The 72089-nt window shown below is 39.5% G+C and overlaps 1 protein-coding gene across 1 annotated transcript; it reads right to left on the bottom strand.

The window, feature by feature from the left end:
* Positions 1-6135: 6135 nt before the first annotated feature.
* On the bottom strand, positions 6136-43374 carry EDN3 (endothelin 3). Its single transcript, XM_039347459.1, has 5 exons — positions 42312-43374; positions 40378-40651; positions 11296-11466; positions 8853-8961; positions 6136-6665 (listed from the first exon to the last, which is right to left on the bottom strand). Exons 1-4 carry the CDS (start codon positions 42361-42363, stop codon positions 8886-8888), a joined length of 573 nt encoding a protein of 190 aa, XP_039203393.1. The 5' UTR covers positions 42364-43374; the 3' UTR covers positions 6136-6665; positions 8853-8885.
* Positions 43375-72089: the final 28715 nt, after the last annotated feature.

A 72089-nucleotide genomic window follows, 5' to 3' on the forward strand; every position in this document is an offset into this window, starting at 1 on the left:
ATCAAGGACAACCTGTACTCCATTTAAATACAAAGAAGAAACATCATGGGTGAAATTTAACAGAATTAAAAGCACACACAGAAGCCCTAAAATCTCAGTGATGGGGTAGATTCAAAAATCAGGTCTTCCCTTCCCTCTTCAAAATAATAATAATAAAAATACTAAAACTCCTCAGAATGAAAGCCTGTTTTGCGAAGTAGAGGCATTGCAAAAAAAAAAAAAATTCAAGCTGGTTTTAGGGCAGCATGGTTCCCAGGCTAGATAAGCCTGGTTTGTTTCAGTTTGTTTGTTTGTTTTTTGTATGTTTTCTAAGATGAACAGACTCTTAATATCCTTTGATCTACTGGATCAATTTCCTATTGGAACTCAAGTTTGCCAATATCTCTGAAACAGAGAAGCCACTTTGGAACAGCTCTTTCCTTCTCTATCTGAACTAAATGTTTATTTGAAGGTAAAGTAAAAGGTAAAAAGTGATGAGAAAGGAATTTCAACCAGAGGTAATAATCAAATTTAGGGAAGAGTACAACAATTGTGATTTTGGCAAGTGTTCCTGTGTTATTTTCCTAATCCCTATTTGGCAACTATTTGAGACTTTTAAAAAAATAGCAGCAAAGGGTCAGTCATCCGAGAGGAAATAGCTACACTGAGCTTAACAGCTAAGCCAGCTCTGCTCAGAACCTTCAAAAATCGCCACTACTACAATCAAGATAGGCCATTTTGGAAAAATAATAGGGGCTTAATCCCACACAGTGCCCACTGCTGATACCTGTTCTAAGTGGGTTTTTTTTTTTAATTTTTTTTACAGTGTTTCTTTCCTTGGTGACCCAAACCATGCAAGAGTCTGAAGCTTTAGCTGCTATTTTAAACGTTTCAAAGGGAATTTCCCAGTTCTAAATCAAGGCTATGACTCAAAAAGCTTTAGATATGAACCCCTACCTCCCACCTGTATGCACAGTACATACATCAAGCAAGTAAAAAGAATTAGGAAAGGAAGTGCTTTCTTCAAAATACAGCTCAGCCAAATACCAAGCTAATATAAGCAGAGAATTTAGATGTTCTGTGTTTAACTTGCGTGATATATTGTAAACCATTTAATCCTGGAAGCTTTTGCTATATTATAAACCTTTCCATACAGAGATTAGAAGTATGTCACTTATTTTCTTTCAAAATCTGACAGCAGACATCTATCTTGTTCCTTGTGTTTAAGTGCTCCTACTGTTGCCCTAGCTAGCAGCTTCCAACCAATGCATTCAAAAGCCTTAAATCCTTGTGAGTGGGGAATAATTCCTTTTGTTATTGATGATGTGTACATCAGCTTTCTTCTCTTAGTTTATTAGGCAGTACATTTTCAGAGTTAACATTTGGCGCAAAGTCATTTCAAACAATTATAAATATTTTAAACGTACTCAAGTCAATCCCATCTTAAACTATCCCTCATGTAAGAGATTTGCAGTTTGGGGACATGCCTGGATCTCCAACCTGAAAACCTTTCTTAAAAAAACATAGAAATTAGATTAGCTTGTTCAAGACAGTATAATCCATTTTCAAATGAATATTTTCTGTGTCCCTGTTTGAATGTTCACTTGTGAGCACTACTGATTTAATTTAGTCCTTTAAACATTATTTCTGCTGTTGCTCATACAATCTGGAGCAAAGAGGAAGGGAGGCTTAGGATGGAAGTGTAGGTAATGTTGTGAACTGTAACCCAAATGTTTCTCCCAGAATTCTTTGGAGCATTTTGTTTTCTATACTATCTCAGTTAGCTCCAATGCTTTTTAAACGTTTTTTCAGGAAAAGGGGCAGTCTTTTTTCCAACAGTTGATTTGGTCCCACTTTATTAATATTTCTGTTTGCTGACAGGCAAGTAGTAAAGCCCCCTTTGTCATTTCCTAGGGCAGGGTTGTCAAACTGCCGGCCCGCAGGCCAGATGCATCATAGTGAAACTGCACCCACCCCATTGCTGGCAAAGGCAAAAAAGTCATGATATGTTGCGACACGTCACATGACGTTGTGAGTTTGACACCCATGCTAGGGTAAGAATGCAGGGAAATGCTGCTGTTCTGTGGCTTTCAGAATTCATTCCAATTTATTTATTTACTTTATTTAATTTATGTACCACCCATCTCCCTCTGAAAAGTGATTCTGTTACAAACTAATACGTTGTGTCTATGTGTTTCTGCTCATGTTGCATCTCTGTTTATGTGCACATGTATACTGGAAGGATGGAGTGGGCTGTAAACATCCAGTTTGGCTCACACAACGAGAAGATAGGAAAGGGAGTTAGAATGTCAACAGCTCCCCCCAAAGCAACCAAAGGAGAAACAATGATCCAATCAAGGATGGAAGGACAAGCAGCTATATATATAAATAGACAGCAAACTCTACTCCAGGGGTCTTCAAACTTGGCCCTTTTATGACTTGTGGACTTCAACTCCCAGAATTCCTCAGCCAGCATGCCTGGCTGAGGAATTCTGAGAGTTGAAGTCCACAAGTCATAAAAGGGCCAAGTTTGAAGACCCCTGCTCTACTCCCTACTGTACTGATTATGTCACTTGGTCTGCAGGAAGAGAAACTCTGAGAACATCAAGAAACCTACAAATGCAACTCTTCTTGAGCATCTGGCATTATTTAAAGGGAAACCATGCTACAACACACACAAAAATGACTTCTATCTGAAAATGCTTGCTGTCCTTTGGTTATATTAAAAGAGCTAGTTTTGTATATTCTGTATTTATGGCATTTGAGATAAATCATCCAAGCAAAGCATAAAATGATGTATCTTATCTAACTGATGGAAACCAAAAGTTCTAAACTTACTTATTGCATGAAGGCCACCAGCTCTATTATCTGGACAAATAACCCTTAAATTTAACACATTGAAAGGGATTTTTTTATTATTAAACTTAAAATAAAGAGACTCACACCTGCATTAAGAATTCTTTTCACTTAAAAAAGAATTTCCTTGTTTTATGGCTACCTAGACAAGAAAAAATATAAAATGATATTACTGGGGAGAGTCATTTTGGTTTCCTTTATTTAATAAATAGTTTGATGAGAATAACAGAACTGAGGCCAATTCATTTTTAAAAGTCTTTCTGAGAACTGTGATTTATACTAAGGCAGAGCAAATGCTCTTTATATTAACAAAGAGCAAATGCTATTTCTAGAGCAATGTTATATAGCAAAAATGTATTGAATCTTCAAGCATGCCTGTCATGAAGCATTATATTACAGCAGCAGACATTAAAAAATATATTTGCTTTTTTTCAAGAATCTATGGAGGATTGCATTTAAACTTTAAATATGTATGACATTAACCCAAGAGACATATTGCTTTTTTCCTTTATCAGTGAAACAAGTCACCCTGACAGGCAGTATTTCAGCACTTCTTTAATTTGCTCCATACCTCTGTGATTCCATGCTGCTATTGTCAGCAGCTGGATCATTTTTCCTCCCAACCGAGCTGCCATACACCATAAATCACTGCTCTTCTGATTTTATACTTAGGGTTGTTCATTTTCCCATGACAACAATTCCTGTTTCCCCGTGATTGAAAACAGTATTTTGCCAGCTTTCAAACCCTGATCTTTCACGCTGTGCAGAAGAATGGAACTGAGATGCTTTTCGTTCAATCACATCTTGATGATTTTTAGAACATAGAACATAGAATAAAAGTTGGAAAGATCCTTGGAGGTCTTGAGCAGGGGATTGGTCTAGTAGTCTAACCCCCTGCTCAGGCAGGAGACCCTATACCATTTCAGAAAAATGGCTGTCCAGTTTCTTCTTGAAAACCTCCAGTGATGGAGCACCCACAACTTCCAGAGGTAAGTCATTCCACTGATTAATTGTTCTCACTGTCAAGAATGTTTTCCTTATTTCTAGATTGGATCTCTCTTTAATTATCTTCTGCCCATTACTTCTTGTCCTGCCCTCAGGTACTTTGAAGAATAGGTTGACCCCCTCTCTGTGACATCCTCTCAAGTATTGGAACACTGCTATCATATCACCCCTAGTCCTTCTCTTCAGTAGACTAGACATACCTAGTTCCCTCAATCGGTCATCCTAGACTTTAGCTTCCAGATCCCTTATCTTCTTTTTTGCTGTTCTCTGCACTCTTTCTAAGGTGTCAATGTCTTTTTTTGTATCATGGTGACCAGAACTAAACACAGTATGCCAAGTCTGGTCTCACCAGTGCATTATAAAGCAATGCTATCACTTCAAGAGATGTTGAAACTATTGCTCCATTGACGCAACATAGGACTGCACTAACTTTTTTGGCAGCTACAACACACTGCTGGATCATATTTAAGTGGTGGACACCAAAATCCCTCTCATAGTTTCTACTGTAGAGTCAGACCATTTTCCTATTTTATATCTGTACATTTGGTTTTCTTGCCTATAGGTAGATCCTTCTTTTCTCAGCAGTGAATTGCATTTTTTTGGGATAGGGCCCAGTATTCGAGTCAGCCAAGATTCTTCTGAATCTTGAGTCTATCTCCTATAGTGTTAGCTATTTCCCCCCAGCTTGGTGTCGTTTTCAAATCTGATGTGTTCCCCTTCTATCCCCTCATCTAAATCATTTGTACAGATGTTGAAGAGTACTGGGCCTAAAACAGAATCTTGGGATACCCCACTGCATACTTCTATCCATGTACAGTAGATGTAGTTCCATTGAGGAGTACATTTTGATTGTGGTTTGTCAGCCAGTTACAAATTCATCCAGTGGTGGAACTGTCTATCCTACACTGTTTTATCTTACTGAAGTCTAAGTAAACTATGTCGCCAGCATTTTCATTATCTACTAATTTAGTCACTTTGTCAAAGAAGGCAATAAAGTTGCGTGGCATGATCTGTTTTTGATAAACCCATGCTAGCTTCTAGTAATTGTTTTGTTTTTAGGTGCTCACAAACACACTACTTGATTATCTTCTCCAAGATTTTCACAGGTATTTATGTCAAGCTGATTGATCAGCTGATTGAAAGGGGAAGGGAGGGGGAGGAGAGGGAATAGATGGAGAGAAGGAAGGATTGTATCTATAAGGGCTTTGCATTTACATATATGTTCTCCTAAAGTTTTACACTGGGTTTTCAATAAAGAATGACTGTATTTCATTATAATCACCCATATACAAAGCACCACACAAGTGAGCACAGAAGGCAGGGGACTTAAGTCATTGGTTGGTACTATGTTTTACACTTAACAGCAGTTGTAATACGTGTTCAGGATCACCTTATTTAAAGAAACACACAATACTCAAGAAGATATTTTTCAATATAATAAATAGTATATAACTTCAACGGGAAACCATAAAAGTATGTCAAAAAATAGAAAACTAGTTGAAATATGACACACAAAAAATATCTTACTTTTGTAATTAGAATAATTTATTTATGTAATATACTCATATACACATTTATATATATATATATATATTTATATATATTTTAATACAAGATCTCTTCTTCTCTTTGCAAAACAAAACAAAAAGTCCAGTATCATTTTGCAAATATTACACAGCCAATTTGGGAGTTAGTTTGGTTTTCTTGGCTTATTTGTTCTGCAGTAGATCCAAGAGTTAATGAATTCAGCTCAGAGCTGTAATAGTTGTCTTCTAATAAACTATAGCACTATATATGTGGGAAAATCCCACTTTTAATCAAGTGCTTTTCGAAAGGGTTCCAACCAGTGCACTCCTTTTTCCTCTTTGAATAACAAATGCCAAATCAATAGCCTCCTGACATCTTCTTTAAATCAACATGCAATCAATTCCAGTCACAGGGTCTATTCTGCGCCCTTTCTTCAGCTATGTTGAAATATCATAACTTCAAGGAGTAATGTCAGAACTCCCAAAAATTGTTTACTCAGCCCTTCTAGAAATTAAAATGAAGGATTGTATCCCTGATTGTCATTAGCAAAATGTATTTTTAATCTTTCAGAGTTTAGACTGAACGAAGGGTTTTGGAGTGCTATTAGGCTTGAACAGATAACTGTAGTATATGAATCCTTATCTCAAAATTTATCCTGTAGATTTGTTTTAAAATTCAATTTTATTGCAGGGATCAGTTCTTGAATCCAATAATCTAAGAAATATGCAATTCTGTTAGCTTGCTATATATTATAATATTAATAGCCATTCTTATTTCATCTGCATAGATATTGTCATTTTTAAAAAATGTCACTGAAATTACAAAAGGACAGGTTGAAGATTAGGAAATGGGGTGGGTTTTTTTTAGCATATAAGAGATGACATCATATATAGGTATTCTTTTAAACTGTACCAATTTCTTTCATGGCATCAGCCTGCAGGAAATAAGGCACTTGTATACACATATACAACAAGCAAGTGAAAGTGGTATTTTTCCTCATTATACATCAGCATTTCTGATATGGGGGCAAGAGCTGTCTTCTGAATCTTAACGCGGCAAATCGTCACCATCATTCTTCATCATCATCATCTTTCCCCATGGAACTGTGACCATGTTAGAGATGATGGTCAGTACAATGTTCTTCAAGCACGTGAAGTCCTCACTTTGAAAAAAACCACCATTCAGGAAAAGGAAACATGGACTGTTGGAAAATCCATCTGAATATTTGGGCACAATGTTGATTCTGTGTGAGGAGGTTTTTTTCTTCCATATCTTAGGAAGTGTTCTCAACGTTTCACCTTGGAAAGAAAGCATATTATCAACAGTTAAAGAAAAAGCCTCATTTGGACATATATTTGTTGAGCATATTCCACATTACAAAAGTATGACAATTATCAAGGCCAAAGATGGCTTGAAAAATAATAAACAGACCCTGAGACACAGTGTGATTACTTTGCAGACTCTAGGTCACTGTTTCTTAAGAGGTATGGACTTCAACTCCCAGAATTCTTCTTCTGAAATCTTCTGAATGGCTTCTGAAGTTGAAGTCAACAAATCTTTGAGTTGCCAAAGTTCAGAAGCACTGCTCTAAATTCTTAACCTGGCAGTAATTACCCCCAAGAAGGTGATTTGGATATCTCTTAGGGGTAATGATGCAATATGTAATTCACTGTTTGTGAGATGAGGATCCAGTTTGGGACTGCCATTGTCCAGATGCTTGGGTAAGACAAAGAGTCTGGAATGTGTGTCTGTGTTTGTTTGTGTTTGTGTGTTCATGATATTATTTGAGACTGGGAAAAGGGGTAATTGGGTTAACCCACAATTCTAAAACATGAGAGTAGCACTTGAGAAAATCCATTTCAAATTTTCATTGTTTCTCAACCATCCCTGCCTTACAAAAGCATCATGTCCGGAGTGAAGAGAATTTCTACCTCTTAGAGAAGAAGTGTAGAACCTAAACCCTTAAAAGCCCCCAGAGGTCTAAAGACTACCTCTGGAACCCTTTGAAATGCTGCTACTGAAGTATGATTTTTATTACTGCAGAATAATTTAAAATACCGAATGTAAATAATTTAGTAAGTGATGAAATGCATAGGGCAGCATCAGCTTAACTGGATTTAATTCATTTTGTTTCCTCTCACTTACAATTATGTTTTTAGTCCTGGCTCCAGCCACTTTTTCTTTTAGCACCCACTTCCTGAAGTGTAGATCCAACCATTAGACAATAACTGAGTACACTCTCAGAATGAACACAAGTTATATAACCCTGCCTTAGAGACCAATATGAACTTCCCCTTTGGAATCTCAGAAGTCTTATAGGTAGTAGCAGAAGAAATTTCTGATATGAGTCCATCTCCATTTTTCCTTTGGTCATGTCCTACAACTGAAAAAATGTTGTGTAGTACTGTAGGAAACTGGCTTGAGATTATTATTAAGCATAAAACTTTAGAATATTATGGATGTTCCTACAAGAATCAAAGATATGAGATACGTTTTTAAAAAAATCAGTACAGGGATACACATTCAAGTCCAACGGAAGATATTCTACTGCCTTCTTTAAAACATTCACATATTGATTCTCAATCAGGAGGGGCCTAGTCTTTAATTTCCAAAGTAAAGCAGAATATAACAAGAGAATGGGATTGTGGAGCCTTCCACAGAGAGTAATCTTTTTGTCTTCTTGTTCCCTCCTAGGTTCTCTTTCCTTATAAATATGCTGCTTTTCCTGAAGGCCTCTGCCAGCAAAATGGAGGCCCAGGGGGGGATGACGCACGCATCTTCCTGGAGCTCCATTCTGGGCTGCAGAGGCCTTTCCTGAAGGCCTCTGCTGGTGAAATGGAGGCTGAGGTGATACGCGCAAGTGGTGGTAAATGATCGCAGAAGTGAGACAGTGGCCAGGCTCCTTGACGGGGCTGTTGGTGCCGCTGCCACAAGGCATGACAGATGTCAGGACATGGGAGGCCTGGCTGTGGGGGCCCTGTGGCAAGGTAAGTAGGTGCACAGCGCGTGGGGCAGCTTTCCCCCCCCTCACCTCACCTCATGTGTACCAACCAGATAGAATGGGCAGGCGACCAACTGTGCAGGCTTTTAAGAAGGGCTTATTTTAGGGGCAGGACATATATTAGGCCTACCCAGAAACTCAAGCTAGGGCTTATTTTCGGGGTAAGTCTTATTTTTGGGGAAACATGGTATCTCAAAAGATCTTAGTGCTCAGAATAAAAAAAAAATCCTACAATAGAGCTTACTCCCAGATGCCTATGCACAAGATAGCTCTTTTAGTATCCAATGTTGGCTGGATATAAGGCTGAACAAATACTATTGCAGAGCTGAACAAATCTCTCAGAATGGTACTTAAAGGGAGCAAAGCATCTTTCTGAATGTAACTCTTAAAGCAACAAAAAGATACATCATTAAATGATGATTCATAGTTTCATCTCCTGATTCCTTACATTACCACACATGCTCATAATTAACATAGATCATACTTCTCTAGTTCAAACCAGAGGAATTCTTCCAAGTTACTGGGTAAGAGCACACTTTTCTTCTTGAAGGAGAGCTGTTCCTGCTGGGTGATTCATTTGCTTCAGATGATTGCTGGGGATGAGAAGGTTTGTTTAGATAGATATAGATATAGATAGATATAGATATAGATAGATAGATATAGAGATAGAGATACAGACAGACAGACAGATAACCAGATAGATGGATGGATAGATGGATGGATAGATAGATAGATAGATAGATAGATAGATAGATAGATAGATAGATAGATAGATAGATAGATAGATAGATAGATAGATAGATAGATATACTGTAGCTTATGTGGAAAATGTCTTGAAAAGTGAGGTAAACATAAGAAGGGAAGCAGAAAAATAAGTGATTCAAATCTCGCCAATTCCAAAGAGAAGATTGAAACCCAGTTGCTGTCTTATGTGTTCCTTTTTTCAAGGGTGCTGGATTAAGCAAGTATTACCAAACCTAAGGATAGAGAACATTTTCTCTCTTCTTGCCCTCCAGCTCTCTCTTACCACCAGCCCATTTTCTCATTTTCCTACTCTCTCCTTCTCTTTTTTTCTTTTCCTCCCTGATCATTTGCTGCTGAACAAAGGGACATGGTCTGAGCCAGAAACATGAACCAACAGTATTTCATATTGAACAATGATTACCACCCATCCTTATTTCATCAAAGCACCCAACAGGATAATCTCATTGTTCTTTTCACTGTACTACATCATACAGAGATATTATTATATTCTTTTAATTTTTCTCTATTCAATAAATTCAGCTATGATAATCATCAAGGCTTGCCTGGTCTTAGCTGAAATATGGATAGTCAGCCTTTTTAATATACTCTGCTCAGGACATCTTGTAACAGAAAGAAAAATCTCAAGTTTCCAATTATTTTGTCTACAAACCTAAATAATTTTAAGAATCTATATGTTGCTCTTAAAAATAAGTTTTCAAAAAAATGAAAGATCCAAATTGGAGGATAAAGAAGAATCTACATGGGTTCAGTTGATCAGAACTATCCAACAGTGCCAAAACTTTCACTAATGATGAAATCTTTAAGAACATCAAAGTTTCTACATTGGATCAGATCAAGACTAGCTACTTCCTCTCTCCACTTTCAACAGTGCCACCCAGATGCTTTGAAAAGCTCACACTATATCTTCCACTCTGCTGTTTACTCAGCATCTTCTCAACAACAAAAAAAAGCTTCCAAATCACTCTCAAAGGCAATAAGCATTAGGGATGGGTGAAACTTCAACCCAAAACTTTGATTTGCTTCAAGCAGCCTTTCAGATAATTGATCTATCTTTCCAATCAATTTGAAAAGTCAATGAATTTTTACACAGAAACATACATGTTTCTATTATTTTGCATTTTCAAACTAAATCAATGTGATTATTTAAACTGAGTCTTCCAACTTCAGCTTCCAAACCAATCTGATATATCCCTAATGCTACTGCCTTGATGCTATGCCATGCAGCTATAGCATGTATGGGAATTTTCATGATCACCTATGTTCCCCCAGCACAACTAGTGCTTTCCCATCCCAAATAGATGGGAAGGTACTGTATTCAGACAAACACTGCAACTGAATAATTCTGAACAAGTTCTGCATCAGAAAGACATTTCTGATATAACTAGCTCTGTAGGAATAAAAGACGTGTTTTAAAGGGAAAGGGTATACCTTTCCACGTTTTCCATTGTTTAACAGATGCATTTACATATATTTGTGTGACACTTTTGCTACAGTGGAGTCAGTGTGAGTTGGGTGGCTACATAATGAGATGTTGAGACTCTAGAAAGAGTACAAGAGAAGAGCAACGAAGATGATTAGGGGACTGGAGTGACATGATAGCAGTTTTCCAATATGCCACAAAAAAAGGGAATCAAGTATTCTCCAAAGCACCTGAAGGTCAGACAAGAAGCAATGGATGGAAATTAAAGCAACTTAGAACTAAGGAGAAATTTCCTGACAGTTAGAACAATTAATCAGTGGAACAACCTGCCTCCAGAAGTTGTGAATGCTCCAACATTGGAAGTTTTTAAGAAGACACTGGACAGCCATTTGTCTGAAATGGTATAGGGTTTCCTGCCTGAGCAGTGGGTTGGACTAGATGACCACTAAGGTCCCTTATTATTATTATCACTGTTGTTGTTGTTATCATTATCTATTTAATAAATAAAAATGAATTTTAATAACTGCTTTTAAATTATTTAGTTGTATTCGTCAATATAAAAAAATGATGAAATAAGAAGCCTCAGTCTCTAATACAGTATTTGAAAACATCAATTTGTCTCTTAATTACTTTCCTTGAATAAATCAGGTTTCTAATATTAAGGGGCAAGAGTTGGAAACCTCTTTTTATTCTCCTAAGGCTAAGCCATGTGTTATTTCTTCAAAATATCAAGGTATCTTACCGTTGGACATTCCATGTGCAAAACTGCATGCACAATTTGTCACCTCGATCTGTGCAAGAGCAGCGTGATGGAGATCTTTCTGATGAATGCAAGCTCTTGTGGAGCTGCTCTGTGGACCTTTTGACCCGGAAATTTCCCCTGTAATTAGCCAACCCATATGGAACAATTTTCCTGTAACAAGAAATGCAGAAATATCATCACATTTCAAAATTATTCTTATCATTTTTCCTATAAGTAAGTAAATGAGGCAGAGAAGCTCTGGTAGGAATAGTAGTAGAAAAATTTGGGGAAAAAAATCTTTTCCAAACCAAATTAAAATCCAGTAAGAAAATGAGTGAGAAGCTTAATAATGCTCATGTATATTTTGACATTTAAAGAGAAGGGAGCGGAACCTTTAAAAGGAGGCCCTAAGACTTCTACCTGAACCCAAGTTCAGCATGTTTCATGGCAGAATTTCTAGGTCAAGTATGCTGGAAAACAGAGAGATATAAATTATTTACTAATTGCCAACCTGTCATCTTAGGCAATAGACATTCCAGACCTCAAACACATGTGTAGTCTTATCAGCTTTCAAGTGGGGTGTCCAGGCACAGAAAAAAAAAAGATCACATATGAAGTCTGGAAAATGCTTTCTCCAATTACAATCACTCAGCTGCAACAAGTCACTTCTAATTTATGTGATCAAACCCAACCAACTAAAAATGCAGTGGAGTTTAATTTTGAAAAAGATGATAAACCTCTTTCTTTTCTTTGTTTTCCAAAAAGCAAAGATGTCTATGAATCAATGTTATTTTGAGGCATGGGGTGAAAGGGAATGTAAAATTCTGAACCAATCTGTCAGCTCATACAGAATTAAAAATTTAATGTAACATTTTAAATCAACTATCCAAAATGTATAGAAAAAAATAATACAAGTTCCCAATACAACAGTATTTTCTTGTTAATTTAACTTACCTCTAGAAATGTTTTGGCAATGGTGTGATTTTCCCAAGATTATATCCATTATAAGGGGTAAAGGATTTGATAACACAGGAATAATCTTTACAAAACATTGTAATAAGCGTAAGCATTTACCAGTTAAACACAAAAAACAAAACTGGTATGTAAATTTGTTTAGGAAGCTGGAAAGAATCCAAGGACACCAAGTTCAGATCCATAATGGATCTCACTGGATCTGGGCCAATCAGAAATTCTCACCCCAATGTAAACTTCATAGATGTGGGTTCTATGGCAACAAGAGGCTCCTATGTAAACCATCTCCAGTTCTCACAGGAAAAGTATGATATAAACTTAATATTATTAGTAATAGAACACAAGAATTTATGGATATTGCCATGATGTTAACCTGATCAGTAATATAGCTTGTTAATCTGTTAATCTGTTAAACTGGCTTATTTGGCAGAAAATTCTCAGACATTAAGAATGGAGCCATAATTATATGGAAAGTTTGTCCACTGTGCTACAAAGTAATCAAAGCCTTCAAATCCTAGGCATTTTTTCTCCGTGTTTCAAACTTAATGGATATATTTTTGACCAGGGGAATAAGGTGAATGTTGCAGAGCCACTGTGGTCGCTCGTAAGGGCAAACGACTGCCATGGTGCTGCAATATTCGTAACTTCAGGACTTGCTTGTAAGCACTGGGGGAGCTCATCACGTAACTTCGAACGAGCGTTAAGTGAAGGCTCATAACTCAGAGATTATCTGTATATAAACTGATTAAATTGAAATCAATCAATCAATAAATAAATACATTAAAACTTTTCAACATGATTTTATTTTATTATTTTTTTTAATTTAAGAAATTAAATCACCTAAAGTTCTCCATATGAAATTTCAGATGCATCAAATAACAAGAACAAAACCTCAAACTTTAATTCTAAAGGAAGGATTAAGTACCTAACAGTAGAATACAACCTAGTTTATTCTATATCTCTCAGAGAACAGAATTCACTACCTGACATGTAGAATACAGCAAAAAGGAAGAAGAAATAAAGAAATGGTAGCAGTATGTTTGCTGTAATGTTTTTCAAGAAACATTAGTCCCACCCCTCATCCCATTAAACTATTTTCAGCAAGCAAAAACATGAACAATTTCTACTGAAAAAGAGTAGTTCCTCTATGGCAGTGGTTCTCAACCTTTCTAATGCCGCGACCCCATAATACAGTTCCCCATGTTGTGGTGACCCCCAACCACTTATACATCACCGGGTGCCAGGGGCGTGGCCAAAGAAAAGGGGGAAAAAATGGCGGACAGCCTTGTTTGGCGACCCCCGTGAAATGGTCATTTGACCCCAAATGGGGTCCCAACCCACAGGTTGAGAACCACTGCTCTATGGGAATAGGGGCGCTACAGTGGCTCAACGGTTAAGATGCTGGGCTTGTCGGCTGGAAAGCCAGCATCCATGGTTTGAAATCTGAGCTCCATGCAACGGGGTGATCTCCCATCCTTGCCCCAGCCTAGCAGTTCAAAAGCATACAAATGCAAGTAGATAAATAAGTACCACTTTGGTGGGAAGATAACAGTACTCCATGACAACATGGTGGCCACCTGACCACAGAAATGTCTTCAGACAGCACTGGCTCAATGGCCTTGAAACAGACATGAGCACCGCCCCATATAGTCAGCAATGACTAGTGCAGTAAAATCCACAGGGCTTCCCTACCATTACTATGGGAATAGAGGAAAAGAGAAAGCATTTATCAAGAACTTCAACTATCAATATGTGCATTCCACAGTTCTTTAGAAGGATAGCATTTGTTTTTAAAGTCAGTTTAGTCATTATTAATTTGAAAACTGTTTGAAACCTTATAGTCACTGTGTTTCTGAGGCATGTAGTGATTTGGTTCCAGAGTTCTCAGCATCCTACATGCCACCTTATAAAACTTTATGACTGAGAGAGCACAGATTAAATTACTCTAGAAATAGGATAATATCCACCATTGGCAGAAATTAAGGCTATCAAAGTAATTACTATATTTTCCAGCGTATAAGACGACTTTCTAAACCATGCAAATCTTCTCTGAAGTCGGGGGTCGTCTTATACGCCAAGTCATACGCCGAAAAATATGGTAAGCAATGTAATGCATTAAGTCTGAATAAAGTAGCATCCAATTTTCCTGTGTGGACAGTTAAGAGTCTACACATGTTCAACTCTTTTGCCTATATAATTTATTAATATGTTTTTGCTAAAAGAGAAAACAATAAGCATGGCAAAATTTAAACATATTATGCAATAGACTAAATATAAATATGTGTAAGGGGATATGCTTGACATATAATGACAACAATATGAGACATATTCAGTTCAGGACAAACTGAACTACACATGCTAGAACTTGGAGAGTTTGGGATTTTGGCTTTTGCTTTGTAATCTAGATATATTTGCCAACTTTTAATCTCAAAAGTTTATCAAATGAACAGCAAAGACAACAATTAAAAACAACTAACCAAGCAACCATCATACTGTACAGAAACTATTCAAAATCTTAATTATCCAGTCATCGGACTATTTAACACTTAATTTAGTAAACATTGCCTTATGCCAAAGGATATCTAGTTCCATCTAATCTTTCCTGATAAAATCACATTTTAATTTTTATCAATTATGCTATATATTTAACAAGAGAATAGGGAGGCTGAATGTAGAAACTTCAGGACACAATGTTATGTGGTCACTTTCTTGAATCTGATGTTCTTTAATTCCCCACAATTTCCCAACCATAGTGACCATTATTACTGGAAATTATGGCAGCGGGCACAACTCACTTTCAGGACTTCAAGTAAAAAAAGGCTGCATGCCACTTTAGGAATAAGCAGGACAGAATGCATTGAATTATCAGTACTATACACCGAAAAATCTGGCCATGTTTGAAATAAAATAACAACAAAATAAGAAAAGAAAATAATAAATTTGACATTAGAAATGGCAACCTAAATGACAGTAAAGGAATGTTGCATTCTGTGTGACATGATGTGATGGAAAGGGTGCTTAGTTTCTGAGTAAAAAAAATAGAAAGATCCATTTTATTGTGTAAATATGAGGAGGAATTCATCAAACAATTCATATCTATTATTCATGGGTTAAACAAAAGCTCTTACTACAGGCTTTAATCTGCTCACCCTTATAAGAATGCTTGTGTTAAACCCAACTCCATATCAAAAAAAAAAAAAAAAAAACCCGTCTGCACCTCCTATGTTTCTTTTTTGTAGGACCATACTGTTTATTTCCGTTTCCATTTCAACGATAATGTAAATGGTACGTACTCCCTAATTAAGATAAAACTTAAAATATTTTATAAAAGCAATTATAATCCACAATGTTTATGCTTCGACAAATTCATTAGTCTTCAAATTACCATAAAATCATGTTTGTACATCAGACTGCAACCTGGTAAAAGAAATTCTGCAATATTGCTTACAAACTGTGATTTCAATCAGTAATGTAAACTGAGCAGATCTATCATTTATTCTGTAACTCCTAAAAAGAATATTAAATTCCGAAGCTCAATAATAAATTAGAATCAGGACCATACACATAAGTCCTGTCTGGTAAACAACATGCTGCTCATATTTTATGTACCAAAGTTATGCTTCTTTTCTTTTAAACAAAAGAAACAATTAGCAAGACATTGTCTGAGTTCAATCTCCATGTCTGTGTGGAAATTATAGGAAAAAATAGAATGTTACATTAATTGTTTAAAACGGCAAGCAAATATGCAGACAGCCCCCCCCCCTATTTAGTTACAAAGAGATTTAGTTAAATGTTATTTTTGAAAAGGCTAACAATATTTTGGAAAGGAATCAAACCAAAACAATGTCAATAATATTTACAAGGCGATCAAACCATTTAGGTTTCAGGAAAAGAAGAATATATAAGAGTTTCCACTTTAACTGGAATTAAACACTTTAATTTTGGAACACATTTTGCAACCAGAGTACTCCTGTGAGATTCACATAATGTGAAAGTATTTGTATTCAAGAAAACTATCCAGCTGCTGTTGTAATTGTCTGTGACATTTTCAGTAGACATCACCAAGAAATCTACTATGAATTTTGAATGGTTTTGGTTTCTCTGGAAAATTGAATAATAAATGTTTAGTTCAATTAGAACAAGGGTGTCAAACTGCTGGCCCACGGGCTGGATGCATCATAGCGAAACCACGCCCACCCCATTGCTGGCAATGGCAAAAAAGTCGCAATATGTCACGACATGTCATGTGACGTTGCGAGTTGGATACCCCTGATAAAAATATTTCTCCCTAATTCTTGTATTTGTAAATCTGTTTTGCTAATTTTTTAATATTGTTTTACCACATAAATTATCCCAGTTCCATCTGACTTCCATAAGTTTCCAAGATTCAGCCTTTGTTTCTGCATTCTGAGATTAGTAATACTATTTTTTCAGGAATGCTTCTTCTACTACTACTTCCATGTCTAGATCAAACTTTAAACTGCCAGAATTAAGCCACCATCTTGGCTTTCTCATTGGCCAAAAATAAATCATTATCAGCAGATGGTCCGAGCTCAGTGTCTCTTCACATTCACATATCATGTTGTTATCTGCTAAGAGCCTCCACCTAAGGAAATTGGTTTTACATTTAGGCACTCTAACTCTCAACCTAATCAGAGTCCTCCAAGTAGTATAAGGAAGGTCAGATCCTTTAGCTATATCTTCCTTTAATGTTATTCCTTGCATAATGGTCTCCTTCCTCCATCTTTTAATTCAATTTTGTTCTTGTATACCGTCCAAAAAAATTTTCCTTGCCATAAAGCTGTTCCTAGATCCGAGCTGGCAGGTTTGGGACACGTGTCCATTCAGAGGTTGTTGAGGATCATTCTCTTGCTTAGTTCTCTTGGCATCTGCTGCTACTTCTCTCCTGATCTTAGGTGAGGCAATGCCAGCAAGAGGATATATTTTCTCAATTGTTGTGGGTTTGAGACAACCTTTCATTAAGCATACTGCTTCACTGATAGCGATATCTACATTTTTCGCATGTGCAGATGTGCCTCACAATGGGGCACCATACTTTGCTGCAGAGATGCTCAAGACCAAAGCTGATGTGCATATCGTAGGAGTGTCAAACTTGATTTCATTGAGGGTCGCATCAGCAATGTGGTTGCCCTCGGGGAGGGGGGAGGTGTGGGTGGGTGGGCATGGCCGACTGGGTGGGTGTGGCCAGGAGGTATGGCCAGCTCGATGTCGCACACTTTGGGGGGGTGCCTGTGGGGGGCCAGGTGGGGATCTGGGGCTCTCTGGCAGAGGGGGTAGGACTGGGGCAGGTGCCAGAGCCTGGTCCACCGAAGGAGCCTTGCTGTCCCTCTTGGGCTGCAAGGGGGTCCCCCAGACAGTGACGGTGGCTGCCTGGGGCTCTAGGGGCAGGGGGCAGGTGCCTGCCCAACCATTGCATGGGGCAACTACGGGGCTGGACTCAGGCAGAGCAGGGAGGAGAGTTCCGGATGCCTCTTGGGGATATTCCCGTTTACTGGGGCTGTGGCCGTAGGCAGGAGGTTCGTCCTGCATATGTGGCGGAGCCAAGATGGTAAGTGATGGTAAAGTCCATCTTTGCCCACACCTGCCATGGCTGGGATGGGGTGACCAGGCCCCAGCTGCCTGGTGCTTCTGGTGTTTTGGATTGTGTGCCTTCCCCCCACCCCGCGCCTCTGCTTTGCCACTTTGAAGGCCAGCCTAGCAGCTGCAGCATTTGAACCCTCTGTCGGTCTTTGCTTGCCCATGCCTGCCATAGCTGGATGGATGGTTGGGTAGCCGGCTTCCCGGTATATCCTGCAGGCTTTCCCCCATGCCTCTGCCTCAGCCTATCACTTGGAGGACCGGCCTAGTGGCTGTGGCGCTCAGACCCACATCCGTCTTTGCTTGCCCATGCCGGCCACGGCTGGCTGGGGTGGGTGGCCGCCTGGCCATCCAGCACATCCAGTGGGCCAGATCACGTGCCTCTGCCTCTGCCTGCCACTTGGTGAGCCGGGTGTCACATTTTCAGTCTCTAATGTGGTATTTTTATCTAAATTGTGCATTGGTAATGCTGACAAAATGCTGTCATGATGTTTAAATATTTTGAAAATAGATATAAAAGGTAGACTCTCCTGTCTCTGGCAAATTGCCCACCTTAAAATATTAGGCTTTTAAAATTACTCGGAGCTTTCAGCATTCTCAAGCTACCCAGCATTTTCAAGTTGCAAGTCCTTAAATCCTGTTTAACGTTGCAAATGTTCAATTTAAGAAGTGAGACCTTTCATTTTTTGTTCTCTTACCAGAATCGAGCCTCTCTTTTGTCCTCATCTGTGGTGTTCCCATTTTGTCTGCTTATCTGTTTCTTTAACAACTGCAGTAATGTCTTTTCAAACTCTGCCTGCAAGCTACCCACCATCTACTTCTCCATTTCTTATCTTCTGTTCTCTATGCCTTTGTCTGATCAACAACGCCTCTCCTGGGAGAGTCCACCCAGAAAGGGGGAGGGGACCTTGTACTCATATCTTTCAGCCCTGCATAGATGACCCCCACGACCCTTGGAAGCAGAGCACATTGACCCAGATGCTGCCTCCATTCATTTGAACCATGGAATTGGGTTTGAATCCAGCCATCCACTAAAAAGTCACCATGCAACCAGAGTGGAACAGATCTCCCCAGTGCTATATCACACAGATGCCCGTGAAAGCTGCAGAGAAAGGAAGGAGTCCTGGAACCATTGGTCACCACGTGAACCCTCAGAAGACAACTAGGAAAACTATGCGGGAGGGTGGAAACTGACTGTAAGGTTTTCTTTCTTGCCTCATTTGTATTGTAATTAAGCAATTGAATGGATTCATGGAGGGATGGCATTTGGGAATGGTTGGCACAGCAAGTACTGAACACCTTGGACTTCTGTCTGGTAGGAGGGAAAATTTGTCCAGGATGCTGGTATTGCCTGTTTTGTAGAAGTAGCTGCATGCACACATGCACACACACCATTCAGAAACACACTGAGTCTATCCCCTTCACCTACCTTCAGTAAAGCTCCAGGCTGGTTCTTGCTCTGTGACACTAAAGCTTTGCATGCACAACTTCCTGCAAATTACAAGGGGGAGGAAACCAGGTCCCGTCGGGCGATTGGCAATTCATATGCTCTCACTGAGGAGGTAGCAGGAAATAGATATCCAAACCCAAGCCCTGAATATGTTACACTGGTGGACTCAGAGTGGGAGTTCTGGAGTCACTGTGTGCCATTTAAGAAAAATGAATAGCCTGGCTTGCACACTGGCTAACCTCAATTGGATATCACAAACCTGGATGCACTGAACTAAGAGCTAAGGCAGGCAACAACCCTTGAAAATGGGCAGCCAGTGGTTATGTATTGAGGCAAAACATGGCTGTGAAGAATTTTGGGAGGCATGAGCAGACCTGACTGGAAAGCTCAAAGTGGCATCAAACGTTTAAAAAGAATTGGCACAGAATGTTGGATACTAAATTTTTTTTTTACCTAACAGAACTTTTGCCCCAACTTTTAGATCTTCATGGGTTGGAAACTCCCCTTTCAGGAGCCACTGCAGGAATCTTTTTCTGCTGCCTCTATTAGTGTCTTCCCCTTTTTGCATTAACAGTTTAAAAGCTTGTTTTTCAAGTCTCCCTGACCAGATCAATTTTAATCTTGTGCTAGAAAAAGTGTGTCATTCACACTCTTATGGCACAAAGAAATCAGAAATCAGCCCCAGCCTCTAGGCAGAGGCCAGCTTTTAGAAATGCAAATTCAATAATCCATTCAGGAAGGTTGGAGCCTTCCAGCTAGAAACTGAAGAGATTAGGAAGACAAAGAAACCTAAAATCTACATACGCCACCCAAATTCTAAGGACAGGAAACATAATAAGATTAACCCACCAATACCAAAAGGACACACTCAGACTCAGGTTAAAGTACATGACACAGGAAATACAAAGCCTCAAACAGGAACAGGAAACAACCACAAGAGCTCCAGAAGGTATAAAAACCCACGACTCCCTGCTACATGTGGTCAGTTTTTCCAGAGCCACCTTTCTGTCTGGCTCTTCTCTTCAATAAACTACAACCTTATTTCTAAAGCAGTCTCCATTTTGATTATTCCTGGCTTGGACTGGACCCTGATGAAGATTTTTCTTTCTAAATATGCTAAGTAGAATTTCAGCCTTTGGCGAGACTGAAAACATTTCAACTGAATTGGAAAACATAAACTCATAATTTCATCCACAAATTGTGCACAAGGAAACACCATTAATGTACCAGGAAAGGACTAAATGTTCATATAAGTTATTTTATGGATGGGGTTGAAGAGTGATAGTCCTGTCCACCAGAAGGGAAATCTAGAATAGGCCTGCATAATTCACAGAGGGGAAATGGACTAATTAATACATTAAAAATAACTGGAGGGGGTCACAAAGGAACAGTTTGTATGCCTATTAGCTGTTGCAGCTACTGATGCAGCATTGGTGATTGTGTTGCCAGTGTCTTTCAGACCTGGAGGCATTGAAGACAGAAAAGTTTGTGAAAGGCAGATCCTTCTTAGCAGTGCCATCTTTTGGTAGCAGTAGATTGGTTATTTTTTTTTTTTAAAAAAAGCTGCTGGGCCATCCAAAGCTACCTGGTAGGCTACATATGGCCTGGGGCCACATATTGTATAGGACTGATCTAAAACAATGAGAAATTTAAAAATACAGAACACAATGGGGAAATAATATGCAGTGTTCAGCATAAAAATGCCTTCAGGTATATCTCAAAAGTACTTTTTCAAAAGGCAACTGGACTGTTTTTTTCCTTGAAGAAGAAAAAAACAAACCCAGTTCAGTTGCCTTTTGAAAAAGCATCTTTGAGACAACTATGACATGAATGAATGAGAATCTCCACAGACATTTGCCTTCAGGTATACCATAATCCCCAAAAATGTTATATTTTAACTATCAGGTTTTATAAACTAATCTATACCCACATTATCAATAAAGGTAAAATCTGTCCACAAAATTTGTAACTGTCTATAATGGGAGAGTTTCCTTATTTTTAAAAAAACTCCCTGAAGTTGAGCTTGACTCCTGCTGATTACATTCTTGGCAAGAATATGGGTATGATTTGCCATTGCCTTCTTCTGATTTCTTTTTGGGGGGAGGGAAGGAAGGGGAGGGAAACATTCCAGGTTAGTCTACAGACTTCCTTGGGTCTCCCATCCAAGTGTTATTTCTGCACTTATTTTAAATATATGAATATGTTGACTGGAAATTATATACAGTAGAAAACTGACTCCAGGTATCTGAAGGGCACCAAGTTGAAAAGTGCTGCTGTAGAGAATTTATGGAAATTAAGAAGCCCAAACATTATAAGGATTGAAATAAAATCAGCTGAGCTATCTCTCCACGTAATGGGCAGGGCAAATTAGAATCTCAGAAGCTAGTAAGGAGATGGGTGGGCAGTCTTTGGCAGAGCTGGTTGGAAACCAAGTAAGAACAAAGCTCCAGCCTTCAGGAACTGGAGCTGGTAATTTGAAAAGCAAGCTAGGGTCGGTAAAGCCACTGCCTCTATGACAGTGGTGGTGAACCTATGGCACAGGTGCCAGAGGCGGCACTCAGAGCTCTCTCTGTGGGCACGTGCGCCGTTGCCCCAGTCCTTTTTGCTTTAGGCCTCTGCTGTCGTGTGCAAAAAAAAAAAAGGTTCAATCAATCAGTCAATTTCAACTTCTCGCAGGAAAAAAAAAAGATTTTGCAAAGTTGGAATTGATTGATTGAACTTTTTAGTCCCACCCAGTCTGCCATTACCACCACAGCCACGCCCAGCCAATGGACCACACCCAGCCAATGGGCCACATCCACCCGGCACCCAACAATGCATAAGTGGGTATTGGGTTGCAGTTTGGGCACTTGGTCTCTAAAAGGTTCACCATCACTGCTCTATGTACTGGGACTTTTACTTTATGGAATGGGATCTGGACTGTGGGAATAAATTCTGATATGAGATTTTGGGATGGAAGGAGCAGCTGATATCACAATTCCTCAGAAATCAACCCCGACTATTTTTTCTTCTAATTTTTTATTATTGCTATAGGTAATAAATATTTGGTGGTACGATGATTCACTGGTTAAAGATGCTGAGCTTGTCAGCTGGAAAGCTAACAGCCCAGGTTCAAAACCTGAGCACCACGTGACAGGGTGAGCTCCCATTATCTGCCCCAGCTCCTGCCCACCTAGCAGTTTGAAATCAGGCAAATGGGAGTAGATAAATAGGTACCACTTTGGTGGGAAAGTAACAGCATTCCGTGAGCCTAGGCATATAGTCATACTGGCCACATGTGCACAGAAATATCTTTGGACAACTCTGGCTTCCCTGGCTGAGCATTGCCTCCTAGATTCAGATATTACTCGACAGGGGAAACCGTTATCTTTTACCTTAATAAATGTTTAAAATTCTTATATAATTATTAACCCTTAGTGTTCATTTTGGGAAAGGAATGTAGCCTTTGGTATACAAAGACATGACTAGGGAATTCTGGGAATTGGGTTCCACATGTCTTAAAGTTGCCAAGGTTGACAAACGTTGCTAGGATGCCAGAGAAATGAAACAGTGCTGGAGCGAAAGCTTTGTGGAAGACCAGAACTGGAATACAATAGATTTAACCCCACTTCTTTCATTTTGGGTACAAGAATCTTGGTTCTGAATTAATCTCCTCTGCCTTAGAATCCAGGAGTTGACCAACTCTGAAACATACCACTAACAATAACCCAATCAATCGAGCTAATCAATTATTCCAGATTAATTATGGAAAGTGTAAGGATGAACAAAAAAAAAATAGGTTTGTGGATGAATAGGACAATGGTTTTGAAGATGGTATTTAAGCTTTTCCTACCCATTTTACAATGTTTTCTTTGGTCACAGTCAAAATAGTTATATAATAACAAATTATATATTATAAAACAGCAAATTATAATATAATCAAAAACACCACCTAGAAATTTATGACACCAGAAACTCTTTCAACTCACAAATTCATCTGCCAAAAATGTTTTAGGCACTAGGCTAAGGAAACAGACCAGACATTTTCACTTTTCAACTCAGTCAGTGGGATTTTGGCATTAAAAATACGGTATTTGTAGTCTATGATTCAACTGGTTCAAAACTCTCAGAGGCAAGCAAATGAGCCATATTTCTTCCCATTGACTTAAAATGAGTATTACAGCTTCTGTGAATCTGGTCAAAAGCCAGCCTGGCAGCTGTTATTTAGATTCTCTTTCTGAAATTGGGTTGCCAATGTACTACATTTACAATTACACTTACTACACAGGCAACAATAGAAATTAGGTGGGTTATAATGTCATGAGCTTCGTAATGTCATTAAATGCTTGATATGAATTATATTATCTGTCTAATAGCATTCTAAGTATAGCATGGCTTGTAATAGATACTTGGCACAATCTGGCTTGCCTGTAGAAAAAAACCTCAACCTCAGTAAAACAAGAGGATCTTGGAATAATTTGCTTGTAACCCATATACTACAGAGGTCAAGAACCAGATATAATTAAGTTTAAGTTCCTAATTAGACAATAGAAATTCCTTTTCTTTCAAAACAGATGTTCCTTTTGTTTGGCTACCACTATTTTCAATTCCCATTTTGACTTCTTGACTTTTTTTAAAAAAAGAAACTAACAACTATTAGTCATCTTGTTGCAATAAATTTCTGAGCTAAATGCACAATATAAAGTTAACTTTCAGTTTTAATGTCACCCTTAATTCACCCCAAAATTGACTTGCAATTATACATGCATCATATTCTATTGTGAAAACTCGTCTGGTATTTTTCCAAGGATACACTTTGCTTAAGCCCTGTTGCTAAGTGTCATTGCAATATAAATGTGTATGTGTGTTTGTATATACACACAAAAACAATGTTGTCCTTAAGGTATAGTATAGTATAGTATGGTATGGTACGGTACGGTACGGTACGGTACGGTACGGTACGGCACGGCACGGCACGGCACAGCATAGGATAGTATAGTACAGTGGTGGCGAACCTATGGCACGGATTCCAGAGGCGGCACTCAGAGCCATCTCTATGGGCACGCGCACCGTCGCCCCAGTCCTAGGCCTTCAGCTGGGTTTTATAAAACATTCTCGCTTTAGGCCTCCACCGTGTGCAAAAAAAAAAGGTTCAGTCAATTTCAACTTCTCGCAGGAAAAAAAAAGATTTTGCAAAGTTGGAATTGATTGATTGAACTTTTTAGTCCCACCCAGTCTGCCGTTACCACCGCAGCCACGCCTAGCCAATGGGCCCCACCCACCCAATTGGCCATACCCAGCCAATGGGCCACACCCACCCGGCACTCAACAATGCATAAGTGGGTTTTGGGTTGCAGTATGGGCACTCAGTCTCTAAAAGGTTCGCCATCACTGGTATAAAATAGTAAAAAAAAGTCAAGATAGTGGCACTAATAGTATGAACCTCTGCTTGTTTTTTTACTATATAGACACTGTTTGAAATGTACTATATTTTACATCCTAGTAACTAATTGGAGAAACATAATGTCTAAGTTGTCTCACCCCGAAGGACCTGAATTTTAGGATCACAAAAAAAAATCACAGAATGGAGGCCTATGAACAAATTTTAAAAGTCTAATTATCTTGATTATTCCCGAAATGGCAACAAATGATGTTCCCTGTGTCCTTTCCCTATTAGCATTGCAGCAAAGCTGCCAAAGGACAGAAATCTATAGCTACCACTGACAAAAGGCAGTACTAAAATGCTGAGAGTTACTGAATTTAGGTGAAAGAAAGAAAGATAATTCCCCCTCCCACAAAAGGAAGACTAAACCAAAAAGTATTATAAACATTTTGGGCAATCCTTATTTTCCCAATTTTGTCAGTCCAACTCAGGAGTGTCAATTCCAACTGAAACCAGTCTTGGAGATTTCCCTCATTAAAGGTATACACATACTTGTACATATGTGTTCATATATTTGTATGTGTGTATATTGATACAGTATCTGCCAGAAGCTACAGACAGCACCGACAAAAATATGAATTAATATTAGCTAAAGTAATTAATTAAAATTTCATGAAAAATAACTCTGAGCTAGTCACACTTTCTCAATCTAAAAGACAGCATTGTCTAGTGATTGAATTTGGTTGAACTGGCACTGGAAAGTTGGAGAGACCCAGGTTCAAAATTACCCTAAGATACAAAAGCTTATTTTCTCTGCCATCCTATCTTACCAAATGATTGGTGTAGGAAACAAAACAGAAAAAGGAATTTTATGTAGACTACTTTGAACTTCTGAATTAGAAGCAGGATATAAATATAACAAAGAAATAAAAAGATATACATATATTCTTGTTGAATTTTAAATGCCAAAATATACCCCAAAAATTGGATTCAGTTTTATCTGACAATGGGCTTATATTTTTAAAAAGTATTCACTTTTTAAAACTACCTGCACATTATCCTGGATGAGGAGACCTTCAGATTTGTAGCCCAAATACCATGAATAAAGTACCACCCATGGATAAGTCAATTATGAAAATTAAAAGATAGGAGAATTTTGAGAGTCAGTTATCTACGAGTGGTGCATTTTTCAAGATATTTTAGTTAAAAATTTGAAACTCGGCTTTTTTCTTCAGGGATAATTTTTGAAATTGTCATCTTATGAAAAAAATCCAGTTTCTTCTCCAATGATTTCTGTCAAACACCTAAAGATTAGTTATAGCCTGAAAAGCAATATGGCTTCATCTATGAGTTACACATAATAAAACTATTGAAATAACTAAGTAGGATAGGAAAAAAGGAAGACAGGATACCGTAGGAAGAAAGAATATGGAGAAAACTGACATTAATTCTATTCTATTTTTATTCTATGAGAAAAAAATTGGTAAGGTCTTTGCTTTAATGTATTATCATTTGCAAAAGCTAATGCTTAAAACATTACATGGGAGTTCTCTTGTTTCTAATATGTTGACTTTCACTTTATTGCTTTTTTAAATATATGGAAAAAAGAATTCTACAAGTTTGTGAAGAAACTCTGTGCAATTTATGTTAGAAAGGTTGTAATTTAATGTTTCCATTGATATTTGACTATGTGTAAACTGGAAGAACTGAATACTTCCCAAGACAGCTGAACTCCTACTGAAGTAGTACACTACATCTCCATTCCAAGCCATTGTTTTTTCTTCTCTCCTCTTAAAATATACAGGGGGAGAAGTAATTAAATGTTCTGTTCTATCTTCTCCTACAATCTTGGATCTGAAATACCTGGATCAAATGCAAGGCATAAGAAATTAATTTCTGCCTCAATGAGTTTCATAAAGCAAATTTAGAGTGCTTCCACAAATAACAAACAAACGTTGTGGGGACAGCAAACATAAATATTGAGAAGAGAAATGTGAGACTGTACAGAGCTCTTTTTCTTCCTTAAGAATAAACACAGCTTAACCAAGCGATCCTAGAGACTAATTTTAAAATAACCTTTCATCTGTTGGGGGGAGTTGTTTAAGGCATTCAGTGGAATGAAAATGTCATATGCCATAGTTCCACTAAGGACAGGAAACAATTTTGGGTCCATATTTTTATAACAAATTGTACTAATACCCATATTTCAAAAAGACAGACTGTTTGAAAACCAGCAGTACTATACTTCCAAGAACACAGTTCTCCAGATTTTACAATATTGTTCCCACCTTCAAAACTGTCAACAAAAAATATGTTCATTATAGAGAAGTGCAAACAAAAAAAAATGCCATCATTCAGGGAAATAGCATAGGAAAATACACTTACATTTTTTCAAAAAAAGGTTTTATTATTTTTTAACAGAGTTTAATAATAATTATTCAACAAAAAAAGTGTTGTCTGAGTATCTTATTCACCAATACAAAATAATCATGAAGACATGAAGTAATAAGTACATACTATATATAATCATGCTAATATTGATAGAAATTAATTAATGGAAATAAATTGATAGAATCAAGCAAAAACAGATTAAGACTAAAACTTAGCAATGGTATTTCTTATTTAGCAACTGCCTTGCTTAGCAACCATTTGCAGTTACAACACTGATTTTATGATCAATCCTTGCATTTATTACTGTAAAGCAAAGGAAAGCTGAAGTAAGATCATAAGCACAGTTGCTGTTTTATTTACTGACCACTTAACGACTAAGTTGCTTGTCACAATTATGGACCCTAAGTGAGGACTATCTGTAATAAAATTACTTAAATGCCTATGCTTATAGAAAAGTATGAAGAGTATTTACAATTTTTAGGCATTAATGGAGGTTTCCCTCAAGTAAAAAATGTTTTATATAGGCATCAAGTCAACTTTGGGTGTAACTATAAGAAATAACCAATTTAATTTTATCAGGCATGTAGATAGAACATATTGAAATATGCGTGTTATTGTCGTGTGTTTATTGTAGGGCTAATTCTTTTTCACAAAAAATAGTGACAAAACCTTTAAATAGATCAAATGAATGGGCCCTTCCCTGACAAATATGCCCTAGCAATGTTTTTTCTATTATTCTACCAAGATCCTTCAGAGGTGTTCCAGCATTAAAATAGTGTTTGCCATATGACAGTTTCATTATGGATGCAATGTACTTATTTCATCAAACAATCCAGGTGTCAGGTGACTCTAAGAGAAGTGATCAGCCTAAACCCTATGTCAAATTATGCTAGCAATGCCATGTCCTCTTTTCTCCAGCTATGAGACATTACTTTCCAAGTCCATTCTTTCAAACAAGCAACTCTACTTGTACCACCAAGTCTCTGAGCCATTCTCCAGTTTGAAGATCTAGATAAACCTGACCACAACTATCCAGGGAAAACAATTGGGGAGGGGGGATTTGCATGTTGAAGAACTACTGCCTTGTGGTCCAATTCTCTCTGGACATCAGTTCAGATCTCAGCTATTGTTCAGGCTGCTTTGTCATGTGGGCTTAACATTATTCTGGAATAATAATGCTCTTTTGGGTGATAGGTTTAGGGCTATTAAAATATCAATTGATACACAGGCTCCCTTCAAATACAACTGAGCAAAACACTTGTGTTAAACTAGAGCAAATTTTGACCGATAGATAATCCCATCAGTCACTTCCCCTGTCAAAGATCACTTCTTCCCTAGCTCCAGTCCACATGAAGGGAATGCAAGGTGCAGTTTTCTTGCTGGCTGGCCAACACTTAGCCAGAAGGAAAGAATTCATGATACACTATATGTATAATAGCAACATTCCTACAGCCAGATAGAGATCACTAGTTGGGAGCAAATGTTATGGTAGTATAGTTTTGGCAGCTCAAGGATTGAGGAATATCTTCTTTATGAGGAAGAACCCAAGGACATACATAGTTTATAAATTTTATATTCAGAAATAATTTCCCAAAAATAAAACATATGCTTATCTTATTTGGCCATTCAGTGCCAAAATCATTATTGTTTTCACTTTTTAAAAAAAGCTTAAACCAAAATAAATTATCAGGCTCTAGTTAAGAAACACTTTGAAGAGAAAAACTGTGAATTATATAGAGAGGGAGTTGTTAGTGTTATTTGAGCTTGGTTGGTTGCTTGCAGATCTTTCATGACTCAACTAGATAACATCATCAGTGCTAGTGAGTTCAGTGTTTACAGTGTGTTTATATGCAGTAGCTTGTCCTGACAATTTTGGTGGGGTTTAGTTTTCTCCTTTGTAGTTCCTTGATTAGGGTATTGTTTTCTGATTAATTGATTGTTTGATGTTAATTCCTACTTATCAGGAGAAGAGCTGTTCAGGTTTTTTTTTTCTTCTTAGTTTTTTTATTGTCTCTTTTTACAGTGTGTAAATGTGATTTATCAAAATCTCGCAAGGACTTGGTTATCTCACATTGTATTTCCTCAAACCTCACAAAACTTTGGTGAGTTGAGGGGAGGGCAACAACTGGGACCCAAAAAGATCTCTGATCTCTGACCCAGAAAAATCTTTCACTTTCTGGCACAAGTAGAATTCAAGCTACAACTGTTGAGGCTTGAGGTTACTCCTAAGAGGTTACTTCTAGGGACATATGGCTTGCATGTCGGATGCAAAGAATCACACTGCTTCTAAAAAAAAAGACAAACATCTGGATTTGTCTTATGAAGTTATATGCTATTAGGTAGGACCCAAGGTGGATCCTACGCAGAGAAGCCCCAGAAACAGACCAATACATAATGTCAGGGTGTAAGATGCAGGCAGGAACAACATACGTCAAATGGCACAACCATTTTGACCTTAGTTCAAAATGAACTAAGGCTTGTGACAAAAGTCAAAAATAACAATAACAACAAAAGAATCTTCTTTCAACAGGTAAAAAACAAGAAAAAAGTCAAGAAAAGAATTGGCCCACTAATGGAAGAAAATGGCAAGAAGGGGGCCAGCAGCAGGAAGAAAGCTGAACTTGCTTAACTCAATTTTTGCATTTGTCTTTACACAAAAAAAAAAAAACAGTCCAATGTGTCAAAAAAAATACTATAAAATGAAGAATAGGAATCCAAGTCAAAATAAGCAAAAAAAAAAATGGTAAGAGAACACCTTATCCACTCTAGATGAGTTCAAATCACCAGGACCAGATGGATTACACCCCAAGGTTCTGAAGGAAATGGCAGACGTGATCTCAGAATCACCGAACTATATCTTTCAAAGATCCAGGAGCACTGGACAACTACCAGAGGATTGGAAAAGGGCTGATATGGTTCCCATCTTCAAAAAAGGGAAAAAATGGATCAAACCTATCCGCCTGACATCAGTATCTGGCAAGATTGTGGAAAAGATAATCAAGCAATGAATCTGCAAAAACCTAGAGGCAAACAAAATCATAACCAGATGCCAACATCTATTTGTCAAAAACAGATCATGCCAGACAAATCTTATTGCATTCTTTGACAATGTGACAAAAATACTGTGGATATAATTTACTTGGACTTCACTAAGGCATTTGATAAAATAAACCATAACCTTTTACTTAATAAGATAGAAAAATGTGGGACAGACAGTATCTACACCAAATGGATTCATAAAGGGCTGACCCAACATGTAGTCCTAAATGGAACTGCATCTACAGTACATGGAGGGAAATATGCAGTGGGGTACCCCAAAACTCCGTCTTAGGCCCAGTACTCTTCAATATCATCATCAATGATTTAGATGATTTTATAGAAGGGGAACTCATCAAATTTGCAAATGACATCAAGCCGACAGGAACGCCAACCCTCCAGAAGATAGGCTCAAAATACAGAAGGATCTTGACAGACCAGAATACTAGGCCCTATCTAACAAAATGAAATTCAATGAGGAGAAAAGTAAGGTTCTACATTTAGGCAAGAAAAATCAAATGCACAAGTACAGAATAGGTGGTACCTGGCTCAATAGTAGCAACTGTGAGAGGGATCTTGGAGTCCCAGTGGACATTCACTTAAATATGAGCCAGCAGTGTGCAGCCAAAAAAAGCCAACGCAGTCCTAGCATTAACAAAGGAATAGAGTCAAGATCATGTGGTTAGTACCACTCTATAATGCCTTGGTAAGACCACACTTAGAATATTGCATCCAGTTTTGGTCAACACAATATAAAAAAGATGTTGAGGAAGAGTGCAGAGAAGAGCAACAAAATGATTGGGGAATTCGAGGCTAAAACATATGAAGAACGGTTATAGAAATTGGGTATGTTTAGTTTAATTTAAAAAAGGACTAGGGGTGACATGGTGGCAATGTTCCAATATTTGAGGGGCTGCCACAAAGAAGAGGGGGGTTAATCAAAGCACCTGAAGGCAGAACAAGAAGCAATGGATGAAAATTAATCAAGAAGAGAACCAACCGAGAATTAAAGAGAAACTTCCTGACAGAACAATTAATCAGTAGAATGATTTGCCTCTAGAAGTTGAGGGCACTCCAACACTGGAGATTTTTAAGAAGAGATTCAACAACCATTTGTCTGAAATGTTATAAGATTTCCTGCTTGAGCAGGGGATTAGATTAGAAGACCTCCAAGGTCTCTTCTAACTCAGTTTAGATTATTGCAACACACACTATATGGGGTTGCCTTTGAAGTGCGTCCCAAAATTAAAAGTGGTCCAGAATAAAGTAGCACACATAGTTTTGGGCACCTGATTTGTCCATGTTGCACCACTCTTGTATAAACTGTTCTGTCTTCCAGTTTTTTTCAGGTGCTTCCAAAATCCTGATTATCACTTTTAAGCTTTGAATGGCATAAAGCTGGATTATTTGTGGTAATTTATGTCTTCTCCCTGAGGGTATCTTCCTGCTCCATTGCTATATTTTAATGGAAGCTTAAATCTATCTGCACATTCAATTGTAGGGCTATGAAGCATTTCAGATATGATCTCAAAAAGGTGTTTCAGCACCTGCAGTGATGCAAATGTACATCTGTCTGTGACTCTTAAGAACAGCTGCACTTTTTTTTAATGGATCAAACAGTTGCAACACAATTGCAGAGTTACAACTTTACACTTCTTACTTAGGCTTTGAAGCTCTTTTGAAGCACTGCATAGCCTTAATAGATTAGACACTAGTTCTAACCATATTTGTAGAATGCCAGTGGATATTCAGTTCTGCAGTGCAGAATCCTCATGATATTGTATACAGAAAAGGACCGGATAGAATGGATCACTGCAGGCTTTCTAAATATTCAAATTCTAACAAATCCTTTGAATTATCACCTGACATTGGGAAATAAAATCCCAATTTCCAAATTGAATTTAGTGATTTAAATTGATCAGGAGGTTTCAGCTGTATCAGTAAACAAGATAAATCATTAAGTCACTCAAATATTAACAGATCTTTTAGGCAAATAAAGACATGAGAAAATTAAGTAATTACTTCCAGTATCTATTAGGGCAGGGGTGTCAAACTCAATTTCATTGAGGGCTGCATCAGCATTGCGGTTGCCCTCAGAGGGCCGGGTGGGTGCAGCCTACTGGGTGGACGTGAATGGAGTGGGTGTGGCCTAATGGGTGGGCATGGCCAGCTCTACATCGTTCGTGTCAAGAGTGCCTGTGGGGGCCTGGGCAGGAGTGGGACAGATCTGAGGGTCTCTGGCAGAAAGGGGTGGGACCGGGGTAAGCGCCAAGGCATGGTCCATTTCTTCATTCCTCACAAAGGGTGAAACCTCCCCAGCATGCACCCAGGGGGTGGGGCCAACACGGCAGGGGCTGATTCCTCGCTGTTTCCAGACGGTCTTGTGGAGCTAAGACGGAATGCGTTTCAGCATAGATGGCCACCACAAAATTGTACATTGGCTCCCAGCGGGCCTGGGCCAGGGCCAAGGCAGCGGGGGCCGTTCCCTCACTGTTTCCAGGATGGCTTCACGGGCTACATGAAACCACTTCACGGGCCGCATCCGGCCCCCGGGCCTTGTGTTTGACATGTCTGTATTAGGGCCTAACAAGAGAAGTACAGACCTACTCCAAATTATTGCAAAGAGCCTTTGTACACAATGGTAATCAAACATATTGACCTGAGTGACAACTGCTAAACAAGCCATTGCCATTTTGGTTTGTAAGGGTCTTCAAACTTTGCAACTGAAAGATATGTACTCTACCTCCCCAAACCAGTTAGCATCTAGCCCTGTGAACAACAAATGAGATCTAGCAAGTCCTGGGATAGCAAAGAACACTTTGCATTAAATGCTGTGAAACATTCTTATTTATGAGCCTAGTACCCTCTATGTACAGAATTTTGGGCCACATCTTCAGTATTTTCAGGAAAAGTAGAGGGTAGACAATATTTAGCTAGGAGGACTGATTGGATATATCATTCATGAAAACTCTAAACCATGGCAAAAGGAAAAGAGAGAAGCTAACATGAATCTAAGATAAGAGTATGCAAATTTTATAGCAGGCTTTGAGTCCTAAACTGTGGTGCATCTCAGCCCCAATCCCTGGCAAGTTGTTGCATAGTTCCAGGTAAAGGCAAGTGGCCAATGTTATGTAGTATCTGGGTAAGGTACTGGATTAAGAGTGAGGAGACACAGGTTCAAACCCTACCTCAGTCATGGATGGATACTTTAAATCAGTCACTCTTTCCCTGTCCAACTTGGCACGTAGGGCTGTTCTTTGGGGAAGAGGGAATTGCAAGAAAGGAATGCTCAGGTGAAGTCCTAGAAGTGTCTTTCTTTCTTTCTTTCTTTCTTTCTTTCTTTCTTTCTTTCTTTCTTTCTTTCTTTCTTTCTTTCTTCTTGCCATCATGTCAGTGTTGACTCCTGGTAAGTTCCTATAGTTTTCTTAGCAAGGTTTTTCAGAAGTTTGCCACTGTCTCCTTCCTAGGGCTGAGAGAGAATGACTGGCCCAAGCTCACTCATCTGGCTTTATGCCTCAGGCAGGACTAAAACTCCTGTTCTCCCAGTTTCTAGGCACAGGCCTTAACCACTACACCAAACTGGGACCTCCCAGAGGAAAAGCAGGATATAAATCTTTTTTGAACACCAACTATATTATAGTGGTTAAGGTCTCATGGGTGGGGAAACCCAACTTTTAGTACCCTCTCAATTCTGTAAGATTATTGGGTGACTTTGGGAAAGTTACTTTCTCCAAGTCAACCTACTTCACAGATTTGTTGCAGAAGGCTTGTGTATGTTGCCTTGTGTTTCTGAACAAAAGTCAGGATATGTCTCATAAATCAAAAAAAATCCTCATAAATCAACAAAAAAATCTACAAAGATTTTTAAAAGAAGGCAGAAGGAAGACTTTTTAGGTCTTAAAGAAAAGCACTTTGAAGAGTCTAGCCTACAATGGGAATATTATTGGTAACCTTATAGGCATCTTTTATTATTTTCATTTGGCTTAAAGCACTAATACAATTACCTGCAGCCTCACTGTCTGGAGTGAATAACAACTGCCTTCAAGCTATCAGCTGGCATCTTGTCCTACCAGGAGTAATATCAGCAGCATCACTTTGCAGAGCCACCCCCAAACTCTGGTCCCTAGCAGACCTTGGATTATAAAGTACACATCAGCAGAATGCAGTGCCTAGAAATTATGGCAGCTGAAATCCAACTCCCCTCGAAGACAGTAGATGTCAGTTTCCCTGTTATTCTGCAATTTAAACACTTAAAATGCTTTGTTTGTATTCTCCCCCCTTACCCCTTTGCCAAATAGATGGCAGGGTGTACTAAGAGATTCTAGCAGGGGAGAAATTTGAACTGGGGAATGTAACTCATTTTCCCAGCTGCCCCATATATAAGCATTCAGAATTGTAGGGTGACTACTGTAGCAGGTTAACTCTGAGTCTCAAAAGACACAATGGAACAGCTTCTGATTAATTTCTGCCTGATTTCTCAATATCTCAATCCTCGCTGGTATGGTTCAACTTATCTGATCTATGTTGATGGAATGCCAGTTTGGTCTGGTGGTTAAGAAGAGGATAGACAGTCACTTATCTGAAATGGTATAGGTTCTCCTGTTCGAGTAGGGGGCTGGACTAGAAGATCTCCAAGGTCCCTTCCAGCTCTATTCTATTCTATTTAAGACACCAGTCTAGAAACCAAAAGACCATGATTTAGACAAGTCTTAAGTATTAAATCACCTGGGTGTCACACTCTCTCAGCCCAATTCACTTTACAGAATTGTTATTGGGAAAATAGGAGGAGGAAGGAATATTAGGTATATTCACTACCTTGAGCTATTTATAAAAATAATAAAACAGGATATAAATAAATAAATTTAGACTGGGGCCAAACAGCTCCCCTAAGTTATGGGTGTAAACTGCACAGCTTCTCAAGGATTTTGAGGCATCATCAAACTCCATCAAACACTGAAGAATATGCGCACAGCATAAACGTAGTCCAGAAACCATAGCATGGCTCTTATCCCCTAATATATTTTAGAATGCACCTTCAACAGCTGCATTTACATCTGGTTAACCTGGTTAATGAAGTAAACCCATTATCAGAGTTTGCCTATACCTCTGAAACAAACTAAGTAAATGGTTGAATTTGCAGAACTCCCTAAGTTATATTTTTTAAAAAAACCACACCTCATAAGAATTAACACTGAATTTAACACTTTAGGCAAATATTACTGCTATTTGGATAACTGGTTTCAATAACCATGTTGTTTATTCCTAACCATTGAGTTAATGTATTGCCATTGGGGATTCAGTTCTACATGTTATGCAAGGTATCCTTGAGTGATGTTGCAGCCAGTCCTGGCTTACACAAGAGTTACACAAGATTCATATTTGTTGGTATTTTTACATTTTTAAGTAGATGCTAAAAATGCACTCTGTAGTCTATTTGTAAGGCCTTTTCACAGTTGTTTAAAGACAGTAGCAGGCTGTGCTAATATATTTTATTTCTTGCTTACTTAAATTTATTGGCTGCCCAATTCCAGCAGAATCTAGGCACAGAGAACTGGAAAGAACATAAAACAGCTAAAAACATTAAATCAAGCAGTGAGAGGCTGGGACAAGTCCAGCACCAACAGAGCCCCTGCTGTACCATTCCACAAGATGATGATAAGAAAGAAGTAGAAGGAAGATCTATTAAGGTCAGAGGCCTCTTCACCACCACCTTCTGTACAGACTGGCCAAGGGTAGAGTTGGGGGTGAGAGATAGCTAAGACACTTTGACTGTTATAAATGTTCACTGATTGCCAAGAGCCCAAATTTTGATCATGTGGCCCCCAGAGATGATGCAACGATGGTAAGTGCGAGGATCGGTCATATATCCATTTTTTCAGCACCATCCTGACTTTGAACAGTCACTGAACAAATGGTTGTTTTCTGCTGTCTGGAATGAGAGTCCAGTGATGGCTTCTGTGGACCTGGATCCCAGGAGCCCCTTTGCTTCTCCAAGGAACTCAGAGATGGAGAACACAGACCAGAGCCCATGGAACATGGGTCAAACATTTTATTGACAATTTCACATGTGGATAAAAGCAGCAAAATGTATTTCATTGTTCTATCACTTCCTCAGATAGCCAACCAGTAGCCCTAAACAGGCGAGACCTATAGGGATATTGTGAAGAATATTCTAGGCATCTTTCAAATAGTATTGTTGGACCCTGGCTTTTCAGGCCATTTGGATTCAATTGTTATAGCTTAAATATCTGGGAAGAATTTGAATCTGTGGGACTTAAGAAGATAAACAAGGTTGATCAAGGCCTTCTGGGAAAAGATACTTGGTTGGATCCAGGAAGTGATACATTCTTCAGGAAATGATTCAGCAAGCTCTTAAAAAGCAATTGCCTACCTCCTCCTCTAGAAAACATTTCTGGATCCAACAATATTGGACATCTTTTGTCTTGTCTCCATTCTTTCCATTTTAGGGAAGATTGCTGAGAATGTGATTAGTTTGCAACTTCAGAGCACAATGGAAGAAAATGATTACATGGCCTTTTTTCAGTCAGGTTTCAGATCAGAATGTAGCATGTAGCACTGACCTATTGATTATTTGGGGCAGGATCAGGAAGGGGTGATATACCCATCCTGGCCTTCCTTGATCTCTCAGTGGCTTTCAAAACCATCAATCACTAAATCCTTCTGGACTGTCTCTGGAGTAAAGAGTAAGACACATGATGTTGCAGTACTTTCATTTCCCTTAGAAATGGTTTCAGGTGGTATTGCTAAAAAGGGAGGCTTTAACCAGATACTTTGTGTGGTCCTTCATAGCTCTTTATTCCTGTTTAACATCTACGTGAGGCTATTGAGTGAGGTCATCCATCAATCTGGGATAATGTATCATCAATATGTAGATGAAATTCAATTATGTATCTCAACCTCTTGCCAAACAAATTAAGTCACTAATGTTTTTTTCTTTGGCTGGAGTTTGTGAGAGGTATGGATAGGGAAGAATAAGCTTCAGCTTAGCCCTACAAGATCACATCACTAGGGTTGGTGAGTACTGTAAGCCTCCATCTTTAATTTTGGATGTGGTTGCACTTCCTCAAACTGAGGAATATGCCATATGGAATTATCGAGTCCTATTGGACTCCTATTTTCTGCTTAAAGGATAGGTGATAGCTGTAGCCAAAAGGGCCTTTCCACAAATCCATCCTGTGTGGCAATTGTGCCCATTACTGGACAGAGAGGCACTCCTGGTTAGTCTCTGCAGAAACAGCAGCAGCATAGTTAATAATAAGTACACCATAATACACCATGTAGCATCACTGCTCCATGAGCTGTACTGCTTCCTAATACACTTCTATGTACATTTCAAGATGCCAGTTAACATCTATAAAGCCATAAATGACATTAGATCAGTTACTTGCAGGACTACCTATCTACTCATTTCATGATATCCGACAGGATAGTTTAGTTCCACATCTCCTCCATAAGCCAGTGTTACCTTGTGGAATTTAGGAAGTGTTCCTCTTTTAGCATGGCACCTGCTGTATTGAACAGTTTATCCACCAAGATTAGGGTGGTCCTGATCCTGTCGGCTGCAAGCCTTGACAGTCTATTTTTCACATTGCACAGGGCCAAGTTGATGAATGAGACTATATGAAATAATTTAATATGGAATAATTATGGGTGGGCTTGGTTTGTCATTTTTTTATTTGTTTATTGCTTTTGTACTGATTTTATCTTATGTTAACCACCCAAGGCTGCAATTTACAAGTTGGGCAAATCGATTCAGTTAAAGCACCTAATTCCCACAGCACTGCTTTATGCCTAAAGATGTTGTAATCTTCTCATCTTTCACGTCTACTCATTTTTCTTATCTTTCCTATTACCTTCTCCTATTGGTATCTTAGGATTTATCACTTGCTGTTTGTATCTTATGATTTATGATTGTATCTTATGATTTATGATTGTATTTTATGATTTATGATCTATGACTATCACTTTGCTGTTTGTATGTACACTGGGAGCTTATGCACCGGAAACAAATTCCTTGTGTGTCTATTTACAGTTGGCCAATAAAGGATAAATAGATAGATAGATAGATAGATAGATAGATAGATAGATAGATAGATAGATAGATAGATAGATAGATAGATAGATAGATAGATAGATAGATAGGAGACTGAGCTAAATCTCACCTCAGATGGTATTGTTAATCTCCTACTTTGGTAAAAAGAAAAAAAAAAGAATGCCAGCCTAAAATAAATGTTCAAGGCAACATAAGCAGGAACTCATTCCAAAATTCCAATGTGACTCTATTTTATATAAAATCTGTAGACAATGTTCCAAAATATCATTTTTCTTTAGATTGCAAGAAAATAGGAACTCCAGAAAATAAAAAGTTTGGGGTGCTTCAGATGGGCAGCCCCTGAAGCTACTAATCCAGGGATTTTATTCAAGTATTCTATCTTTCCTTCTTTGTGTATGGGTATTACTATTGTTTTCGGTATTAAGAAAGAATAATGGAAGCAGCAGTGAGAAATTATAGGAGGGTTAAATGTGAATGAAACTGTCTGGTGCCTGTCTCTCACCATACAATTTCAAATTGAATATATGGAATCCACAACAATTTTAAGATTTCATAGAATATTAAACTCATTTCAAAAACAATCACATTTCCACCACAGTAACCACTGTATATTTGAAATACCACCAGAGTGATTGCTCTGCATACAGAAATTTTCCCCAGTGCAAAGCACTCATCGTATTGGAAAAATTGTGTTCACACTGCTCAGGTATTGCCCCAAATACCACATTAATATGGTGATCTACCAATATTATTTGAAGATTGACAATTACTGTATTACGCTTCCAGTTGCAATTTGTTGTTTGTTCCACTGAGACATTTGATAGCCTAGGAAACAGTTACCAAATAGTTGTGATTCTATCTCATTCAGAAGGCTTGTCAGGAGAAGGAGCACATGCTGACTGAGATCAAACATAATGTAATAGTTAAGATGTTGGTCTAGGACAACAATGGCAAACATGTCACATGCGTATCAAAGGTGATACACCAAGACATTTTGGGTGACATATCAGTGTTCACCAACACCTGACAACTATTCTTGAAAACATGCTGTGATTTCATGTTTTTTAGAGGATGAGGGGGCCATGAGAGAATGAGGTGTACTTTTATGTAGTCTCCAGATCCTCCAGAAGTTTCGCAAGAGAGTCGTGCTCTTATGTGGTCTCCTAGAGCAGTGGTTCTCAACCTTTCTAATGCCGCGACCCCATAATACAGTTCCCCATGTTGTGGTGACCCCCAACCACTTATACATCACCGGGTGCCAGGGGCGTGGCCAAAGAAAAGGAGGAAAAAATGGTGGACAGCCTTGTTTGGCGACCCCCGTGAAATGGTTGTTCGACCCCAAATGGGGTCCCGACCCACAGGTTGAGAACCACTGTCCTAGAGCCTCCAAAAATCATGCTAAAACAGGCGCTCTTTCTCATAGTTTCTGGAGGCTGAGAAAGCCATTGAAGAGAATTCTCTGAAAGACTTTATTGTTTATTTTATTTAGTGTATGGCAATCAAGAATGAAGGCCTCATGTGACCTGGAGCAGTTTCAAGTAGACGCAGAAAGAGAACATGGCCTGAAAGTATGCAACATGCAACAGATCCTGGAGAGTGCTGGGCTGTCGGGGCAATTACAACCATTTCGCAAAGGTTGCAGTCCTTGGGGAACATTAGGGTTGAAGTGAAGGCCCAAAAGGTTTGCCATCATTAGACTAGGACCAGGAAGACTCATTTTGATTACCAAAGTCCATGCATATATTTGGATCAGATGCTGTCCCTCATGATAACTGCTATACTGAAAAAATAGAGTAAATAAATATTTACATATACTCATACACACACACACACACACACACACACACACACACACACACACCTCCTTGAGCTTCTCTAGAAAAGGTGGAGCCTAAACCCAATAAATAATAACAAGCTTCTATTAAGCCCAGACTTTTTCATACAACATTAACCATTCCACTTCTCCAGAAAGTATTTCTCTTCCAGCATCTGGAATCTGGGAGTGTACTTCCCCTGGAAGCAGAAACTTACTTAAGTGGTTTTATCCTCTTTGACACAAAGACCTTCACATGCTGATGTGAGACAGGATTAACTTCTATCTTTGAGGAAAAGAAAGCACCCCAGATCTTTTTCCCACTTGAGATACCAACCTATCCCTTTACCCCCAGCTCCCCAAAGAGACCCTATGCCCCCACTTACTCTGGGGTGTTGATCCAGATGATGTCCAGGTGGCAGTAGTAAACACACTCTTTATCTTTGTAGGTATAGCAAGTACAGCGTTTGGCTCTGTGGTGGACCTCCCTCAAGCCAGCCCCGTTGTCCGGTTTGGAGCTGGTAGCTGAATTCGGTCTTCTGGGTTCTGTGCTGGTTTCTTTGCTGATTTTTTCTGAGAGCCCCAGAAGTCTCAGCCCTGTGCTGTTACTCCTGCTCACACTGGGAAGCAACAGGGGATGAGCGGTGGATAGCAAGAAACCTGCAAATCGTGGTGGGTGGGAAGTGGAGGGGGAGGGGGAAAAGAGGCCAAATTAGAAAGAAGCTGTTCCTAGCAAAGCAGTCAAGTCCTGCAACAAAACCCCTAGTGCCACATCTTGGTGCTGGGTTTGGATTTCTTTTTCTCAACTTCTAGAATTACAACTGTGACAACTCAGCCGACAACATTTAAACAGAAACCACGCAGATGCCCCCCCCCACCTCGAGTTCACAGTAATGAATGAAAGCTGGGGAAGAGATCAAGAAAGAGAAATGCAAAACAGAAAGTTAAATTATAAATGAAAAAAAAATCTCAGCACGGCTAACAAAACAGTACTATAGGGACAAACTTAACAAAACTTATTTTTTTTCCAAAACTATTAGCATATATAAGAAAACGCAGATCAGTAAGGGGAGTAAAACTCTAGTTTGTAACAATTTACACACTTGAGAAGAATGGCATAAAATGGGTTTGTTACTGTCAGACAGGTGCTCTGCAATTTGAAGAGGCATTTGCAATTTGCAAAGATTTATGTAAAGGCTGCTTCAAATATAGTAATGGAACTCAAAGAGGTAGCTGATGAGAAAACATCTTGAAACCCCAGCTTTTTAAGCATCCTCTAAAAGGGTGGATTTCAACAGAGATCAAATCCAGTCTGGTTCCACAAAAGCAAAATCCTATGTTTCAAAAAGCAGCTGAGAGGCTTCCAGACACAATTCAACAGGCTCTTCAGAACCCCAAACTCAGAATCCTGGGAGCAATTGTTTCATTCAAACAAACTCAACTAGAAAATGTTAGCATTATGTTTTTCCATCATCAAAGCACTCTAAATAGATACTATCACAACACCCCTGCATGGCCTGCCAGGGCTCTCACCTCCAAATTCCACCCAAAACTGTTCTTAATCATCTCTGGGCTTATGGCTAATTCTTATTTTAGGATTTTTAGGTGCCAGTTTCACAGTCTGCCTCTCCGCCCCTAGCAAAAGAAACTGGATTCTTTTTTCTTCAGAACCGAACACACACACGATGTGGCCACTACATAAAATATCAGCAACATAAACAACACCTTGCAAAGAAGGGATCCCTCTCTTTCCCTTGGTAGAAACAAGTATTTTAGAATCATAGGGCTGGAAGGGACCTCCGAGGTCTTCTAGTCCAACTTCCTGCTCAAGGCAGAATTTTTTTTTTTTATTCAAAGTTGGCTACTAAAAAACTTTCAAGTGTGATTTCGGAAGTTACAAACTGTCTGTCCGCTGCAGCCTCTTGCCTTTTTATATGCTTCAAAAACAGTAAAAATTGTTATAATTATGTCATTGTTTTTTAAAGAAGTGTATTGCTTTCTTTATTTGTTCGAGATGCCTCGATTTCTCCGAGGCCCGAAACAACTTTACTTACGAAGCAATTCACGTCTGGAATTGCCCTGCCCGATTGCACTCTGGTGCCCATTTTCCAGGCAGTAACAGCGTGCCTGTATTGGGGCAACCAAACTCCAAGCCAACTTGCCTAGACCAGCGGTGAACAAGCAACTTTTCTTTCGCGCGGCTAACGGAAAGCCGCTGTCAAGAACTGGATCAGAAACCATCAGGCGAAATAAGGCGTATCTTCTTTCCCCGCACGCAATTCTTTATTTATTCATTTACTTATTTTTCCTTGCGTTTTACCTGCGCTCGAGAGAAATGTAAGTCCAACCAGTATCAGGAATCCCCGCTCCATGAAATCCAGATTGCAAGCTTCTCAACTTGCAGCAAATTCCGGCAGCAAGAAAAACGCGGGCAAAGATAAAATAAAATAAATCCAAATCCGGGTAATATTTGCAATGCGTCAAATTTCTCCTGGCTAACTCGCCGTTGGCGCGCGCGCGCCCAGGTCTTCTCAGCGCCTGGAGTGTCGAAACGCCAGGGGAGCCTTCCTTCCACTCCCCCCCTCCCCTTTTTTTTTTTTTTTTTTTTTTTTTTGTAAGCTAGTCCCAAAGACGTAAACAGGACAAAGCCACCTCTCGCTCCATGGCTCGCCTGTTCTTCTCTCGCTCCTTTCCCTCTTCCTCGGCAGCCTTCGATCCGACCCTAAACTAGACCCTCGTTTTTTCCAGGCAAATAAAATAAAGAGAGTATTTAGACGTCGTCGAGCCAGGAGCCGTTTCCAAGCGACTTCGCCTGGCTGCTATCGCCCCGACTGTCCAGGCTGTCGCATCGTGCTTTCTCCGGCACTTGACCCACGCGAGACGCCGAGGCGAGACCAGCCAGCACGCGCTGCTCCCACGCCCAGAGCCAAGTCCAGCCGAAAGCGAGAGTCCGCGCGGCGAGCGCAACGCCACGCTTCAAGGGAGCGCTTCACTCTGCTGTGGGCGGGGCGGGGAACCCCGGGAGAAGATGGGGCGCGGCTCCCCCGGAGGTCCTGGTGCTGATTGGTTATGCCTTAGGCCGGTTTTACGTGCGGAGGTCCTTCAAGGCAGAGAGAGTCCCTTGGCCAGGACTCCAGAGGAACTGCAAAAGACGAGGATGGGTTTCTGTAAAAGGATTTGTCCAAAGACTTCGGTGGAAAACACTGGAGCTGTTCTGCTTAGCTATAGACATATAGGTTCCATTTACAACAGCAAACAGGGCCATCTTTGATTTGACTAAGCCAAGCCATGATTCTGTGAACTCAACAACAATGGGCTGAGTTCACAAACCTAGCAAAATTGTAAACTACGTAGAAATATGTAGCCCTGGGCCACCTAACCCGTGTAAAAGATTAGCAAAAGACTGCCCACCCCTTCCTTAAACGATAGGTCACAAAGCACAATTAGATCCACACAGGGTGCTAAACCAAAATCAGACCAGATGTGCATTGCATGAATTTAGTTATTATGGCTCAGTCAAGCTATAGTTAAAACAAGCCAGATAAAGCTTTGTTTCAATGTAGCATCTCTGATATAGGTAGGCTTTATTTAAGGATACACATCCAGTGATACTTCGGTGTTTCCCAACCCCCACCCTGTTGAAAAATCTCACTAAAGTACATTTTCTCCATGACTTGGTTCACACAGATACTAAATCAGGATTTGCATAAATTTATCTGCTAAATCAACACAATTATCTCAATTCACACAAAATGCTAAGCCAAAGCAACAACTATATGATGGCACAGTTGTGTGAATTTAGTCTTCCTCTTTCTTATCAGTAAGGCTGAAAAAGGAGTACTTGGACCCAGTGACATTTACTGAACTTCCAATAGGATTTGCTTTCAAAACTGGCTAGCCAGGTGCTCACAGGAAAGAGTCCAATTAATTTGTGAATGTCATGGCCTTTTTATGTATCAAAAATGTACACAATATGTAAATATGGAGGAAATAAATCTAAGCTTATGCCAGATCAAATTTAGCAGGAATAATGCAAAACATTCACAAAGCTCCTGAAAAGTTTATTCTAGAAATCTGCAGTTACTAAGTGTGGCTAAATGCCCCTGCCACAAGCAACTATGCCTCATTTACAGAAGAGCCACTGCCATAATACACCACACAGCTCTCCGTCACTGGTAAACAATTTACACTGCCTAGATCTTCTGCTGAAGAACAAAAGCCCAACCTGTCAATCTTTGCTAAGGATCCATTTGGTTCAAAAGTACAATAAAACTGAAGATCAGAAATATGTAAGCATAGCACATATTAAAAAAACACCATTTGAGAAACATAGTTAACAGTTGGTTGCAAAGTCAGATGTTTAGACTGGATTTGGTATTTTTATCCATCTATCACAGTAGTTCTCAACCTGTGGGTCGGAACCCCATTTGGGGTCAAACGACCATTTCACGGGGGTCACCAAACAACGCAGTCTGCCATTTTTTTCCCCTTTTCCTTAGCTGTGCTACTCCCTTTTATTCTATTGGCTTTTGAACAGAGTCTAATTCTATTGGCTTTCAAAAGCCAATAGGAATTGTCCAGGCTGTCTCTGCCCTGCTGAGCCCGCCAAAAGTCCCATTCTGCAAATGGTGCTGCACCAGTTGAGTAGTCCTCGACTTACGACCGGTTGAGTAGTCTTCGACTTACGACCGATTGGGGGTTGCGGCATTAAAAAGGTTGAGAACCACTGATCTATCAAGTCCTTCCCAAAAATATCTGCCTGCAATGATACTTTTAACACCACCAAATATCTGCCTGGGATTGGCAGATGTTTGGTGGTGTTAAAAGTATCATTGTGGGATATAAGCTGTTCCAAGTAGAGCTGTCTTTTGCAATTGACTAATGGTGATTTTGTCAATGCGGATAGTATTCAAGTGGTGTTCCAAATATTATTATTAGTGAAAATGCTCAACAGTAATATGAAGTTTTTTTCTGACAGCTTTAATATCACAGCACTTCTTGAAATGATCAGGTAATGAAGAAATGCTGGGTAGTGGCAAAACCATTCTAAGAAATTCTTATTTCCAAGAAAGAAGATGCAGTACTGTACTTGCAATATACATTTATCCAACAGTTAACAAAAACCAAAATGGTTTACTCAAATAATACAATTTTTTTTGAGTTCACGTGACACACCTCTGTAATATAACTGCACATTTTGGATTACACAAAACAGCTAAAATATGATTTGGTAGTCTGTTATTTAGTGCATTGTATAAGCATGCCATTTAAAAAGATCCTATCTCCTCTGTAGTCCACACAATTTATTAACTCAATACATTTTTCCTTATGTTCAATTGTGTCTGATTGTTGGGTGACTGTCTGAAGTTTTCTCTGCAAGGTTTTTCAGAAGTGGTTTCCCCTTGCCTCCTTCCTAGGGATCAAAGAGGATGATTTGCTCAAGGTCACCCAGCTGGTTTCATGCCTAAAATGAAACTAGAATTCAAGTCTCTTATTTTGTAATCCGATGCTTTAACCACTACATCAACCCTTACCCTAACTCAGTCATTACAGTTTAGCAAATGTGTGAATCCAGCCGACCTCTAATCCTAACACAGATCTGGCAAAAAAGATTGATCCTATTTCTGGTGATTCAAAACTTGGAAATCCAGTTCTGACTTTCACCAGCATCAACCCCCACTACAACATGGATTCTATTTCTCAAGTGAAAGCAAGACTGTAACAGAATTTTCTATCCAATTATTATTTACTAAAGAAATGTAACAAGAACAATTTTGTACAATGGTCTAGATTCTACACAGGCAAGGAAGGATTTTCTTAAAGAAGAAAACATAAATACGGTACAGTATGTTCCCTTTGCATTTCATCAGACCCTTAGAAAAGAAGGAGTGCTTTGGTCTTTGTACCAAGAGCAAGGTCAGCTTTAGAAGTAACCAAACACTTCTTTAAGTGCAATCAAAGTTCAGAAATGAAACACCCCAATTCTGGGCTTGGATCCAATTATGTTCTTTGGGATATAATGCAAAAGGATTTGACTGAATTTTCATTGCAGAAAAATAACACTCAAAATAAGTAAATACAGTTTTTTTAAATTCTCAAAGTCTGAAATACTTCTGATCAAATGTTCTTTTCAGTGTGATTATTCTGATGGAATGGAAAGATATCACCTGCAACCTGAGAAGAACAAAATGCCTGTGTTTATATTTGCTTCCTAAAGTAAGAATGGTTTTAATCTTATGTATGACCAGCCCTGAAAATCAGCAAATTTGGAGGAATTATATAAGTGGTTCCCAAGCATGAGCTATGAACCTCCCCACAAGGAACATTTCATATTTGTAGGGGGTCATAGTAAGTTTATAAGAGGCCACCCAAGCATATAATCATTTTGTCTATCCTCACATCTCATTATCTGTGCTAATTTTAGCAGCATAAATATTGAAAACTGGTACAGTTTATGATTTATATCTTAAGAGTGGTTATGGAAGTGAGTCACAGAGGCAAATGAAGCTGATAAAGGGGCCATAGCAAAAAAAAAAAATGTCAATCTCTGGATTACCTTGGTACCAGGTAAAGATCACATGAAAGATGACATAGGTGCTCTTCTTTAAATTGGATAAATAATAAACCTGAAGAAAATTTAAGGACTATAATTATTTTAATGTTTTTGATGCTCTACTTGTTTTTTTTATTTTATGATGTTGTAAGCTGCCCAGTGTAATAGTAAAATGATGATAGTAAAATGATGGCATATAAATTTAATATAAATAAATAAAAAGGCATAAATTAGCCCAGATAAGCATTTTGAAGTTATAATGAAGTCAAGAATTACCAATGGTCCTTATTTAGGAATTAAAAGACATTGCCTTAGTAGTCTTCTCCATGGAGAAGGGGATACTGCTTTCATTATTCTGATGAAAGCAGTGAGACCCTGGGGTCACTATTGTTTACTTAGGAATTCAACTCACAGCTCTCGTAAAAGCAATGTTACGCTAGCCAAATTGAGGTATTCCAAAAAAGTAGAAAAACTGCAAGCAATAATGACAAGCCCTGTACCTTCAACTAAAGCATGGACATCCATATAGGCAATGTAGAATCCTGCTCTGAAAAATTCTTTGTGCATACAGCTACTGAACAAAATATAGTTGCCTGAGAATTTTGATGCTCACAAACAGTTCTTTCATTAATTTAAACTGGGAGAAATCAGTGACTAAATATCAGTCTTCTTTGGTTTCATCCTTTCAAAATGTTTTGGACTATACCTCTCAGAAGACCTAAGGATTATGAAAGTTGATAATCCAAAACCTTTGAAAAGTAACAGCTTGAAAAAGTTGGCATTTTATTATTAAATCCTCATCCTCATCCATGAATGTCCAAGTCTGGTACTTTCTCTGAATTTTTTTTTAAAAAGCTCACACACATAAGAAGTAAGTGGTTTGCTGCACCTGGATTCAATTAGTTTGTGTGCTAGCAGCCATTTCTAAAGAAAAGCTATTTCATAAAAACAGCCAGCTTTCTATCTAGTGTTAATTCGGAGATAGGTGTTTCCTCATATGCAAGTGAAAGGTTTGTTTAATTTTATTGTTACAGTTGTTGCCAGTAACTGAAGTAGTACAATAATAATCCTTGAGGAATGATCAGCCTCAAACCCCATATGTTCATGGATTAGATGTTTCTTTATTTACACCAGGGAAGATAACAACAGAACAGGGACTTTTTTCTGTTATGACAACAGCATACTCTGCTTCTCCATATCCCCCTTGTAAGTTTTCCATTTTTATAAACCCTTTTGATGATGCATTTGGATCAAAGAGTAGAATAAAAATACACTATTTTAAACAATACCACTTAACACTTAAGTGAGAAAACTATTGGATCATACATCAATTGACAAAAACATCTCCCATTTTTCAAGCACTGTGCTATGATTACAAAGTACAGACTTTCAGATTTTGCTACAAGCAATATCAACAAACAGAACAGACATCTGTAAAGAGATTTGGACTGGACACACAAGTGTCCTAAGTATATACATTTTTACCTAAGACTATGACATTTTAAATTCAGCCAAAATGATTTTATGCTGTTGGGAAAGGCATCATTACACAATTCTATTTTTTTAAAAAAATAATGAGAAAGTCATTGTCATTTACTTCAATTCTACTTCTATTCAGAATCCAAACTAAATCATTTCCAACAAGTCATTCAGACATAACCTGACATTTGCAAGGAAGAAGAATCCATTCTCTGCCTTTGTTCTACTGCTGAACTGCTTTATGGTTGGGAATGTTTTCCCACTATTCCAAACTTGTGTTTCTATAACATAAGATCATCTCTCCATTCTTACATCCTGGAATGATAGGGAATAAATAGGTCACCTTCTAGTTTATCTCCTCAGTCATTTGTTTGAAGCCAGACATATACAATTCTTTCAGGCTTTCTTGATACCATCTATTTTCAGTCTCCTGATGATCGTAATTTTGCTTCTCTTTGGTTTCACTGACTCTTAAATGGATGGCACACTGTGAGATATAAAACTTGAGAGTGGTGGTCTGACCAATGCAGAATAAGGTAGAACAATTAGTTCTAGAGATATGGAAACAATATTCTGTTGATGGAGCCAAAAATTGTCTCTGTGTTTTTGACAATCATGTTGCTGAAATGGCTGATTCAAATTCAACTTATGATTAGCTCCAGTTTCAAGATTCTTTTTATATGTACTATTACCAATCTAAGTACCCTCCATTCTATCCCCATGGATTTGACATTTTCCCCCTGTAAGGTAATAATTTTACATTTCCCTCTCTTAAAATTCATTATTTTATTTCAGCCCATTTCTTATCTTACTGAGAGCTTCTACTTCTGCTATCCTACCCAATTTTGTGCCATCTGCTTTGACAATAAAGGTTGATTTGATTTGATTTGATCAAATTCTATTTATACCCATTCCAGTTTAACAAGGAACTCTTCTTTGAGGATAGTTTTCAAATTAATGGTGTTCCACCAAATATGTCTGTGACATGCTATCCAACTGATTTAACTAGCTTCCTAAACAATGTTCAGGAAGTATTTTATTAAATGTTTTCCTAAAGTCAAAATATAAATGTAGTATATATACTATCTACTACGAAAGTAAAAATGCAATAATTTAATAAAGTATCAAAATGAAATACTTATGAGTATGACAATATTTGTTCTTGATAAATCAGTGCTGAAATCTTCTAATCACTAAATAATAATATGCTTCCATCCTGCGACGATACCTGTAATACCATCAAACATCCACATCTGCCTATCCCAGGTCCTGGGTAAGGACTCGATAGGTAGACAAAATGCCAAATCCAGTCTGAACATCTGGCTGACTGTGCGATGATTGATAGTAATAATAATAGTAAAGTTGGAAGGGACCTTGGAGGTCATCCAGTCCAACCCCCTGCTCAGGCAGGAAACCCTACATTATTTCAGACAAATGGCTGTCCAGTCTCTTCTTAAAAACTTCCAGTGTTGGAGCATTTACTGCTTCTGGAGGCAGGCTGTTCCACTGATTAATTGTTCTCACTGTCAGGAAGTTTCTCCTTAGTTCTAGGTTGCTTCTCTCCTTGATTAGTTTCCACCCGTTGCTTCTTGTCCTGACTTCAGGTGCTTTGGAAAATAGCTTAATTCCCTCTTCTTTATGGCAGCCCCTGAGATATTGGAATACTGCTATCATGTCCCCCCTTGTTCTTCTCTTCGTTAAACTAGACATACCCAATTCTAGCAACCGTTCCTTATATGTTTTAGCCTCCAGTCCCCTAATCATCTTTGTTGCTCTTCTCTGTACTCTTTCTAGAGTAAGTATCAATTGTTCCACTGATACTTACAAATCAATCATTTTGTTTGTTCTAGAATATTACCAAGCATTGATGTTAGACTGACATGACTGTAGTTACCCTGATCCTCTGTATTTCTATTTTAAATGCCGGAGACAATATTTGCTCTCCTCAGCTGGCTGAGGAATTCTGGGAGTTGAAGTCCACAAGTTGTAAAGTTGCCAAAGCTGATGATCCCTGATGTAGACTACAATCTCATCAATCAAGGCCACAATTTGCACATCTATTAACAACATTTTGGTAAGGTAACGCTTGTGTCAGAATCCAATTATATTTCATCTTTAATTATCAAATATAGAAACTCCCAATTCTGCCTTCTCTGGATTCTGCCATAAGAGGGAGAGAAGGGGGAGAGCAAAGGGGCTTTATGGCCCTCACTTCCTTCAGTACACTTCAAAGGGCTGAATGATGAATGTGTGTTTATTGTGACCTCTAAGCGTTAGCATATCAAAGAAGGGTAATTGCCTTTCATGTAGTTATCTGAAGTCTCCATCCAGACGGAAGAAAGAAGAAAAGGGGTGGAATTGTGATACTTGAAACTATCACTGGAAGGGGGTTTGATTGGGTGGGACTACTGGGGAACCCCTTAAAACCTTGAATGGGAGAGCTTGAACCCCAAGTCCTGTCTAGCATGCCTGCAACCACTTCTCTTAATAAAGGAATTCCTGTTGGAAGAATTATTCCAAGAGTTCTGTCTTCTTAAGATGCAAAGTGGGGTGGGTCCTTACATTAGACAGGACTTGCAAAATTAATCCACCTGGAAGGGAGACCCTTGCCGGGGGATTTTGCAAAAATTTACCATGTCAGACAACGAAGCAAGAGAGGGGGAAAACTCCCTGGAAAGAGAGCCGCTGACCCAGTTGGAACCTTGCCAGATGTTGGGATCCGAGAGGCCAGATTCCTCAGGAGAAGAAGTGGTGGAGACACAGGACCACAAGCCTTGCTGGTCGATGGGCGTTGGAAAGAAAAGTGAGTGGGGAAAGGAATCAAGAAAGGTGACCCTGAGACGGGGGACCAAGCAACCAGAATGGAAGCAGGAGATGGAGAAATCCCTGCACGCAAGTGAAGAGGGAGGAAGCTGGGCACCGTACTCAGACTGGATCCTAGAGAAAGCTATTGACCTGATGAAGAGAACTCTCAGCTCCCTAGGAGAGGAGAATACTGAGCCCTACGGCCGCCCCAGTTCCTGGAGCCGCAAAGGGAGAGACACCGAGGGGGACGTGGAACCTGCAACCCCAGGGACATCTACTGATCCAGGAGCCCCCACCCCCTACCGGACCACAGATGGCAATCTGGACGGAAGACACTACCACCCACAACGAAGGCACCGATCCATTCCAAGACGTCCACCGTTGGAGGTGAAATTCAAAGGGGAGCCAACACGCTTGGGGTTTTTCCTAACCCAAGTCCTCAGCTACATGGAGGAATATGGGCAGGATATTCCCAGCGACAAAGCCCGCATCCGGATCGTGCAATCTGCCCTGGATGGACCAGCTGTGGATTGGGTGGTGAACTTGCATGACTCCAATGCCCCAGAACTCAGTAACTTCAACCGTTTCATGTCCTCTTTGAGAAGACGATTTGAAGACCCCCTGGCTGATCGCAAAGCCCGTGAAAGAATAACAACGATGAGGCAAGGCAAACGCCCAGTGGCTGAGTATACACAAGAATTCCGGGCCATTGCCAGCAAACTGAATTGGCCAGAAGACATCCTCCTTGGCCATTTCAAAGATGGACTAAACTATGATCTATATGATGCTTGCCTGCCCCGAGGGGACCCACATCAACTTGAGGAATGGTACGTCTTGGCAGAGGAAGCAGAGATCGACATATTGAAGAGGCACCACCGAGGAAAACAATGGAGCCGCCCCCCGCCTGAGCTGACACACCAACCGGTGAAATCATCGGATACAGCCAAGAAGCAAATGGGGTGTTTCAAGTGCGGAAGAGAAGGGCATCGAGCTGTAGAATGCCGCTCAAAGGCCCCCCAACACAACCCAGACAGATCCCCAATCAACAAACCCGGAAAGTATTCAGCTAAGCCAAAAGAAACGGCCATGAGAATGATGGAAATTGCAGAAACCCCCACCTCTGCTCACCAAGGGGAAAGAACTCCAGCCTACACCAGGGGCCGGTGGATGCCTCAGATGACAGCTCGGAGGCGAACCCCTGGTAAGTGGATGCATCACACCCATCTTCAAAACAGTGACTATATTAATCCCCCCCATGCCCGAAGCTGTGAAGGTGAAAGCCTTAATAGACTCTGGCTGCACCCGCTGCCTCATTAGCCCAACACTAGTGGGGAATCTGGGCATCCCATCCAGGAGACTGGAACAACCAATCTCATTTGGCCAGCTAGATGGATCCATAGCAGGGGGGGTGCCAGCTACCCTAGCCACTCTGCCAATACACCTCTCCCTGGGTAACCATGAAGAGGACTTAACGTTTGTGGTGACCCCAGGTATGGAATGCCCAATGATTCTAGGGATGGAATGGTTGAAAAAATGGAACCCCTGGGTAAATTGGAGGACGACAGAAATCAAATTCCCGAAGGGGGACCCTATGGACTTAAAACCCCAAGGGAGGCTACCAGAATCAAGAATAGAAAAAGCATCCATAGGAGAGGAAAAAAGATTAACAGAAATACCAGAGGAATATAGGGACCTTGCTGAAGTCTTCAGTGAGGAGAGGGCGAATGAGCTCCCCCCCCACCGACCCACAGACTGTACCATTGAATTCAAGCCTGGGGCAAAACTCCCGAAGCCCAGATTATACTCCATGAGCCCAAAGGAGAAGGAGGAAATGGAAAGATTTATAAAAAAAAACCTGGAGAGAGGTTTCATTGAGCCAGCCAAGCCTAAAGTGGCTGCCCCGGTCCTTTTTAGAGAGAAGAAGGATGGCTCTTTACGTTTATGCGTGGATTATAGGGCCTTGAATACAATCAGTGAAAGCAACCTATACCCGCTGCCCCTCATGAAAGACATGCTGTCACACCTATCGAAAGGGAAATTTTTTTCTAAACTAGACCTAAGGGAAGCTTACTATCGCGTGAGAATCAAGGAAGGGGACGAATGGAAGACTGCATTTAACTGCCCCATGGGGTGCTATCAATTCAAAGTCTTGCCATTTGGATTACAAGGGGGCCCTGCAGTCTTTATGCAATTAATCAATGACGTTCTAAGGGAGCACCTGTTTAAGGGGGTCCTTGTTTACTTGGACGACATTCTTATCTTTACCGAAACAAAAGAAGAACACGTCAAACTTGTCAGAGCGGTTTTAAAAAAGCTGCGAGCCGCTCACCTATATGCCAAACTATCAAAATGCGAATTCCACCAGGAAAGGATAGACTACCTAGGCTATCGCATATCCCCACAGGGCATTGAAATGGACCCGGAGAAGGTCAAAGCAGTACTAGAATTGGGCACCACCCCGCACAAGAAAGCAACTACAAAGTTTCCTGGGCTTTGCAAATTTTTACCGCCAATTCATCCCCTCATTTGCACAGATAGCCTTGCCCCTCACTAACTTACTAAAAACGAAGGGAACATCCTCAGTAAAACCTAGCCAGCCACTAACATGGACAATGGAGTGCCAAGCAGCGTTTGAGAGACTAAAGAGACTTTTTTCTGCCGAACCAGTACTAAGGCACCCAGACATGGACAAGCCCTTCATAATACAGGCAGATGCAAGTGATGTGGCAGTGGGGGCTGTGCTATTACAAGAAAATGATGATGCAGTATTGCAACCCTGTGCATATACATCCAAGAAACTCACGGAAACAGAACAGCGCTGGCCCGCATGGGAGAAGGAGGCTTATGGGATACGTTGGGCATTACTCACGTGGCGACAGTTCCTGGAAGGCAACAAAATCCCTTTCCAGGTGTGGACTGATCACAAAAATTTAGAAGCCCTGAAAACTTCCAGGAAACTCAATCCCAAACAAGCCCGCTGGTCCCAGCATTTTCACCAATTCCAATTTAAGCTCAAACATTTACCAGGAAGAAAGAACTTCCTGGCAGATGCACTATCTCGCATGCCCCAATATAACAGCGCACGAACCACAGACTCTAGACCAATAATGGCAGAGTCACAACTGGCAGCACCAGTAACCACAAGAACCCAAGCCAAATTAAAACCACAACTGGACAGCCAAACTGGAATTGAATTCAGAAAAAGTTTGGAAACAGATGAATGGTTCCAGAAAAACAAAAATGTGTGCACAATGAGAGACGGGTTGCCTTGGGTAGGGGAAAAGTTATATATACCAACAACTCAAAGAGTAACTTTCATGCAGCTTTGCCATGACACAAAATCAGCAGGGCATTTTGGATTTGTAAAAACTTTACACTTAATTAAACGGCAATTTTGGTGGCCATCAATAAAAAAGGACATAGAAAGTTATGTTGCCAGCTGCCCAACCTGTGCATCGGCAAAGAGGTTGCAAGGGAAGTCGCCAGGGCTATTACAACCAGTGGCAAGTCCCTCAGCCCCCTGGAGGGAAATAGCCATGGATTTTATAGTGGAATTGCCAGAAAGCAATGGGAATACTGTTATCTGGACAGTCACGGACCTATTTTCCAAACAGGTGCACTTTATCCCTTGCCAGAAGATTCCCACTGCAAAGGCCTTAGCAAAACTTTTCATCCAGCACATTTACAGATTGCACGGGGCACCCCAACGCATCATCTCTGATAGGGGAGTGCAATTTACGTCTGCATTTTGGAAGGAATTTTTATCCCTCTTAGGGACCACTCAGGGACTGACATCTAGCCATCACCCTCAGACAGATGGACAAACAGAACGCTGCCATTCGGTACTTGAGCAATATTTGAGATGTTTTTTAAATTTCCAACAGAGTGATTGGACGGACTTACTTCCTTTTGCAGAAGTTGCCTACAATAATGCAGTCCACTCCAGCACAGGCTACACTCCTTTTCAAATAGCCAACGGTCAAAGTTTCAACCCTATGCCAGAGTTAACCCCAAACGAACCAACGATCCCTTCACTGAAAGAATGGATGGAAAACCTACAAAACACCTGGCCAATAGTCAGAAAATCACTAGATGAAGCTAGGCGGGCATACAAAGCACAAGCCGATAAAAAAAGGGTTGAGCCTACACCATTCATTATAGGAGAAATGGTGTACTTATCTACAAAATACCTAAAGTCCCTACAGCCCTGTAAAAAACTTGGACCAAAATATATAGGACCTTTTCCAATTAAAAGAATCATAAATCCAGTAACAGTAGAATTAGAATTACCCAAAAATCTCAGGCAAATACACCCAATTTTTCATTGCAGCCTGCTGAAAAGAGAGCATCAGTCACCTCTACGGCCAAAAATCCCCCCCCCACCACCTCCAATCATGGTGGAGGGTGAACAACACTTCGAAATAAAAGAGATCCTTGACTCTAGGAGATATCATGGAACAACTCAGTACCTAGTTGCCTGGAAACACCTCCCTGCCTCACAAAATGAGTGGGTTCATAAACGTCATGTCAGAGCCCCGAAGCTATTGAAGAAGTTTCACACAGAGTATCCTAACAAGCCTGACTAAATTTTTTACTTGTGTTTTCTTTCAGGTGGATCTCTCTTATTTTTAAGAGGGGCCGGATGTCAGAATCCAATTATATTTCATCTTTAATTATCAAATATAGAAACTCCCAATTCTGCCTTCTCTGGATTCTGCCATAAGAGGGAGAGAAGGGGGAGAGCAAAGGGGCTTTATGGCCCTCACTTCCTTCAGTACACTTCAAAGGGCTGAATGATGAATGTGTGTTTATTGTGACCTCTAAGCGTTAGCATATCAAAGAAGGGTAATTGCCTTTCATGTAGTTATCTGAAGTCTCCATCCAGACGGAAGAAAGAAGAAAAGGGGTGGAATTGTGATACTTGAAACTATCACTGGAAGGGGGTTTGATTGGGTGGGACTACTGGGGAACCCCTTAAAACCTGGAATGGGAGAGCTTGAACCCCAAGTCCTGTCTAGCATGCCTGCAACCACTTCTCTTAATAAAGGATTCCTGTTGGAAGAATTATTCCAAGAGTTCTGTCTTCTTAAGATGCAAAGTGGGGTGGGTCCTTACAGCTTGTTTCTCTCCCCTTCCAAACTTCTTCCATGGATTAAGAAAAAATGGATTAGCCAAATCTCCAACTTTTTAGTTTCCATTCTAAAGCTTCTAAGTCCAAGGGATGTGATTATAGCAACTCATGTTGCACCATCATATACTAAACCTATGCTCCGGGGAGACAATATATTTCACAAGCCATGAGGTCTAGTTGGCAAAGACTATTCTTATTCCTCATAATACAAAATCACTAAGTATTACAATTCTCCTCTTTGCTTCCTTGCTAGTAATAGCAACAATATCCCTTTTGCTGTTCTGGACTTATCTTCTCACCTGCTGTTACTAATTTTTTTTTCCATCCCTGCAAGTTCAGAGCCTATTTATTCTGTGAAAGCCTGAAAGCTATTTCTGAATTCTAGTAGCAGGATCTCTTCCACATATTTTTTTCAAACTATCACTCTTATTCACTAGGTTTGAATATTTCTTTGGCTATTGTAAATATGGCTTTCAATCATAGACCACATTATACTGTCTTATTTGTTCCAATAAACCTCAGATTGGTCTTGTAAGCTTAGTGTAGCCATTCAATAATTTTATGCAAAATTCCAGGGAACATTAGATTACTCTAGTTTAATTATATTGGATATAGCATAATAGTTCTTCTAAATCTAAATCTTGTGGAAGAATTCTCTATATACAGTAAAAATACCAAAATGCTGTAAATCTTTCTACATTGGTAACTAACTAGAACTGCTAAAGCTAAACAAAAATATAATGCCTTGAGTATATTTATCTAAAAATTAATGTTTTTCTGCTTATGAACTTATTTTTAATCTGGACTAATGGAGTATCTTCTATTCATAGTCATGTGCATTTAATTTTTTTTTTTTAAAATACCATTAGTCTGAGATATATATGTAGGGGCAAAAATGCCTTCCTAGCAATAACATTAAAAGAATTATAGTTACAGTTCGTAAATTTTATGGAGCTGGTCTATTCCTTTATGTTATTCATTACATTTAGATTAGTTCCATATAGCTATATGATTTAAATGTTATTGTTGTTATAAATATTCAGATTCTAATGGATGAAATCTAGGAATATACTAACATCTGACATAATATAAAATTATAATTCAACAAACTTTTAGGGAACATCTGAGGAAATCTCACTAAATTAAGATCGGGAAGTTAGCATACTATTACTATATGTTATTGGATTTTAATTTGTGTATATTTCGTAATATAGTGTGTAGTATTCTGGACAAACAGCTCCTAATACCATCAAGTAAACATATTTTTCTGAGGAAGAAGAAGTACATCTCAGGCAGTGGGTTAATTTAATATAAGTAAATGAAGATTTTCTATTCTGAATATTCTTTATATACTCTAGAATATGGGAATTACTATATTCATATATGAAAATATTTATGGTTACAAGTGGAAGAGAGTATCTATTAGACTTCCATAAAATTCTAAAAAGCAGGAAGGCAAAGTTACTCAGTGAAGATAATTTTCAAAAATATGCACAGTACCTTCAAGCGTACATTAACAGCAAGAGTTAGTTCTCATACAGCCAGTGAAAACAATAACAAATCTGACCATTATACAAACAAGATTTCAGCAATGCTTCTTTACTGTCCTACGATATAATTACAGAATCCTGAAGCCTGAAAGAGTATACTAAAGATAATCAAGGCAAGTTTCTTTCATATGCCTTCCCCTTTCCTAGATCTGAACCTTACTTTTTATTAATAGTTCTTGCATTCCTTCATCAAGGTTATCTCTGTATTTCCCTACATTAGTGTCCAGAACAGTGGTGGTGAACCTATGCCAGTCCTAGGCCTTCTGCTGGGTTTTATATAACCTTTTCACATTAGGCCTCCGCCGCTGTGTGCAAAAAAAAAAAAAGGGTTCAATCAGTGAATTTCAACTTCTCACGGGAAAAAAAAAAGATCTTGCAAAGTTGAAATTGACTGATTGAACTTTTTAGTCCCACCCAGTCTGCCGTTACCAACGCGGCCATGCCCACCCAATGGGCCACACCCAGCCAATGGGCCACACCCACCCGGCATTTGACGATGCATAAGTGGGTTTTGGGTTGCAATTTGGGCACTCAGTCTCTAAAAGATTCGCTATCACTGGTCTAGAAGATTCATATCTTGTTTTAATGAAATGTTTTATTTCCCCCACAAGCATCTACTATGATCTGAAGATAGTAGTAACCTGACCAATCCTGCTGGTTCCTTCTGTTTCTGACTTCTACCAACAACCCAAGAAATCTAAACTGCTTTAGTTGGGCTCTGTTGAAGAAGACAGCAGAATGTTATCCATCAATTGAGAAAACTTTGTTTTCTTGGCATTAATTTTCAAGTCATATGAATGGGCAATGTATGAGATACCATGCACAATGTTAGTGGCCTCCATATCATTGTCTGCAAATACAGCCTCATTATTGGCAAACATGAAATTGGTTGCAGTAGTGGGATTTAGCAGTTCGCACCAGTTTGGCAGAACCGGTAGCTAATTTTTTGTTGCCTAGGCCAAGAATGGACTTCCAGAAGCGGCATCCACACACAGAGAATCGGCTGTTCACATATTTGAATCCCACGACTGATTGGTTGCAATGTGAGTTTCGTATTATTAGATTCCTTGCCTGTCACCAAAAACTTTTCTTATCATAGCATCAGCTGTGACTCTGAATAGCAGGAATGAGATCACAGTCTTGCCTAATCCAGTTCAAACTAGGAACATCTCTAGCCATTTAGGGCTTTAAATGTCTTCCCCTAACGAAAAACTGCCTTGTAGGGCCAATACTGTCAAATCTTGCTTGTAAGCAGTTACCCATATTCTGGATTAATTGCAGTTTCCAAAAACATCTCAAAGTACAGCATACTGCAAAAATCCAAAAAGGACGTAACTTGTACTTTGCTAGGGCAAGCAGGACTGACTTCAAGGAGAAGCACATACTTGGCATATCAGATAAACAACAACAACAATAATAATAATAATTTTAATAATAAAAGTTGGAAGGGATCTTGGAGGTCATCTAGTCCAACCCCCTGGTAAGGGAGGAAACCCTATACCATTTCAGACAAATGGCTGACCAGTCTCGTCTTTTTAAAACTTCCAGTGTTGGAGCATTCACAATTTCTGGAGGCAGGTTGTTCCACTGATTAATTGTTCTAACTGTCAGAAAAATTCTCCTTAGTTCTAGGTTGCTTCTCTCTTTGGTTAGCTTCCACCCGTTGCTTCTTATCCTGCTATCAGGTGCTTTGGAGAATAGCTTGACTCCCTCTTCTTCGTGGCAGCCCCTGAGATATTGGAATACTGCTATCATGTCACCCCTCGTCCTTCTCTTCATTAGACTAGACATACCCAATTCCAACAACCGTTCCTTATATGTTTTAGCCTCCAGTCCCCTGATCATCTTTGTTGCTCTTCTTTGTACTCTTTCTAGAGTCTCAACATCTTTTTTACATCATGGTGACCAAAACTGGATGCATTATTCCAAGTGTGGCCTTACCAAGGCATTGTAAAGTGGTATTAACACTTCACGTGATCTTGATCTTATCCCTCTGTTAATGCAGCCTAGCACTGTGTTGGCTTTTTTGGCTGCTGCAGCACACTATTGGCTCATATTTAAGTGATTGTCCACTAGGATTCTGAGATCCTTCTCACAGTTGCTACTATTGAGCAAGGTACCACCTATACCAGGTATGTCAAACTGCCGGCCTGCGGGCTGGATACATCACGCCAAAACCACGTGCACCCCATTGCCAGCAAGGGGGGGAAAGTCCCAATACTTTGAGTGATGTCACGTGATGTTGTGAGTTTGACATGCCTGAGTTTTTCTTGCCTAAATGTAGAACCTTACTTTTTTCACCATTGAATTTCAAAGCTCTCTTTTCTCCAGGTAAACTCTAGGTACAAAATTGTAATCAAACTGTGCTTCTAGAGTGTAGATCTGATTCTTTCATGAGGCTATTGTTCTATTCAAAACTGGTAGAAATCCTATAATAGACAAAAAAGAGATATACAGCTACAAGTCAACACATATTAGTAACAATGCAACCCAAATTGCCTGAGGATTTCTTCCAGGATTTTATCCAATTATGAAATAAAGTGGGAAATAAAAGGTGAGACTTACAAAGGACTAAGACAGACACACACAATGGAAAAAAAATCTTCTAATCTACTCTCCATACCATTTTGACCACTCTCCTGTCACTGTAAACTGAACAATTCATATTAGTAGCCCAGAGTGGGAACAATAAAGAGAAATGGTTTGTGTAAGGCTGAAACCTCAAAAATCATAGCCTGAAGATTCGCTAACCCTGAAATAACAGGAAAGGTTGAAATATAGGTAGTCCTCAAGTTACGAGTATAATGAAGCCTGCACATTCCACTCATAACTTGAAAACTCATACCTCGAGATCACTCCCTTGCTCATTAAGATACACATGGCTCGTTAAGTGCACATGAGGTATCTTAGGGTGGGGAAGGCCATGGGGGACCTAGTGATGGAACATGTCTCCAAAACCTCCCCAACCTACTAAGACACCTCATGCTTCCCCCCTCCCCCGCTACACCAGAGTCACCTTGCAAAAATCCTCTCTGCTGCAGTTTCTTTCCCTTTGAAATGCTTTCCGTGCCATAATATTGTGCGAGTTCAAAAGAAATCATGGTCCACAGAAGCTTCCGTTCGGGGGGGGGGAATGTTTGCTTCATTTGCTTTGCCTATGGGGCAAAGTGTGGAATCAGAGTCGGCCGGCACAAGAACCAACACCTAGGTGCACTTCTCAGTCGCATGCACTGGCCTTAGTTTGAGGGCAGGAACAAAGCCTTCAACTCAGCGGGGAGGCATTGCAGGCCAAGTCACCTTGCACCTGCATCCAAGCTGGTGCAATCTCCCCTTCCCAGCCAGCCAGCCCACCCAACCTACTACTTGCCTAACCGGCCAGTAGTCCAAATCCTGACCGTTCTTCTCCTTGTGATCCTCCCAACTCTGGAGGCACAGAGCAGGATTATTCTCAAGAAAATGCGGGTGCGCTGCTCGCTCACATGTGCCAGCCTTATTGAGATCAATCCTGCCCTGCGCCTCTGGTTTCTTCCTTAAGAATGGAGCAGAGAAATTCAAGTTGCTGCTGCTCAAACACTTTTTATCTGAGTGGAGATCTTGGGGAGATGGGAGCTTGAAAATGCAACGTTTGAAAATGCAGTGAATCGCTGCGTTTTCAAGGGTCCCATAGGTGCTCAAACACCTTTTATCCGAAGGGAGACCTTGGGGAGATGGGGAGCTCCTTCTGTGTGCAAATGCAATGCTTGAAAATGCAGCAAATTTGCTTCATTTTGAACCACCCCATTTGCTCACAGAGGGAGAATCCAGTTTCCCCAAGGTCTCCCTTTGGATAAAAAGTTTATGAGCAGCAATGGCTTGAGTTTCTCAGCTCTATCTAAGTGGAGGAAAGTGGAGGCGCAGCAGCAGGATTGCTCTCAATAAGGCCGGCGCACGTAAGCAAGCAGCGCACCCTGGTCTTGTTGTTTGAGAGCAATCCTGCTGTTGCACCTCCACTTTCTTACACTCGGACGGAGCCGAGAAACCCATGCTACTGCCGCCATTTGAGTGAGGACGACAACGAGGAGGAGAAGAGTGGTGAGGATTTGTGTCAGCCGGCTGGCCAGGCAAAAAGTAGATTGGGCAGGGTGGGTGGCTGGCTCGGGAAAGGGATTGTGGCCACTCAGGTAGTTACCGCTGCTACTGGCTTGGATCCGGGTGCCAGGGACCTGACCCTGTGATGCCTCCTCTCTCAGTTTAAGGCTTCATTCCTGCCCTGAAACTAAGGCCAGCACACGCAAGCGAGCCGATCAGCCGGATCATGGACAATTCCACGCTTTGACCCATAGGTGTGCAAACGAAGCAAACACTCCTCCCCCCAGAGAATGGAAGCTTCCAGGGGACATGATCTCTTTTGCAGAGAACGGGTGTTTGAACTTGTGCGATATTACGGCACCCAGGAGCTTCCATTGTCGGTGGAAAAGCATTTCCAAGCCGACTCTCCTCTCCCTCAAAGGGAAAGAAACCCCAGCAGAGGACACAGATTTTTGCAAGTTGAGTCCTGTGCGGCAGGAAGGGAGGGGGAAGCAGTTGTGAGGAGAGGGAAATAGGGTGAATGTTGCAGAGCCTCTGCGGTCGCTTGTAAGGGCGAATGACTGCTGGGGTGCTGCAATATTCATAATTTTGGGACTTGCTAGTAAACACTAGGGGGCACTGATCGTATAACTTCAAACGAGCATCAAGCGAACGCTCGTAACTCGGGGATTACCTGTACTAAGCTAAATGAAGCATGAAAGATTCAGGTAAGATAATTGTTGATACCATTGCACAGCCCATCATCTGGTTTCTTTCAAAACCCATACCAATTCCAAAAGGCATTACTTAAGAAAATATGAGCTAGTCTGAATACTGAAATTAAGGAAAGGAATGCCACTTTGGTATCATTATGGTAACACGTTGACTAATTCAGCAAAGCCATTGTAGTTTATTTGAGGTGAGTGGTATTTTTAGTGAGCCACGAAGCAAACACATTAGAGAAATCCATTAAATCAGCATCACACTGAGTAAATAATCTTCGTAATTATGCTCCAGGAAATATACATAGGACTGTCCAAAAGCAATACAAGTAATCTGTCAAAGCATTCAAAGCATAATAATCTCTAAAGCCATTTAAACTCACTGAGGTGGTCTATCTGTGAGGATAAAAAATATCTCAGGACATAGTCTAGACTGTCTCCTACCACAATCTCTTGGAACTGTATCAGTTCTACTTTAGTGTAAACTGAAAGTTATGGGATGTGAGGGAAGGGTGGGGGAAGAGAGAATTTTCCTAACAGAAGAAGAGCAGTTCAACATGGAACCAATGATATTCACTGAAGGTGTTCCAGCACAGGCCAGAGAGGCTTTTGGAAAGATATAATAGAGATGTATCCACATGCATATCCATCCATTGGGAAAGATCAACCCAAGCAAAGCTTTGATGTGAGCTGTAAAACCAATATGCTTATCAAATAAGCAATACATCATTGCTCTGAACCTCACATTTTGCCCTTTTGAGACTTCTAACAGCTTATGTACCTTTAATCAAAAGCTTCCTGTTTCCATCTTTGGTCTGTTTCTTGACTTTCTATTCAACCCAAGTAGGGTAATTAGACATGAATTCCCAACTGCCACTCAGGATAACTTTATTTTATAGATATTCTATAGCTCCATACATTGTATTCTTATTGTCACCATCACCTTCCAAGCAATGTCAGTGCTGTTCATGGTCACCAAGGATGATCTGCACTTAATAATCTGAATCTTTCTAGACTTGGAACGTTATAACTCCCATCAGGGGGTCCATGGAGGGAAATGTCTCAAAAGCCAAGATGGTTCCACAACACATGAAAAAAAGAGTGGGCACTGATGAGATAGATTTGGTCACCATTTTGATTTTTTTTAACACCTCCCTATGGACAGCCCTGACTCCCATCATCCAAACTAGCACAGCTATGCTCACTAATAAAGAATGGAGGTATAGTTTTGATGCAACTATGATAAAACTACCGGAGAATAATACACTTTGCTGCCTGAAATTGCCAACTTCCACCCTCCTCCCCCAGAACAGATACTGAAACAGAAACCCATATCAGAATCAGGGACCTCATCCAGTACTGTAATGCACTTTCTTCCTTACCCTTGAATCAACAGAAAAATACTTCAATATAAATTGCATGGCATATGGCTGAATGTTATCATCCTTCAAGCATAAGGTCTGTTCTCTTGTTCTTGATTTACTTATTTAATCCAATTTAGATGGCCAGCCATCTATCCCAAGGAATGCTGGGGTGGCAAACAAAGCAGAAACAAAACAAAAGGTCCAATAAAATCTTCATTAATCACATACATCCACGTCAGAACCTTCATCACCAATATTAGGTCTGCAGTGTGTGGGGGAAGACCCAGGTCTTCACTGTTCCATTTCAGGAGGAGAGGAGGCTATTCTATAAGGCAAGTGCCATGACAGAGAAGGCATACTTCCTGGGACCCACCTGGTCACATTGTTTCATCAAAGATACACAAAGGATGCTACTCTGTCAGATCTGATGGGACAGATAGAAACCAACAGGAAGAATTAGTCCCACCATCTATTCCCATGCCGTATAAGGCTTGAAAGGTGATAATTAGCATTCAAGTAGCATCAGTGTTACATATATATACTGTGCTACACCCAAAACTGCAGGTGCCACTGCATTCTGAACTAACTGTAACTTCCAAATGCTTTTCAAGTGCAGCTCTTTGTTACAATGGTCCAGTCTGGAAGTAAGAAAGATATGACTGATGTATGTAAGATGCATTTGAAGAAAATGAGCAGTTCAAGCTAACAGTTGAACTAAGGCTTGCGACAATAGTCAAAAATAACAACAAAAAGCTTCTTTCAACATGTAAAAAACAAGAAAAAGGTTAAGGAAGTGGACTAATGGACTAATTAGTGGGAGAAAGTGGCAAGAAAATGACAAGCAACAGGGAGAAAGCAGAATTACTTAACTTGTTTTTTGCATCCATCTTTACACAAAGAGAAAAAACAGTTCAACCTATCAAAAAATAGTACTGTAAAAAACAGATTAAAAACACAAGATAGGCAAGAAAATGGTAAGTGAGCACATGTCCACCCTAGATGAGTTCAAATCATGAGGACCAGATGGATTACACCCCAAGGTTCTCAAGAAACTGGCAGATGTGATCTCTGAACCACTGGACTATATCTTTCAAAGACCCTGGAGCACTGGGGAACTACCAGAGGACTGGAAAAGAACTGATGCAGTTCCCATCTTCAAAAAAGTAAAAAAATGGATCTAACAAACTACAGACCTATCAGCCTGACCTCAATACCTGGGAAGATTCTGGAAAAGATAATCAAGCAACAAATCAGTGAACACCTAGAGGCAAACAAAGTCATAACCAAAACCAAAAGCCAACATGGGTTTGTCAAAATCAGATCACGCCAGACAAATCTTATTGCATTCTTTGACCAGGTGACAAAATTAGTGTACCAGAAGAATTCTGTGAATATAATTTACTTGGACTTCAGTAAGGCATTTGATAAAGTAGATTACAGCCTACTACTTGATAAGATAGAAAAATTGGGTTAGACAGCATCACCAACAGATGGATTCTTAGCTGGCTGACCAACGTACTCAGCATATGGTCCTCAATGGAACTGCATCTACATGGAGGGAAGTGTGTAGTGGGGTGCCACAGGGCTCTGTTCTGGGCCCAGTGCTCTTCAACTTCTTCATCAATGACTTAGATGAGGAGATAGATGGGGAACTCATCAAATTTGTAGACGACACCAAGCTGGCAGAAATAGCCAACACTCCAGAAGACAAGCTTAGGATACAGGAGGATCTGGACAGACTTGAACACTGGGTGCTATCTAACAAAATGAAATTCAATGGTGAAAAAAGTAAGGTTCTACATTTAGGCAAGAAAAACCAAATGTACAGGTATAGTATAGGGGGTACCTTGCTCAATAGTAGTAACTGTGAGAGGGATCTCGGAGTCCTAGTGGACAATCGTTTAAATATGTGCCAGCAGTATGCTGCAGCTGCCAAAAAAGCCAACACAGTGCTAGGCTGCATTAACAGAGGGATAGAATCAAGATCACATGAAGTATTAATACCACTTTTCAATGCCTTAGTAAGGCCACACTTCGAATACTGCATCCAGTTTTGGTCACCACGATGTAAAAAAGATGTTGAGACTCTAGAAAGATACAGAGAAGAGCAACAAAGATGATTAGGGGACTGGAGGCTAAAACATAAGGAACGGTTGCTAGAATTGGGTATGTCTAGTTTAACGAAGAGAAGGACGAGGGGGGACATGATAGCAGTGTTCCAATATCTCAGGGGCTGCCACAAAGAAGAGGGAAAGAGGGAAAGCGCCTGAAGGCAGGACAAGAAGCCACGGGTGGAAACTAACCGAAGAGAGAAGCAACCTAGATCTAAGGAGAAACTTCCTGACAGTTAGAACAATTAACCAGTGGAACAACCTGCCTCTAGAAGTGGTGAATGCGCCAACACTGGAAGTTTTTAAGAAGAAGCTGGTCAGCCATTTGTCAGAAATGGTATAGGGTTTCCTGTCTGAGCAGGGGGTGGGACTAGATGACCTCCAAGGTCCCTTCCAACTTTATTATTATTATTATTATTATTCTTATTATTATTATTATTATTATTATTAAGATACAGAAGGATCTTAACAAATTTGAACATTTGGTGCTATCTAACAAAATGAAATTCAGCGATGAAAAAAGAAAGGTTTCTACATTTAATCAAGAAAAACCAAATGCACGGGTAGAATATAGGTGGTACCTTGTTCAATAGTAGTAACTGTGAGAGGGAACTCGGAGTCCTAGTGGACAATCACTTAAATATGAGCCAGGAGTGTGCTGCAGCTGCCAAAAAAGCCAACACAGTGCTAGATTGCATTAACAGAGGGATAGAATCAAGATCATGTGAAGTGTTAATACCACTTTACAACGCCTTGGTAAAGCCATACTTGGAATACAGCTTTGGCCGCCACAATATAAAAAAGACATCTCAACAAAGATGATTAGGGGACTGGAGGCTAAAACATATAAAGAATGGTGGCTATGTCTAGTTTAGTGAAGAGAAGGATGAGGGGTGACATGATAGCCGTGTTCCAACATCTCAGGGGTTGCCACAAAGAAGAGGGACTCAGGCTATTCTCCAAAGCATCTGAGCACAGGACAAGATGGAATGGACGGAAACTAATCAAAGACAGAAGCAATCTGGAACTAAGGAGAAATCTTCTGACAGTTAGAACAATTAATCAGTGGAACAATCTGCCTCCAGAAGTTGTGAATGCTCCAACAGTTGAAGTTTTAAAGAAGAGACTGGACAACCATTTGTCTGAAATAGTATAGAGTTTCCTGCCTGAGAAAGGGATTGGACTAGAAGACCTCCAACGTCCCTTCCAACTCTATTATTATTATTATTATTATTATTATTATTATTATTATTAATCACATAGCCAGATGTTCAAACTGGATTTGGCATTTTTGTCTACCTATCGAGTCCTTACCAAGGACCTGGGATAGGCAGATATGGATGTTTGATGGTATTACAAATATTGTCGCAGGATGGAAGCAGTTCCTAATAAGGCCGCCTTTTGCAATTGACTAATGGCGAATTTGTCAATGCCAATGGTGTTCAAGTGATGCTCCAGTTGTTTGGGATTGCACCCAAAGCGCCTATTACTATTGATACTACCCTTTCTTGCCTTTGCCACAGTCTTTCTATTTCTATTTGTAGGTTTTTGTATTTTGTTATCTTCTCCAGTTCTTTCTCGTCTATTCTCCTGTCTCCAGGCACTGCCACGTCCACTATCCAGACTTTTTTGTCTTTCTTATTGACCATTGTTAAGTCTGGGTGTTATGTGGCAGATGCTTGTCTATTTGAATTCTAAAGTCCCAGAGCAATTTAACATTTTCATTTTCTATGACTTTCTCTATTTTATGATCCCACCAGTTCTTGCTTGCAGGCATTCGTTTTAGATATCCTCTTCTTGTTGGACTTGATCTGTAATAATAAATCATTATTTCTTTGTTTTCAATCACTGTGTATTTGTGATGGGTAAATACCTTTTCTTCCAGTAGTTCTGCAGCTGCTGGCCCTGGTTGCTCAGCCAAAAGTCCTGAGTCCTGTAGCCCATTTTTCACCAGATATCCAGGAATTCCAATATCTAGCGCGGACCTTGTTAACCCGGGCGACATCCGAGCTGGTATGGCTATCTGAAATTTATGTCTCACCATATTTTTACGGGAGAGACACTCTTTGTCTGACTCCTCTTCCTGAGACCTGCCAGTATGGTTGAACCTCTGGCATAGCTCTCATCTTCCTCAGAGTACACAAGCCCCACAACCACATCAAGGTAGTGCCTCACTGGGGGATTATTATTATGTGATTATATGTTGTTGTTGTTCTTTTTGTTATTATTACCCAGAATAATGAGTTTCCTTGTCACTCAGGTTAGCAATATTACAACACCCAAATTGCCACATTGGACACAATTAGGATTATAGTCTTGCAAACAGGGAAAAGAAATTTGGCTAAATTTGACCTAACAATTTAAGAAAATCGGAACATCTGTAGCAACATTGGAAACTACCCTTACATTTTCTGTGTATTAATAAAATTAATAATTAATAATAATAAAATTATTAGTGTTATACAAATCTGACTCACCTTTATTATATAGTCATAGATCCATACTGAATTTCAGATAACATGTGTGCAAACAGTGACACAGTGGTTAGAATGCAGTACTGCAGGCTAACTCACTGTTCACTCCAGGAGTTTGATCCTGACTGGCTGAAGGTTGACTCAGCCTTCTATCCTTCCAAGGTCAGTAAAATGAAGACCCAGATTGTTGGGGGCAATATGCTGACTCTGTAAACCACTTAGAGAGGGCTGTAAAGCACTACGAACCGGTATACAAGTCTAATTTTGCAATGGTGGCAAATATCTGTATAAGGCTATTGCTATTGCTAGTTATCATGTCAAACAAAAATATGAAACTGGCTTGTATTACAAATAGGATCTTGGGTAACAGTTATAAAAAGTATCATGACAAATGAGTCACAAATGTGAACAATTAAAAAATGTCCATAGGAAAATTCACAAAACCAGAATACTGTTCTGAAACAGACCAGAACAACACAAAGTATTCAAGTGTTTCTCCTTGAAGCAATCACATCCTTGGGTAATTTGGTGGGGCTGCTTTAGAGTCTTTTCCAGTTCCATCTGTACGTGCAGTTAAGACAAAATTCTGGGACCGCAAATGATGTGAAACAGATTCCATAAACACACAGGTGGAGACAATTAGAGGCAACTTCCAAAGCAACCTTGCCAAGTTTCTAAATTATTTGTTAGTCCTAATTTGGACAGTTTAACTTACTTACACAGCTTTATTTACAAGTGGAATTGAGAAGGTGAAAGATGCACATGCAACGTATTCCCTAAATATGAATTCTGTGAAGTCACATGTTGGAAAGTATACTAACCTTTCCATTGAAGAAAGCAAATGTGAGAATGAGAATCTAGCCTGAGGAAAGCTTAGCCTGGCTTAGAACTTTAACAGAAATTATTAAGGGAATGCATGGGGGATTAGTTAAAGCTTAGCACAACATACATCCACAAGCTGAGACTTCATCAAAATGAGGAAACATCTAATTGAACCCAATTTCATTATATTTATATAAATGTATGTATATGTATTCATACAAAAAGCAATCCATTCATAAGAAGCAAATGTAATCATAAATCCAATGAATAAATGGGCCATACATTTATCTTTCCAATGTTGTAACATCAGTCTTTTAGTTATGGTAAGAGCACAAAGAATCCATTTAAGTTGGATTGTTAAATTCCATGTACTAGGTATGTAATTCAAAAGAATGCTATCCTCTGAAAATTTTAGTTTTTGTCACATAGTTAGATTTATATAGTCTACTATTTTTCCCAAAATTTAATAAGTATAGAACATTATAAAAAGATATGGATACGTATACAGTAATGAAATATGGGACTCATTTATACAAAACACAGGTTTAAAAAAGCATGATAGTTCTATAACTGTATTACAAATATATATGCATGCATAATGTTTGCATTAAATAATTATATATAGCATTGTGTTTACTGTTAATGACATATTGTATTCTATATTTTGTTTTTCTGTAGTATTTTTCCCTTATTTTTAAAGCATTTGTATTTTTTTTGATAACGTATGTATCTTTTTGTTTTGCCCCTTTTGTTTTATTTCTTTTTCTGTTATTATTTTAAAAGCAAAAAATGCGTGCTTTTATGCATGATGTCTTGACACAAGCTCATTTCATGTTACAAGTACAAAATGGACGGGGTTTTTATCATGATATTGCAACATACATTATCATGACGCTTTCTTGCCTCACGCTGCACAGTGATGCCTGGACCTAGCCTAGCTACATCCTATCAGAAGGACAGTCCTACGGCTCACTCCATGCATGCATGCCTTAGGAGCAATGGCAGAAAGAAGGCCCTGAGATTAGCACTTTCCTAGACAACAAACGGGCAGAATAAAAGACAAAGAGGGACCAAACAATAAATTCCTAACTCCATATTTGCAAGTCCTATCTCTTCTGATTAGCAGATTATAAGGTCCTAAAGAATCAATGCAACTGAAAACACTTTTCTAACATTGTGCCAGAGTTACTTAGGAGAGCGTGCAGGGCAAACACCCACATTTTCCAATGGTTTTTTTCAACTCTCTTGCAGCTAATAGCAGAGAAATTGGGAACAGGAGGGAATATATTTGGATATTAATGCCAGACAAGAAGTAACTAATGTATTCATTTAAATTTTATTTCCAGAGTTTAGTGAGGCAAAGGGCTAAACCTGACAGCTTCACAATCATAGTTTCAAAGACTAGATATCTTAAGAAAGTATCTCCAAAAGAAAAATAGGGAGAAAAGAGGAATTGCAATTCATCAGAATCAGTGATGAGAAAATAGGAATATTGAGTGGATATTTTGCCAATAGATGCATAAACCACATCCCAGCTTGTCATGTTTTATCTTGCTTTCACATTACTCTTCTCGCAATCTTTTCAAATAACTTTGCTCATAGTTATTTCTGTGAAATGCTTAGCATTTGATTTAGGAGGTGACCACATTAATATAGTTGTGAAAATTTTCTCATGACTTTTGCAAGTTCATAAAATTTCACAGTGCTAGAAATAATAGAAATGATGCAGTTCCATTGAGGACCATACACTGAGTACGGTTGGTCAGCAAGCTACGAATCCATCTGGTGGTGATGCTGTCTAACCCACATTTTTTCTATCTTACCAAGTAGTAGGTTATGGTCTACTTTATCAAATGCCTTACTGAAGTCCAAGTAAATTATATCCACAGCCTTCCTCTGGTACACTAATTTTGTCATCTGGTCAAAGAATGCAGTAAGATGTATCTGGCATGATCTGTTTTTGACAAATGCATATTGGCTTTTGGTTATGACTTTGTTTGCCTCTAGGTGTTTGCTGATTCATTGCTTGATTATCTTTTCCAGAATCTTCCCAGGTATTGAGGTCAGGAAGATAGGTCTGTAGTTTCCTGGATCCATTTTTTTTTCTTTTTTTGAAAATGGGAACTACATCAGCTCTTTTCCAGTCATCTGGTAGTTCCCCATGCCATTCCATTCTTAAACTGGCATCAGAGAATAGTTATGATTTGAGCCATACCAGATGAAGGCAAATGAATGAATCAAATTATTTCTTCTGCGGTTTTTAATTACTCTGTTCTGTTTCATCATGGAAACAGAGACTAAAGAATCTTTCTTGGTCTGCAATTCTTGAGAACTAAAACTGTGCATCACTAGGTGTCAGCATCTAGCTGACTGATCTCAAAAAGCTAATGAGAGTCGGAATCAGAATCAGAATAGAGCTGGAAGGGACTTTGGAGGTCTTCTAGTCCAATCCCCTGCTCGAGCAGGAGACCCTATATCATTTCAGACAAATGGCTGTCCAGTCTCTTCTTAAAAACCTCCAGTGATGAAGCAGCCACAGCTTCTGAAGGCAAGCCATTCCACTGGTTAATTGTCCTAGCTGTTAGGAAGTTTCTCCTTAATTCCAGGTTGCTTTTCTCCTTGATTAGCTTCCATCCATTGTTTCTTGTCCTGCCCTCTGGTGCTTTGGAAAATAAGTTGACCCCCTCTTCTTAGTGGCAGCTGATTAGTATGTAGAGCAGACATCAGCAAGATATACCAGGACTATTGGCTCAAGTGAGCAGTTAATTTTAAAGATCTTTAGCAATATCTTTAAATAAGACAATGATAAACCAGACTAAGCCACAAATGAAGTACACGATGCCTTACACCATTGTGCAACATGACAGATCAGAAATTGCAGAAGACGATATAAAGGCTTAACTTATGCTCTTGTAATCCTATTACCCACTGTTATTTGCACAGACTATCACGCAAATACTCCTGAACATAAAAGGCAAGTTATGCAGGGCACTGCTATAAAACCAAAATCTACCTTTATGATTCAGAACCATGAAAAAGA

The sequence above is a fragment of the Crotalus tigris genome, unplaced genomic scaffold (genome assembly GCF_016545835.1).
Source record: "Crotalus tigris isolate CLP2741 ecotype Arizona unplaced genomic scaffold, ASM1654583v1 scf7180000018079.1514062397:295518, whole genome shotgun sequence".
In the NCBI taxonomy this organism is placed as follows: Eukaryota; Metazoa; Chordata; class Lepidosauria; order Squamata; family Viperidae; genus Crotalus; species Crotalus tigris.

Excerpts from the sequence above, each read along its gene's own strand:
- EDN3 (XM_039347459.1), bottom strand. The coding sequence starts at position 42,363 with ATGGAGCGGGGATTCCTGATACTGGTTGGACTTACATTTCTCTCGAGC. Across the intron at positions 40,652-42,311 it reads TACATTTCTCTCGAGCGCAG|GTTTCTTGCTATCCACCGCT; the intron begins GTAAAACGCAAG and ends CACGATTTGCAG. Across the intron at positions 11,467-40,377 it reads ATCTGGATCAACACCCCAGA|GAAAATTGTTCCATATGGGT; the intron begins GTAAGTGGGGGC and ends TTCTTGTTACAG.